A 72089-nucleotide genomic window follows, 5' to 3' on the forward strand; every position below is an offset into this window, starting at 1 on the left:
ATTTCTTTCTTTACTCCACTGCTTGGGTCACCTGATGGGATGAAACCTTCCCTGGTGAAGAGGGCTTTGAGGGGCTGGCAGCGGCTTAAGAGGGCCAGAACGGATTCTAAACTCCGTATTGATACAACCAAGCTAGCTGCTATCTTGAAGGCTCTCGATGGTATAAGTAACTCACTGGAGACTCATCTTATTCAGGGTTGCTTTTACATTGGCCTTACGGGCCCTCAAGCTTAGTGAATTGGTGGCCAGGAACAAAGGGGATGTGACAGGGGGTTAACAGCTGGCAGACATTCAATGGTTGGATGGGGTGTGGGCCTTGGCGATTAACATCCCTCATTCTAAGGTGGATCGAGGAAGAGGCAACCACATACTGTTACGTAGGGCTCCTGGCAGTGAGTGTTGTCCGGTACATAATTTGGAGATCTTCTTAACTCAGCTGCCCGAGGGGATGGTGGGCGGTGTTGGTGCTTGCAGATGGCACTCCACTGACCAGGTACCAGTTCTCACAAATACTCAAGCGCGCTCTGTCTGCAGCAGGGTTTGACTCCTCTGAGTTCGTTACTCATTCCTTTAGGATTGGGGCAGCCGTGGCAGCTGTGGCTACGGGCTCTCAGGTTCAGCAGTAAGGAGGATTGGCAGGTGGTCCTCGGATTGTTAAAAACATTATGTAAGACTGCATATGCTTTAACTCCTCTGTCTCTTATGATTTTTTTGTCCTATCCTGCTCTCTCTGTTAGGTGGCTGCCGCTGAGGGTTTCAGTGTATGCAGGAGCTGAAGGGAGCATGGATGTTTATGTGTGGCGAGCAGGTGAACTGTATTCAAGGAGTGCCTTTGCGCCACAAGCATTGCAGGCAGTGTACCGCCTTGCCTTTTATGGTTGTGGAGGATTCTGCCTTGCTCAGTTGAGACTGGTGCTGGACTTGATGCTGCCACAAGAGTGCACGCCTCTGGGCATCATCATTTTGCATCTAAGTGGTGCAGCAGCTTTTTGAGCTGGTGGTCTCAGAAGTCGATTTGTTCCCTAGGAAATTTCCACATGCAGTACTCGCCTGGTCGCCTATCATCCCTCGGTTGCAATGGAGGGGCGGCATTTTGGTCAGAGCACTTAAGGACTCAGTGAGAAGGATAAACAACAAGGCTGCTAAGTTGTTCAGGCCACCCAGTCTGGCTGTCACTCCACACGGTTACATACAGGGGGTGCGCTTCTTCCTGCAGGATGAGGCGAACCTTTTGCGGGCTGGCAATTACATGTTTTTGGAGAACTTCTTGGCTTGGTTGGTTCACCGCCTGATGTAGGGTATCGATTGCGGGAAGGGGTGGCCAGATAGTAAGTCTACTATGCTGGTCTGTGGTGGGGTTAGATCGTGATTGGTGGGGCAATTCATCTTACCTTTCTTACCTGAACAGGACACCAAGGTAATGGGACTCTCCAAGGGGTGCTAGCTGGGATCGAAGGCGACATTCAAGGAGGCAGGGCTACGAGTGGTTGCTGGCATTTGGTCCCTGGGACCAACCACCTGTGCTGCGCACAGGGCACAAAGGTAGCACTGGCCCTTGGGGGGTGAGGGAGTCTGAGAATGGATGGGGTGCCTGGGATAGGTATCCTTGTGGGCAGATGGGCCCCATGCATAGAGATTGCCCTCTGAAGGGTTGAGGGGAGTTAAGCCTCTCCCATATGGAGGTCCTACCCCAGGGCCACTAAGGCGCTGATGGAACAGTATCTGCGGTGTCTTCATGGGAATCAGTCATGATCTCATCTGCAGTCACTGCAGTGGATACGCAGGAACAGGTTTTTCGATAATGCTAGGAAAGCTGATGTATTAGTGTACTTTGTTAAGGCTACACATCTATAAATGTAATTTAAGCTGAAAATATGATGGGGTTACTGTGTAAAATGTGTTAAGTGATGATTAATTTATGATTTTTGTTTGGAAATAAAATAGGGACAGGGTTTACGAACCCTAACCCAAAGAAAAAGTATGTGTTTTATTGCTAAGGTTGATCTTGGGGCCCTTGGAGTGGGGACTGTGGGGTTGGCTGGAGCCCTCGGCAGTTCCTGGCCATATGACTTTTGCAAGAAAGGAACTTTGGTTTTGTCTGTCACTGCTGAGTCATCCAATTCTCGGGTAATTGCTTCTTTATTTGTAACTTCTCTAAAAATAATACAGTAGGTAGAGGAGCAACAGGTTTAAATAACATTGGTATATTATCAGAAAATAGTGCCCTTTTTCCGGACTGGCTTACGGAAACCTCTTTTCCTCCTATTTCAATTTCAAAGTAAGCATTTGTTCGATCTTACCAGTGGTAGACGCATGCATAGCTGTCTGCTCGCTAATTTACCTTTCACTCAGTATTTCAGACTACATAATCTCTGGATCATGATGCTGTTTAATATTCATTGATACTATCAACAGCATCTGGCCCAACAAACCCGCTGCCAGTGCATGCATACCAATCAATAAGGCATTCATCTAAGGGGATCAATCCCTGATGTAAGCCATATTCGGAGCCTGGAGGTAGTATAAAATACCAGTTGTGTTGTTTTTCTTTTTCTTCTGATAAGGCCCTTTTGCGTATTTCTGGTGAATATATCACAGAAGAGCACGGAGCTGCAGAAAGCGTGAAAAGGGCCATGTACAAAACTTAGGAGCGATTAATAAACCAGAAATTCAGGAGTCCTGTCAGATTTTAAAAGTATTCACTTACAGGGGCAAACAAATGAGTCGAATGGGGAGGAGAAATAATCCTACTAAAAAAGGGCAACAATTCATGCGTGTTCTCTGAAAATAAACCTTTGTGCAGAAGTGCAGAGCGTGTGGCTTGCTTCTTGCACAGGTGAACCAATACGCTGCGGGGGTTTATTGCTTTATGAGCTGTAGACAAGATAGTGGAGAGGTGGCTGCGCCTCATTATCATACAGCTGAAGCAGCGTCCCCCAACCCCCCTTTTAACAAGCTGGAAGAGAAGCCACATGAAAGGCGCTCTGTGTGCCTGCCTTTAATGAGGGGCACGCGACCCAACAATAAGCAGCCTCTGCAATCAGGCAGAGGGCTTTACTGGCACACGCCATGCTGCAGCCAGGGCTGTAACCACAGCAGCGACAGCACACCAGGGACAGCAGCCAGACCAGGGGCTGGCTGCAGGCACACTCGGGCGAGCACTGACAAAGACAAGAGGTCTGACGTTGTTAAGTAAATGTATGCATTGTTCTGCTGGCTCTATTTAAAGGTAAAACTCTACTAGCAGGCAGTGCTTTAAATGGGCCGGTACTCTCCGGTACTGAGTACCGGCACTTTTTTATTTTGAGAGGGAGAGTACCGGCATATCTCAAGAAAAACGTAATACTTTTAATTATAGAGTACCGGCACTTCTCACAAACAAGCAGGTACTCTATTACAGAGTACCTGCACTTCTATTTTTCCATTTAAAGCACTGCTAGCAGGGTAATTGCTTGTATGTATCTGTTTTATGTGCTTAAGTGTGGACCATGGCAGCCCATGTGTCACATCATTAATTAATTACAAGAATGTTGTTTTAGATAATTGACTTATGTAGGCAAATATGGCAAAAACAGTTCATTATGGATTTGCAAAGCATATAGTTTAGCCCGCACTTTACCCAGGCACATGGTCTATCTTGAGGGACTCAGGTGTGCCAGATCCATGCCAGATTTTCAGGACAGCCACATAATAAAAATGTACGTATAATGAATCATTATGGAACCTATTTACATAATGTGGGGTAAATCTAAAAAACCTGGAATGTGCCCAGCAGGCCTACACCTCTATCGGGTCCACTTTTCTTACATAAGTACATGATTACAAAAAGAGGCCACATGAATATAGACTGTTTTATCATCTCAGCATTCTTGTTTGCTTTCAGTTTGGTTAATAAAACTAAGCACTAGTACTGCTATATTCTGGGAGACAAACAAATGTAAAATCAAATGCTACCCTTATTTTCGATGTTAGGGTTGAACCAGGGACCTCATATATTGTTCCTGGATTTTTAAAACATGCCTAACTAGTGTGGTGGATTAGATGAAACACAGCTATCTGAAATGATATTCAGATAAACTGCAAACTTGCTCTTCAAAAATGCATATTACCTTCGGGTCTACTAACTTATGGCCTTCTGGACGGGATGTTCCCCCTGCACCAAATACTGTAGCCAAAAATCTGGGGGTCAAATTTAACACAGATTTATCATATCATCCCCAGTTTTTGTCAGTTGCAGGCACTTGTTTTTTTTCTCTTTTACATTGAGCAAGATACTGGATATCTTACCAGTTGAGACCTGTGAAATCATAGTCCATGCCTTGATAACAACTAGGCTGGACTATTCTAATGTGCTCTATGTGGGTCTCCCTAAATACCTGGTTGTGCATCTTCAGATTGCTCAGAATTCTGAACCCAGATTGGATAAGAGGCAATGCCAACTGATGGCAGGACCCCAAGACAACTGCTGGCCAGATCTGACCAGTTCCAGGCGGCGGCCAACTGTGGGCACCGTATTTCAAATTTTTGCAGGCATCCCGCAACCTACGTGATTGGCTGTGATCAGGGTAATGGGGGAGTCTGGGCGGTTGGCAGGGGCAGCCAGGTAGGTTAAAAGGGGCATCTCAGGCCCATTCACCTTACCTGGTTTTCACCTGGCTGCCCCTAACGACCGCCGACATGCCTGCATCCTGGACCTTTCTTTTCTTTAGGACCCAGGATTGTTTTGGAGAACTCGTGTGATGACATAAATAACATAACCTTTTTTCTCTCACTTCTCAGTTCTACATAGAGCACGTTTCCAGACAGTGTTTGGGTCCTTGATCATTCCTTTGTGTGACGGGCAACGCCGTTGTTCAACCAGTACCGCAGATAGGTGGTCGAAGCTGGTCTTCAATTTCCTTGGTTTGGAAAATGTGGTCTGCACCTTGAAGGTTTTCATCAGCTCGTGGAGGAGGTTTTGCATCGATGGCTACCGCCACCAGTGCTTATCATTCTTCACATAGGCGGGAATGACTTGACAGCAATAGGCAGAAGAGCCTTGTTTGAGAATTTGATGGCAGAAATCTCTTAGTTAGCAAAACTTTGCCCAGGGCTATCAAAACTTGGTCCCACATTATACCTAAGCGAATATGGAGGTCAGGACGTTCAGCTAAAGGCTATAATGAGTCGACCAGTCACCTGAATAGCCGAATGAAGCAGCTACTCAATACAGCATTGTTCAAGACTGTTCCTCATGGGTGCCTCCGTGGGGAGGCTATGTTCCACAAGCAAGGTGTTCACTTGTCGGACAGTGGCCATGGACAGTTTGTTGAGAATTTGGTAGCATTTGCGATGCAGAGTCTCTCTCAACACTAAGTATAGCAAGTCTTTTTGGGGGGCCTGGCTGCCAGGGATCCACCTAGGCCTGTGGGAGGGAAGGAGTCATGTTTGGACACAAAGCAGGTGGACAACTTTAGCATCAAGAAAATGAGGGCAAGTGAGTTCAAGATGGAATTGGAAGCCCTTGGCTCAAACTGGGGCTGGGGGTGCTGTGGGCTGTAAAGAAGGGCTTGGAACGCCTGCTACAGTGATTGTCCATAGCCTCCCACAGTACTCCATTATATGTCCCTCGGGAAGTTGGGGGATGGTGACTGCACCAGGGGACCATGGTATGGCCTGGCTGCCCAGGAACATCTCCCATTGGGTGCCAAGGGGATCCCTTCTTTGGGTTGGCTCTGCCATGGTTGTGTTTTTGGGGGGTTCATATTTCATACTGGCACAAGCTCCCCCTATCTGGAGGGGGAAGGTCAGATCGCCTTGTGATATGCAACTTATTTTAAAGAAAATACGGCCCCCGAGTCAATTGGAATAGTCAATGCCATGGGTGTCTGGGGGTTGGTGGTCAACCATGACTTCATTAAGAGCTATTGTTAGGTGATATCATGTATTAGTTTCCTCCAAAAATGACTTGATGTACATATTGTATATAGAATGCAGCAACACTGTGAAATATTTTTGTTAATGTCATGTTTATGAATTTGTATCTGTCTCCGAGGGGGGAATCCCAACCTCGCAGGGAGAGAGGTGGGATTGGAAGCCTTGGGTGGGTAATTTTCGTAATTTGGGTAGGTCCTGGTACGATCTCCTACCTGTGATTCTAAAGATACCTTGGCGCCAGTCAATCTTAAAACATCTTAAACACTGGCTGCTAATACAGAAAAGGATACTCTTCAAATAATTGGTTACAGCCATAGAGTGTTTTACAAGGTAGGGCCTATATTTCTTGGTTTAAGGGTAATACACTAATATCTACCTAGGGAGCTGAGATTGTCCGATGTCTGTCTGTTAAAGGTCCCCTGGTTCAGGCTAGCCAAACGAGGTAGGCACTTGTTTACTTGTCTACCATCCAAGGCTTGGAATAGTATTGCATTATTCCATCAACAAGATCCAATTTAGAAAGCAGCTGAAATCTTGGCTTTTCTATGTGGTTTAATCATCTGCATTGAGATTTGCCTTTGCCTTATGTAAGTGTCGGGACACCCTTTTAAGGCAGCAGTTGCGATCTACAAATTTGGGTACTCATTCATTCATTGTCTCTGACTACCTCGGACTGCACTACTGCTTAGGCACACAGTAAACACTTGGGATTTTTATTGTTCGACATAATGAGAAGTTATACATCCTCAAATGTGTGATCAAATTATCATTTGGCCCCACCAAGCTGGACGCAATATAATCCATCTGAAACTCATGTAAAATGCTTACTTTACCATTCAACTAAAACTACATGCACCAAATAAGAATGCAGCTTCAGGGATTCCCTCTTTACCTGCTTCTCCTGCCACATGGATATACTGTTCAGTTTACCAAATACCACTTACTACTACCTTGGTTTTTAGCATTGTTTATTTATAACTGGAGAAGATTAAACTATTCACTGACCTATTTTGGCCAGGTAGCACACTCCCCGCACGCACAGCACCACCAAGCCGTGCCCGTGTCTCCCCCTCCCCACCCTCGCTGCTTCTAGGGATGGAGGCCCTCCGGGACCCGATCCGCTAGTGTCTCTCTGCCTTTCTTCTGCCCTCACTCTTTTGCCTTCTTTCATACTTGACTCTCTTTTCCTTTTCCAGCCTTTGACTCCTTTTTTGTCTCTTTTCCAGCTTTTGACTCCTTTTTGCCTTTTTCCAGTTTTTTACTCTTTTGCCTTTTTCCATTCTCGGGCCTTTTAGCCCTCCCTTGCTTTTGTGCCTTTTTTTCCCGCTCCTTTTTCCCGCTCCCCGCCCCCTCGCACCCCCATTCGCCCGCACCTCCCGCCTCCCAGCTGCTCCTCCCTACCCCCCTCCCTTCTTAATGGCAGGTGTGCGCAGTGGGCGCACGCAGCGGGTGCGCCAGAGGCGCTCCAGAGGCAAGCCAGTCTGCGCCCATCCGCCCCTGGACCGCACCCAGCGCCAGAACCCCTGGTCCCCGCAACAGCCACCTCGCCAGCATCCGCTACGACGCCAACACCCTCCGCGCACTCAACACCAGCCAAGACACCACCTGTTTCCAGGCTTCTCCAAAGAGCACGCATGGTCCTTTCTCCTGCCACAACTGCAGCTTCACCTGCACCAGAGCCCACAAACCTCCTAGGACCAAAACAAACCACCTCCGCTGCATACTCCTCAACACCCGCTCAGCACGCAAGCACGCCATCGAACTCTGGGACCTGCTCGACTCCACCACGTGGCCTTTCTAACCGAAACCTGGTGGAATGACTCCTCAGCACCCGACACCGCCATAGCCATCCCGGACGGGTACAAGGTCTCTCGCAGAGACCGCACCAACAGAACCAGAGGAGGCATAGCCATCGTCCACAAAGCCACCCTCGAAGTCAAGACCCGCCTGGATGACTCCTTCAGCTCCGCCGAACTCATACACTTTCAAGTCCACACCGACCACAACACCACGCTCAGAGGAACACTCATCTATTGACCTCCAGGGCCCAGGGCACCATTCAGCAATGCCATCGCCAACCTTGCCAGCACCCTCGCATTCGCCTCCACGGACTACATCCTCCTCGGGGACCTGAACATTCACCTCGAAAACAACAATGACACCAGCTCCACCACCCTGACCGACAACCTCGCCAACCTCGGCTTCATACAGCTTGTCAACACACCCACCCACACAGCCGGTCACACTCTTGCCCCCATCTTCTCCACAAGCAACCACATCACCTGCAATCATACCACCGAACTCTACTGGACCGACCACCACTGCATCCATTTCACCTTCAAGAAACAAACAGAACACCACCTCACCGAACAACCACTACGGCGACGCTGGGGCCAAGTCATCGAAGATCAACTAACCTACGCCCTAACCCAGAAACCTCCCACCGACCCTGACATCGCCGCACACAACCTCAAGCTATGGATCGACGACTGCGCCAACCGCCTTGCACCACTCAGGACACCCCCCAACAACCAAGCCAACAAAAAAGCCACCTGGTTCACCAACAACCTCCAAACGCAACTGCCGGAAACTCAAGCAAATATGGCTACTCGAACGCACTCCAAACAACCAAACGGCACTCAAGGATGCTACACGCAAACATCACCAACTCATCAGGCTAGCAAAAAGATCCTCCTTCAAAACCCGCCTAGAAAACAACGCCCACGGCTGCAAAGAACGTTTTAACATCGTAAAAGAACTCTCCAGCCCAAGCGCCACCGTCAACGACATCACCCCCTCCCAAGAACTATGCGACGCCCTAGCCACCGCCTTCCACCGAAAAATCACTGACATCCACGACAGCTTCAACACCCCTCACACCTCGGACACTCCTACTCCGCCCTCCACGAACTCCACCAGCTCCAGCCGACTGACCTCCTGGACCAGCATCAGCGACGACGAAACTCGCAAGACCATGAATTCCATCCACTTCGCATCACCATAAGGCCCCTGCCCACACCACATTTTCAACAAAGCAGACACAGCCATAGCACAACACCTACGGAAGGTCATCAGCATCGCCTTCGAAACTGCAAGATTCCTGGAAAGCTGGAAACACGCCAAAATCAACGCTCTTCTCAAAAAAACAAAGGCGGACCCCAAAGACCTGAAGAACTTCTGGCCCATCTCCCTGCTCCCTTTTCCGGCAAAGGTCATTGAGAAAATCGTCAAAACACACAGCTCACTCGGTACCTCGAAGACAACAACATCCTCGACCCCCCCCAGTCCGGCTTCAGACGAAATCACAGCACTGAGACCGCCCTCCTCACCGCAACAGACGACATCAGAAGCCACCTCGACAATGGAGAAACATTAGCCCTCATCCTCCTAGACCTAATGGCCGCCTTTGACACTGTCACCACACTCTGAAAATGCGCCTCCTCGAAGCAGGAATCCAAGACCAGGCCCTCGAATGGACTGCATCCTTCCTCGCCGGCAGAACCCAAAGAGTCCGCCTCCCCCGTTCCAATCCAAGGCCTACAACATTATCTGCGGCGTACCCCAGGGCTCATCCCTCAGCCCGACGCTGTTCAACATTTACATGGCCCCCCTCGCACAAGTGGCCCATCAGCACAACCTAAACATCATCTCCTACGCCGACAACACCCAACTCATCCTCTCCCTCACCAAGGACCCACACACCGCCAAAACCAACCTCCACGAGGGACTGAAAGCCATTGCAGACTGGATGTGAGGCAGCCGGCTAATCTGAACTCGGACAAAACAGAGGTTCTCATCCTTGGGCCCACCCCCTCCGCCTGGGACGACTCATGGTGGCCGGCCTCGCTCGGTTCCCCACCAACACCCACCGACAGCGCACAAAACCTCTGCTTCATCCTCGACTCATCCCTCTCCATGTCAAAGCAGGTCAATGCCGTCTCCTCCTCCTGCTACAACACCCTCTGCATGCTTCGCAGAGTCTACAAATGGATCCCAACCGAAACAAGAAAAACAGTAACCCAGGCCCTTGTCAGCAGCAGACTCGACTACGGCAACGTCCTCTACGCCGGCATCCCATCCAAACACCTACAATGCCTCCAACGCATCCAAAACGCCTCTGCCCGACTCATCCTCAACATCCCTCGCCACAGCCACATCACCCCCCACCTAAGAGACCTTCACTGGCTCCCCGTCAACAAGAGGATCACTTTCAAGCTCCTCAACCACGCACACAAAGCACTCCACAACACCGGACCGACCTACCTGAACAGCAGACTCAGCTTCTACACCCCAACCCGGCAACTCCGCTCCGCCAACCTCGCCCTCGCCTCCATCCCCTGCATCCGGCGCAGATCCTCCGGCGGCAGATCGTTCTCTTACCTCGCTGCCAAGACCTGGAACACCCTCCCGTCTGACCTAAGACAGACCCAGGACCTGCTTTCCTTTAGAAGACTCCTCAAGACCTGATTCTTCAAGCAGTAGTAGCGGCACCCCCCCCCCCCAAGAGAGCTTGCCAGGCAAGAGGGAGGGGGGCAAATACACTTGGGTAAAAAGTAAATTTATTTAGGAACAGTCGGTTCTTTAAAAGTTCCTTCTCATTTCATTTTTAATTGGATAATCAGGTGTACAATTCCAGACATTGATCACGTAGAAAACGGAAGACATCATCATTAATTTGCTGAAAATAAATAAGTGAAGCAAGTAATCTTAATCAGTCACAGCTCCTTGATCCGTCTCTCTGTGAAGATCCCAAATTCCCTTGGCTTTTCTCAGAGCGCACACTCCGAGTGGAAATCTCCTTTAATTTCCTAACCCGATCCATTTTAGATATCCAGGTTTCGAATATAGGGGAAGTCAGGGATTTCCACTTTTGAAGAAGTTGTGACTTCCCTACTAGAGATCCGATAGATAAATATTGCTGCTGTTGCATCCTTAATTTACAGTAGGTTGGTACAATCCCAAACAACGACCCCTGAAGATCTGGTTTTATATGGACCGGTAACTTTTTGCCCATAAAGTCAGAGATCGTATTCCAAAATCAAACAATTTGGGACAGAAAAAGTATAGATGAGCATAAACAGCGAGGGCGGAATAACAGGCCAAGGTTTTGTGTAATTTGAAACGCGTGCATGTTATGAGCACTGTAAACCTCATAACTAGAAGCAGCTATTTAGTGGAGGGGAGCTTGTGCGAATGGCCCAATATGGTAAATATATCAACAGATGCCCGGACTCGGCTAATGAGCACACCGAGGCCTTGGTGGTCAGTGCGACAGCGGCAGCAGGCTATTAATCCTGTGCAGGGGTGCTCTCCGCAGCCCTCGGTGCTGTGAGGGGAGAAGTGGGAGGCGCCAGCAGCACACGCCACGGTCAAGAGGCACTGCTATATAAACAGTTTCCAGTGAGCAGGCTGAGCATTCAGGGCGCTGCTGCTGCTGCCGCCTGCCAGCGGACACCGAGAGGCGGAGTTGAAGTTTGACACAAGGGAGCCTGCAGGATCCACGCACACGGGGCTTCTTAATCACCTGGATTACACCTTGGCTATTTGTTGTGCTCTCAACCGCAGGAGATATCTGGGAGGAAACGCGCAGACGGAGCCCCACTGCTACATTCTCTTTTTTTTCCTTCTGTTCTTTTTTGCTGTATTTTGGATTTTCTTCTTCGGTATTTTTTTTTTAACCACGTGGATAATAAAAACATCAACAAAGTGAAAATACAACTTTCTTTTAAGAATAAATTGCATTTGGAGCTGGGCACACGAGGACGGGATGGCGACATTACGCGTCTTTGGTTTGACGTTTCTCTCCGTGGTTTTGCAACAGGTAAATAGGCGGTGCAGGCAGGCGTCGATGAGGCCTGGGTGCTGGGTGGGGGCAGGCAGTCAGGTCTGACATGGGTATCTCTCTTGTGTGCAGGTGTCTTGCTCGGGGGTCTTCCAGCTGCAGCTGCAGGAGTTTGTGAACGGCGGCAGCATGCTGGAGAACGGCCGCTCCTGCTGGCCCGACTGTCGCACCTTCTTCAGGGTCTGCCTGATGCACTATCAGAAGTTGCCCTCCCCGGAGGCCTGCACCTTCGGCAGCCTCGTTACCCCGGTGCTGGGGGCCAACTCGTTCGCCATCACTGAGGTCCCGGGATTCAGCAACCCCATCAGGCTGCCCTTTAACTTCACCTGGCCGGTGAGACTGCAGGATGAGTGCGACGAGATGGGGAGACGGGGGCTCAGCGCAGGCGGCACCAGAGTGTTTTTGTGCGAAAGACCAGGGCGGGGTTTGTCGTGTGACTGGGGGGCTGCAGGGGTCGTCCGTGTGACTGAGGGGGCTCAGGTTCATTAGGGTACCTACGTGTGTGTTTCTGTGTCTGAGTGGTTTTGTGGGTGAGGTGCGCGCTAGGATGGATGACCGAGGGAAGCTTTGGCGTATGTGATTCCATGGGGCTCATTTGTATGCGACTGTCCTGGTGTGTGCGATTATCACAAATTGTTTGCGTGTAAAAGTCTGAGGGGCTCTGTTGTATATAAAGCTGGGTGACCGGAGAGGACACTGTTTCATGTACGCCCGTGTGCCCAAGTAAGGCTGGTGGTGGTGGTGGGTGGGGGGGTAGGTTACAGGCTGAAAGGGACGCTGGCACTAACTAGTGTGCTGTGTGTGTCTCTGGGGGGTGGGATTGGGTGCCTCTTGTGCATGTGTCACTCAGGGAGCTGTATGTTTTACCATTTACATCTGCTTCGTTATTCATTAAGGCATGTTATGTTGATATAGAAGCACAGACATGCAAGGTGGCCACACGATAGCACTGCTGTAACTCCCTGAAACAAAGACCTAAGCTAAACTGATAGAAACTTCTGATGACATGCAAACAACTAATGCATCAGTAGAAACTTACCAAATAATGGTGGAAAGGGGTGGATTGTGTCAGACATGAACAGTGTGGACTGGGGAATGATGTATATCTTTTATTAATATAATAATTACTCTTCTAAAGATGCATTAATAAAATAGCTTTTGTCAATACTTTTTACACACGAGCACTTACTAGAACCTCCCAATTTTACACCTAATCTACTTATATACTTTGAAAAAATACGCAATTACATTGCAACCTAAAATAAACATATCCGAACAAAATGTGTTTTTGCAAATATTTTGTTAAGCATAAGAGACAGAGATATTTTAATTCATAGGCGAAGAGGGTTGGAGTTTTTAGACAACCATCACACAAAGGTGCCATATGCATGTAATATGTAAGGGGCAGGTGTCCATTCAGAAGCGCCAAAGCCTCCACCCACCCCTCCTTCCTAAGCACTGGAAAACAGCTCTAGAGAAGCTCTGTTTAATTGAGCTCTGGACAAGTAATGCTATCTGCAATTAGATTGATTAAACCGTAACACTGACCTGCTAGCTCTGCAGAAAGCGGGGGTTTAATATTTCATCCACAGTATGAGCAAAGGGGCTTCAAAGGGCGCAGTTACTGTATTTTCAACGCATCTCTCATTTTTTGCATTTATTGCAGGGCACTTTTTCTCTGATCGTTGAAGCTTTCCAAGCTCCCGCCGACAACCGTGAAACAGGTGAATACAGGCATATTTATGTATTGTACACGCTAGAGGGCGCCAGGCTTTCACAAACTGGAAGCACCGGCTTACAAAACAAATCTGAAGCAGTTAATCAGAATAACCAAAATTCTAAACAATCTCCATCGTCCTTATTGAATTCAAATGTTTATAGTATGGTTTCAGTGTTAGCTTTAGTCCACAATCAAACGCTATGCCCTGCTTGATAGGAATCAGCCCTGCTTTGATTTCTGTCCCCGCTACGTAATCTACAACACAATTGCGCTTCCTCTAGTTTATTTTTGGCGTGGGAAAGAAATCCGTTCTCTGGTGAGAAAACCAGAAGTCTGCCAAAATCCCCTGACTGCCTTTTCCTGTATTTTACACCTTTTCAAATTCCGCCCTTTGCAAAAGGAATAATGGGTTATGGATGTTTTGATGACATAAAGGAAGGGGATATTTCAACAACACTGTTCCCACTTTGAAAACTTTTTGCAGGCTCCTTAAAGTTTTGTACTTGATTCAGCGCCTTTGTGTTTGTTCTCAAGCTAAAGAGGTTTTGCGAACACATCCATTGCAATCCGTTCTGCTCTACTGTATGTCAGTGTGCCAAGAAATAAAAACATCTTTTATGTTCTGTTTATTTAGACCACACAATTATGAAGATAAGGCTCAACTTTATACCAAAAAGTACAGTGAAGCAGACTGCATTCAAATCGCAGTATAGAAAGGAAACGAGGGAGTTATACAGAAATAGATTTGTTTTCATTAGGTTCACGCCACTTCCTAACTTAGTGGGTCTAAAGAAGAGTTATCACGCTGGTACATGCTAAATAAATATTTTGTAACTTGCCTCTTTTAATTTTCTTTAACTATAACATTTGTTAAAATACAAAATTTATGTTTTATTCATAAGGCAGAGAGGCATAGAAAGGGATGGGCACGCAGTCCTGACTCTTTGAAACTAGCAATTCAAAGTTGAGATTTATAATAGTTTTTAAATACAAACTTTCTTAGAATCGAAGAGCTAAAAACAGCGTGACTGATGTGCAGTGTTGTTGCACATCAACAACATTCTGGGAGTGTACTCCGAATCATACAACAAATAGTGTTTCCACCCACTGTCGCCATTTGTTATCAGGGATGACATAGGGTGCGTCACTAATCCCTGCCAGGTTTAATTGCCTTAAAATATCATGCAGTAACATTTTTAGTTGGTGAAAAGTGTAGGTAGTTAGGTACAACATATGTCTTCTGAAGTCATACCTGTACAGTCAAAAACTCTGCCTTCGTAGTTGTAATGGAAACATTGTCTTCTTGTGGCCAGCTTCAGGTTTGTTGGAAGGAGCATCGCTCATCAGCCAGTATGCCATCCAGAGCCACTTGAACGTGAGTGAAGAATGGTCTCAGTCTGTTCAGGAGAAACGCCAGACGAAGCTCAAGTACGCATACCGTGTTATCTGCAGTGAATCTTACTACGGCGAGAGCTGCTCTAGGCTGTGCAAGGGCCGCGACGACCGCTTTGGGCACTATGTCTGCGACCAAGATGGCAACATGGTCTGTCTGCCAGGGTGGACCGGAGGAGGATACTGCACAGAACGTAAGACTTTCTCTATTTCCCTGTAAATACTGCACCAGCATAACATAGGGTATCATCAGAAAGCCATTGCCTAACAAACACAAAGACAAGCTTACTACCATTGAGCTACATGCCAGATTCGTGTAATTTTTGTAGATGTAAAAAGGCCTTAGTTTTTAGTCTTGCAAAATACTTGGTGTGGCCAGGATCTGTAGGCTTTGCTGGAAATTCCAATCATAATGCCATTACCACAAGGAGATTATTTCTCAACCCTTTCCCCCACCACTGAATTTTCAACATAAAATATATATTTTTTAAATAGATATCGAATGGTCGAGACACACACATGTATGTGTGTGTGTGCAGATGTATACAGACACACACATATAGAATAATTCTAAACCATTTGTGTGCAATTTTGCAAAATGCAACCCATCAAATCCCTGATAATTTCTAAAGCGCTAGAAGGCTCAACAAATCCATATGCTGAAGAGAGTAGGCCGAAGTGAAAATTAAAGTTAAATATTGTTTTCCACTTGTTTCTCCTGAGCTTAAAATGTTTGCCCTCGTCTATTCCTGAGTGACATATGTCAAATAGTATCAGTCACTGCCAATTGAAGCCTCAATCCATTAAAACCAGGTTTGCTTCTGTTACTGGAGCCATGAGATGAAATGGACCAGGTATGCTCATAACTTGTTCTTCAAAAACCACCCCAGCCACAATTGTATTACTGCAACATTTGAGCTGCTCGAGTCAACTCATAACGTCCTGTAGAATACCTACAAACCGGCCATGAATACCCCTAATGTCTGCCACTTGTAGGGTCAATGATAGCACAAATTGGTCCATACCTCTCACAAACTGTAGTGAGTGAAACGAACCAGGCCTGTGTGAGTAAAGATGACAGTGCTTCTTTAAGTGATGTATCAGCTTACCTTCCTCTGACACTGAGTCTCTGCCTTCATATAGTGCAAACCGACTACAAGTTCTCTGAGAGGTTTCACCTCTCTTTTGCACTCAAGTGACCAAGTTATTTTGTTCTGTCTTCTAGTCTCCTGTCTAAAACAATAACGATAAAAATAAAGTTCAAACAACTTTCTAACCCGTGCATGGTTTGAAATGAGTTTACCCACTAAATTCAACCCCTTTATATTTCAAAATATCCTCCACCAGGTACATGGCGATGTTTCTCACATTACCCTGTGGATAGCATGAGGCGAGTGTCTTCTTGTGATTCTGGTATTTCGATACTAAAACGAGTGACCTGTTTTATTGATGCTTCAAGGTAGATTCTCAGTTATTTGATGCTTCCTATTCTACACTACAAGGGAACTAACAACAAAGGGGGGAATCTAACTAATGAAACAGTTAACATAGTAAAAGCATAGTCTCAGTTTAAAAGTACCTTTTTATGCCTAATACAAAATATTTGTAACGATTTTCCTAACTTGTGAAGCAGTGATGATGAAGTTAAATCCTTAACTGTATATTTTTTATTTTTTTTGTCAAGGCCAATGCACCGAAATGGCATCATAGCACAACTGTAATAAGACTATTAGATGCTATAGTAAATAAACGGTGTGTGGTTTTTAGGTTGAGCATAGCAGCGCACAACCACTGTTCCTCTCAACACATTCTAATCTATTCTGTGGGCTTTAACCATGAGCCTCTCATGGCCATCACTTTCATTCGTTCCTGGGCCTGCCTTTCAAAAATTCCTTGATGTTGTTGGTAAATGCTTTTGTTTGTCCCACCTTGAGGCCGTTTTGTTACTGCCTACGAGACTGACCCTGTTAGATTGAATATTGCACAATCGATGAGATGCCTTTAGTGTGGCGCACAATTATTTTATTTTGCCTTGTCACTTCACGATCATGGCGGTATGTTGTTTGTTCCTCCTCCTTAGTTTTGGGCATCTTGCTGCTTCGTTGTGATGTCTGCAGGGTCTTTTTTTATTTTTTGCAGTTTTAAGTAGCGCAAACGCGACTCAAAGGTTTTGGAGCTCTTGATTTTTTTGCAGTTATATATAGTGCAAACTCAATACAACGGTATTACAGCGCTTTACATGAGCACAGGTTACATGACACAAGAACACATTCATTTTTGGTAGCAAGTGCAGATTAAGTGATTTCCCCAGAATCACAGGATGTTGAGCTGGCACCAAGACTCAAACCGTGTTCCCCAGCTCCTAAGTTGGCAGCTCTGACCCTTACGCAACATCCTTTCCCCTAGGGTTGTGTGAGATGCGTGTTGGGGAAGTCTGGGAATAACTTGTTTTTTTATATAGTGCTTGGTAGTACATGTTCTGCCATTTCATGGCATTGCAAACAAAGTGCAATTCTTAACAAAATCATTATAATTCATTTGCATCAACCTTGCAGAGATAAAGAGGTGAAAAAGAGGTGAAAAAGCTACATCAGGATTGTAATCTGTGACATTCTCATTCTGTCAAGACCTCTGCAGTGGGTGCATTAATGAACTGACTTGAGTAGAGCTCAACACTAGGTAAAAGCCTGTGCTCTTGATAACCTCTGGAGGGTCACCAACCAAGCACATGGTTAGTTCTAGGCAAGAAGATGCCTATGCAATGGCGAAAGGTGTTGTCTCCAAAATGGTGGAAAAGGAGATGGGACTCCAGACCCAAGCACGTCAATAGCACGTTAATAGCAAAAACATTTAGCCTTTGGATATAAATTGGGCCTCGTAAAATAGCGTTCAGTTAGCCCAAACTCAATACAAAGGTATCACATCGCTTTACATGAGCACCGGTTACACTGCACAAGAACACATTCATTTTTGGTAGAAAGGGAAGATGAAGTGGTCTGCCCAGAATCACAGGATGTTGAGCCGGCGCCGAGACTTGAGCCATGTTCCCCAGATCCAAAGTCGGCAGCTCTGGCCCTTACACCACATCCTGCCCCCTTGGGTTCTTCGTCTGGTGCATGTTGGGGCACTCTGGGAATAACTCTTTTTTATTTAACACTTCGTAGTACAGGTTCCGCCATTTCACAGCGCTGCAAAGCAGGTGCCATTCTTAACAAAATCGCTAGAATTCATTTGCAGTTAAGCAGCTTCTTCATTTACTCTCTTTGTATACAGTCAGTGTTTTTAAAAGTTTGGCTGGTATTGCCAATGTAGAGGAATCATTCCTTTAAAAGTTTAACCCACAGAAATATATGGCTGCCCCCTTTTCTTTGCTCCTAACTTTTTTCACCCACTCATTCTCTGGGTTAAATGCCACAAATGTGCCTTTTTGTGGCTTGTTTAGTGCTATTAAACTTTAGGTAAACATACTAGAAAGGGTTGCATCTTCAGGGTATCACAGCCAGTCTGTAGGAACGAGGCAAAAATACTTCCAATATGGCAGCCTTGTTGTGTCCTCTATCCTGCAGTGACAGGCCTGAGAGGGTTGTTATGACACCTGGCATACATCCACTACACTCCAAACAAAAACACATAGATAAAATATATTGTCATTTACAACTGCAATAGCTCTAACTCTCACATATGCAAGACCTATTGTATTGCAAAGGCTTGTTTTGTAATAACGCATCTAGTTGACATGCCAAACATCTCCATATCACGAATGCAGCAAATTCATCTTGTCTATGTGTAAAATGATATAAAGGGCAAAGTGGCAGCACAAAACTCTAAGCAAGTATTACATTTTTGAGGTCCTAGGAGACTTCAAGCTTAATCTTCTTTCTTTAAATTAGTTTGGAAGATGGCATATGTGTCATTTGTAATAGCGCTCCTGTGGTTTTCCACCAAAATATGTAGGAAAAAATATTATGAGGCCAAGTATTTACAATGTATATGTAAAATCTTATAACCTTCAAGGTGCACAGACATGGAGTTAAGAATAATAAATGTCTGCTTACCTTTACTTACCTATATGCACTCACCTTCACAATATTTTGGCCCCACTTTATTTTTTTCTCTATATTTTGAAATAGTTTCTTAGGTTCAGACTGTGGCAATGATTGTCCAGTCGTTTGATCTTAAGTCTACTCTGCTCCTCCAGTTGACAAGCACGGGCCAAAACTAATGTTTTGGAGTGTCAGATATAAAACTGAACAGTATCTTTTTGAAACTCCGGGTCAGAGAAACGTAAACTAACACTTTCACTTAAAAAAGCACTGCCCTATTTATACAGAAAGGCCTAGCAATTTTATCAATCCCAGTTTGTTACTGGCATAGAGTAATTTCCACACAGGTACAGTCAGCATTCCAAGAGCATCTCAAAAAGAAAAACTGCGTGTAGTATAATTGTGGTGGCTTGGTATGTTTGGTGGACGTTGCTATGGCAGATTTAGCCCACAGCTAGCTACACGTAATGTGGAATGCCACGTTCTGACAATGTTCCTGTCATTAATGTAAAACAAACTGCAATTCTAACCATGGTTCAGTAATTTAACGATATTGTTTTGGGAATAGAGTCAATGGGGTTAATAATACTGTTCAATGTATATATGGTCCCATCGATCCATGGCAAGGTTTGCTTTCATACTTCTGTGGCGTCCAACAGACTTTTGGCCGTGTCTGTGTCACACATGAATATTTCAGAATGGCTGTACCTTACCACTCTGTTTTATATGGGTTGGAAAACAACAGAGCTGTCACTTCACCTGTATTTCCTCTTAGAAAGTTCGCATCACTTGACCTGCGAAAGACAGAAAGTTCCAGTCCATTCCTGCAACTTTTATGTACCATCACAAGCGCAGGGTACATAGACTGTTAAATGGCATAAATAAGTAAAGACCACGCAGTACACAACAGGCTCCCCAAAATAATGTCCTCTGAGGTAGTAAAATAAGCTGACACAGTGGAAGAACCAGTCTTACTACACCTTCCCTCTCACATTCGTTCGCCACCCTCAGGTGTCAGTGGGGCGCAGCCACAACACGACACGTGCTGGCGCGCACCTGGCTCGAGCCGCTGCACTGTGGCGTTTGGCACAATAGACGCGTGGCGGCGACCGGTCCAATGGGCGGCGTCAATTCTTGGTTCAGAGAAACGCCACGCCTCCTCCCGAATGACCCCAGCGCAAACAGCGAAGGGCGCCGGTTACGTCAGTGACGAGACATGAGAAAATGCGGGTCAGAGAGCACGTCCCAACAATCGTAGCGCGCCAAAGAATTGACTTTTTAGCGCGGGCCAGAAATCGAGCAGACTGAAACCTCCTCTCTCTCACTTCACCTCGCGTGGCAGGTTTGGTAGAGGCTCCCCTGCGGCCTCCACAGTTCGTTCTCTGACATTCCCTCTTCACACCCCCCTCGGCGAGGGCTGTGATCCTTTAATCCCCACAGCTCCGTCAGATCAAGGGCGGGGCTCGGAGCAGCACGCGCCGCTCTCTAATCGTCAAGTCGTTAGCTGCCGCCACGTGCCGCGCGTTGCTGCTGTTATTGTTTGCTCGGGGGAGGGGGACGTCGGCAGCTGCATCGATGGGTAGAAAGGGGGGGGGGGCCTCACCGTGGCCACCCTGGTACAACAATGAAGCAGCTGCCAGCGATTGAGGGGAGGCAGCAGGCATCTGCTTGGAGCCAGCCAAGCATTAAACCTGGTGGTTATATCACCGCGTAATCTATGCCCCCACAGCACATGCACCAGAGGCACCTCACCAGGATGTAAAATAATGGGTCTCATAACAAATGCATTCTTAAAATAAATGAATAGGGAGTCCGAGAAAAAGAAAACTCATACAACACACCCCTTTCTTCCATAAAAGGGTTTACACTTGATTTAGACACGTTTATAATGTTTAGAAGCAAATTTCTTACTCTGCACGCTCAAGAACAAGAATGGTAATATTTAAAGATATTTACGGTTTTCCCCCTGCATCATAACTACAGATAAACTGCCCCTACCTCAAACTGAGATTGGTGCATCTTCTATAGTTAATTTAAAAGGTCAAGAGAGTTCAGGTGTGGGAAGGGAGACGAATTTGTTTTACCGTATTTCCAGTCCAAGGAGCACTAGTTGGAGGCAGTGGACCAAATATCGCCATGCCATTCAGTGTTGGGAAGATTCCACGTATAAAGTGCTGGACTTTAATTTTACAAATCACGAGTAACCTATAGATTTGAAGACACGTTTTCAGATATCCTGTAAGAGGTCCTATGTCACCCTGTGGTGCCTTGATCAAGCCCTGTTTTAGCCATCATGACTTGCGTTCTTAGATTTCTGAACCTTGAATGTTAAAAGTACAAAATCAAGTCCCAAAATCCAATTTATTGGCAGAAAGCACATGACCTGGGCCTCATGACAGCTGTGTTCAAGTGGTAATGTTGACTTGATGCAGTGTGACAAAACATACCAGTCAAAGAAGTGTATGGGTTGGTGCATGCTTCCGAATTGTGTTTATTATCCATAAGAGATGATAGTGCTGTTAAAAAAAGCCTAAGTTATTTGCTCAAAAAATGATACACTAGTGATTGAAATGGAATTACAGAAGTGTAGGTACTCACCGGACAAGGGAACCTCGGTGTTATTGAAAGGTGCAGTACTCCCATTATAAGTATCAAGTCCCGTTCCCCCCCCCCCCCCCCCCCAAGTACTCAGGATATGTGAGAACCTACCCACTTAAAGCACTGTACTGAAGACGTCAGTGGGTAAAGTGTAGACACTTTGTAAATGTTTGTCAGCACGTGTTAGATATATTGCTATTGGTGTATATGCTCAGACAGAATACACACGTTCATCTGTAGCATCGTAGGTGACCTTGGTAACACCGGGAAGTAAGCAGGCGTGAAATCAAGCACTATAATGCTTTAGCTCCTGTCAGCCTTGTTTAGGTTGCACCTCCGGCATCTACAGCAATACTGATTTGTGTTTAATGTAGCGTTCTCTGCTGGCTCAACAGCTTTCCTAGTCTCTGTAGTACTCTGTTGCTGCTCTTAGGTTTAATTCTCTCTTCACACAGTAAGACAATACACATATAAAATAGGTGTACATCGGATGCAGCCCTCTCCAAACAACATATGCAATGTGTATGATTGGTTAAAATTGGAAGTGCTCTCCTTTAAACCATACAGGGAGTGCAGAATTATTAGGCAAATGAGTATTTTGACCACATCATCCTCTTTATGCATGTTGTCTTACTCCAAGCTGTTTAGGCTCGAAAGCCTACTACCAATTAAGCATATTAGGTGATGTGCATCTCTGTAATGAGAAGGGGCGTGGTCTAATGACATCAACACCCTATATCAGGTGTGCATAATTATTAGGCAACTTCCTTTCCTTCGGCAAAATGGGTCAAAAGAAGTACTTGACAGGCTCAGAAAAGTCAAAAATAGTGAGATATCTTGCAGAGGGATGCAGCACTCTTAAAATTGCAAAGCTTCTGAAGCGTGATCATCGAACAATCAAGCGTTTCATTCAAAATAGTCAACAGGGTCGCAAGAAGCGTGTGGAAAAACCAAGGTGCAAAATAACTGCCCATGAACTGAGAAAAGTCAAGCGTGCAGCTGCCACGATGCCACTTGCCACCAGTTTGGCCATATTTCAGAGCTGCAACATCACTGGAGTGCCCAAAAGCACAAGGTGTGCAATACTCAGAGACATGGCCAAGGTAAGAAAGGCTGAAAGACGACCACCACTGAACAAGACACACAAGCTGAAACGTCAAGACTGGGCCAAGAAATATCTCAAGACTGATTTTTCTAAGGTTTTATGGACTGATGAAATGAGAGTGAGTCTTGATGGGCCAGATGGATGGGCCCGTGGCTGGATTGGTAAAGGGCAGAGAGCTCCAGTCCGACTCAGACGCCAGCAAGGTGGAGGTGGAGTACTGGTTTGGGCTGGTATCATCAAAGATGAGCTTGTGGGGCCTTTTCGGGTTGAGGATGGAGTCAAGCTCAACTCCCAGTCCTACTGCCAGTTCCTGGAAGACACCTTCTTCAAGCAGTGGTACAGGAAGAAGTCTGCATCCTTCAAGAAAAACATGATTTTCATGCAGGACAATGCTCAATCACACGCGTCCAAGTACTCCACAGCGTGGCTGGCAAGAAAGGGTATAAAAGAAGGAAATCTAATGACATGGCCTCCTTGTTCACCTGATCTGAACCCCATTGAGAATCTGTGGTCCATCATCAAATGTGAGATTTACAAGGAGGGAAAACAGTACACCTCTCTGAACAGTGTCTGGGAGGCTGTGGTTGCTGCTGCACGCAATGTTGATGGTGAACAGATCAAAACACTGACAGAATCCATGGATGGCAGGCTTTTGAGTGTCCTTGCAAAGAAAGGTGGCTATATTGGTCACTGATTTGTTTTTGTTTTGTTTTTGAATGTCAGAAATGTATATTTGTGAATGTTGAGATGTTATATTGGTTTCACTGGTAATAATAAATAATTGAAATGGGTATATATATTTTTTTGTTAAGTTGCCTAATAATTATGCACACTAATAGTCACCTGCACACACAGATATCCCCCTAACATAGCTAAAACTAAAAACAAACTAAAAACTACTTCCAAAAATATTCAGCTTTGATATTAATGAGTTTTTTGGGTTCATTGAGAACATGGTTGTTGTTCAATAATGAAATTAATCCTCAAAAATACAACTTGCCTAATAATTCTGCACTCCCTGTACAGTTTGACCTTGCCATCATGTTTTTACTGTTTGTATTTTAAAACAAAACATTCATTTATTTTACAGCAATCTGTCTGCCAGGCTGCAGTGAGCAAAATGGATATTGCAATAAACAGGGAGAGTGCATGTAAGTATGCATACAATCTGCACTACACATTGCAAAACATTGAGTGTTAATTTTACTTTATTTTAATTAACTGTTTCAATGGCAACATAAGGACAGTCAAACATTTATTTATTTTTGGCTAAATTGGATTTCTGCTGTTTTTCAGTTGCCGTCCTGGTTGGCAAGGTCGCTTCTGCACCGAATGTATTCCTCATTTAGGATGCCGCCATGGGACGTGTATGACTCCATGGCAGTGCACTTGTAAAGAAGGCTGGGGCGGTCTCTTCTGTGACCAAGGTATGTCAAAGCACACCACATGTGGTAGATACCTCATTGTCAAGTCATCATCTAACCTGTAAGACATTTGGAAGTGAGGCAGGCAGCCAGTGCATTAAGGGTTTTAGAGCAGCACATTCAAAAGTTAAGCACACTTAAAAACAATGCTGCACCGTTATTCTGACATTGATTGTTAAAGACAACATCTTTTGTTGAATAAGACAGAAATTAAGAAGACCTCCTTAATATAACAGTTTTGTTTTTTGAAGAACTAACCATGTGTCTAAATTCCTTGTTTGTTTACAGATCTGAACTACTGCACTCACCATAAGCCATGCAAAAATGGAGCCACATGCATGAACACAGGACAAGGAAGCTACACCTGCTCTTGTAGACCTGGGTTCAGTGGTGTCGACTGCGAGAGAAAGATCAGTGAATGTGACAGCAACCCCTGCAGAAACGGAGGAAGCTGCACGGTAAGAAAAGCTAAATCTGCTATATTGCAATCAGGAGCCTATTGTTCTTTGCACAAGAGTCACTGGAATACAGCTATCTGGTGTGGCAAAGTCAGTTGCCTTTATGTATAAAATACTTTAGTATCCAGAGGGAGTTGCTACTTGCTCAACCATGAGTTTGTATAGTATACCTTCACTTCTGCAATACAGAAAGGCTCAGTTAAATGTCTAAGGTGTTTTGTAAATTAAATGTCGAGGAATCTAGGAAATGGAAGGGGCACTAAATATTTACTTCTATACCCTGTAATCTTGGTTTTATTAAGCGCTCATACACCCAAAGGTCTCTTGGTACTATCCCAATATATGCGTAAACCAAAGTAATGAACACGTTTTAGAGAACAATTGTGTTTTAATCTGGATTTCTTGGTGCATCATTCTGCACTCAAGTGTAAATAAAGGGAGTTCCACAGTCAGGCTACATAGAGTGAGGTGAGAAGCTCTGATCACCCAAACTGATTTTTGAAGAAGTTTGGGATAATTACTTAATCAGCAGAGAATCAGCAGCACATTTTGCAGCGGAACAGCTTTTTATTCTATTGTTGACAAAACTGGATGATATTTCATTCAAGGAAATCTGTACCATACACAATGTCTTGAAATGGATACTTTCTCAAAGTGGGAGCATGCGGAGGGTGTATAGGCCTGACGGTAACAAAAGACTCCACTCTTAATACATTTAGCTATGTTCTGAATAATTTGCAGGCCCTCTTGAAGGTATTCAGCAAGGCCCAAGTAGAGTTTGTACAATCGAGTCTTGACCCAGTTATCACCATCTTTTTGCATCCATGTTCAGATATAGAGCCATTTTCAACGTAGTTTTAGATTAAAGTTCTAATAAAAGGTGCTTTGATAAGGAGAAATTACAATCAGTCTTACCTCGCAGGTTACTGACTACTTTTGACAGGACCAATTTCAAGGGGCCAAAAACATATAGTAAGGTTAGATTTCCCATTGAAGATGGTATCTCTCTTTTCGGTCTTTGGTTTAAGCCAGTTCTTTTGCATCTATTCTCAAATAAATCTCATGGTGCCAAGGAAATTAGAACAGGAGGACTATTTGCTGTCTAACTGAACTAACAACTGAGTACCTTTGGCATACATGTATAGATGCACATTCCTGGCAAGAAGTCGTTTGATACAAGGCAGCATAAATCTTAATGAGATGGGGAATTTGCAAAGCCTGGGAGTACAGCATCTTTCAGTTTAACTTCAATTGTAGTAAAAGAGGACAGCTTTACTTTTTGGGTATGTTCAGTAATACATTATAAGAACCACGGCTAAGCAGTGTCTGTGATGCCCTTTTGCTTTCAATAGTTAAGGAGAATTTTCTGATCCGCTATGTTGAATGCTGTTGACAAGTGTAATGAAAGCAGAACATTGACTTTACCCATGTGAGCTTTCATTATTAAGTCGCTGAGTATTGCGAGAAAGATCGACCCAGTAGTGTGGACCAACCAAAAGTCTGCTTGAGTAGGAACTAGTACAGTATCTGGTCACAGGAGAGTACCCAGTTGTTCAGCCTCATTACTTTCCAGTAGCTTGGATGCGGTAGGTAGTAACAATATTGGCAGGGAGTTTTTCATTATCAAAGGATCCAGTACAGATTTTTTTATGTATAGGTTAACTAAAGCAGTTTTGTAGTATTTGGAGACAATGCTTTGCCCTAGTGATTCATTAAGTACGTTTTTCAAAGGTAGTAAGCAAGGAGCCTGCAGTCTGGCTATAGATTCACTGGACATGGGTCAGAAGGGGAGCCTGATTTTAAATTAGTCAGGACTGCCTGAAACTCTTCACTCGAGGAAGGAGGGTATAGAGAGGGAACTGGGGTGTAAATCATAACCAGCAGTGGCGGCTGGAAATGTACCTTATTCAATTGCAATATTTTGTTAATAAAATAATAATTTAAAGAGTAGCATAACAATTTTGATGGGGAGATTTTATTCCACCACTCTGATGATATATGTGAGATTACTGATAATCTGAAAGGCAGTTCTATGAGATTTGGCTAAAGCAGTGATTAACATAATAATATACATGTTCTAGCCTGTTTCATGGCAGTTTTGTATGCTATCTCATGGTTGCTTTATTAGATGATTTTGATACATCATCCTTGACTCATCTCCACTGGCTTTCTACTTGAGGTAGTTTATTTTTTTCAGTATACCAAGGAGCGAAATTAATATGTTTAGTAATAAATTGAGGTTTAATTGGACAACAGGGCCAACTGCTTGGATCACCAAATTAAGTTAAGGTGTACATTTTTCCTCCATGCTATGTGGCAGTAATACATTGTTCCAGTCCCTACCAAACAAATGAAACATGACACAAATTCTGTTCTGTCAATAAATGAACTAAAAAAAACATTACTGTGCCTCGGATCTTTTATGAGTATGTGGTAGAAGTCAGTTTTTGGTTAGACAGGCATCGATTCAGTATAAACTGTTTCTTGTTAGAGTCTGTTGTTTTGCTAGATTGGCCTTTCGAATGTAAATAAAACACACGAGTCTCAACACGAAGAAGTTACACCTAGTTCAAGTGAATTCTTATTGTACTGTGTGTGTTTTTCTCAGATGCTAGCCTGACTCTAAAGTGACTGCTTTCTGTTATGGTGTGAAAGGTGTTTACTGTATTCCCGTTCTTGTGTCATCCTTTCTACCTTAGCAACTGTAATTTGAAACAGTTTACATGAGAAGTAATATACAAAAAGCTTGCTTCTTTCCTGTGTCTGGTGGCCATAATGGTTTCCGTGGTGTTACTTGAACACACAGAGAGGATTGCTTAGAAATGCTCAAAGCCATGCTTAATGCCACTGGTTTACGATTATTTAGTGTTTTTATCCAGCCTGGGTCCAGTTCAGTTCAAGAAAGAATTCGTAATCTGTCCTCCCTCACGTGGGTGCAGGTATAAACATTTTGGAAAATCACAAAACTTTGGAGAAGTAAACATAGATAGATGCACCAGTTGTCGGTTTAGAGGCATACTTTACACAGGTGGGGGACCACACCGAGACCGGTCATAACTCAACCATTCAAACATTATACATCTACACATCCATGACTAATTCTGCAAGGACACAATACAAGATGCCATTATTGCGTTAGAGAATAAAAACATTCTCCGGCCGTATTTATTACATCCCATAAACACGACAAATTTTCTTTTCTCATCTTAAGGTACATTATGTATAGAATAGCATCATAATTATCACATGTACATAACTAATACATGAAATTCCTAACACATATTCAATACTAATATATGAAAATTTTTAGAAAATACCAAATACATGAGGAATCATGGTTGACCACTCCCCAGGCCCCTTGTGGCATTGACTTGGACCCGGGATGAAACCCTGCTGGTCTCTCAATAAGCTGTCCTTTACAAGGCGAACTCACTTGTCCCCTCAAGACAGAGGGAGCTTGGGCCAGCATGACAGCTGGTCCCCCAAACAACCATGCCAGAGCAACCCAATAAATGGGACTCCCCCTGGCACCCATTGGGAGATGGGCCTTGTCAACCGGGCTATACCTCGGTCCCCTGGCGCAGCCCATCATCCCCCAGTATCCCCAGGGCCATGTAATGGAGTACCCTGGCCAGCTATGGACAATCGCGGTAGCGGACGTCCTCAGCCTTTCAATAAAGACCGCAGTACCCCTGCCCCGGCTTCAGTTAAAGGCTTAAAAACTGATTCCATCCTGAATTCGCCTGCACTTATATCCTTGATGCCAAGGTTGTCTACCTGTTTTTGTGGCCAAACATGACTCCTCCTCCGCCACAGGCCTGGATGGTTTCCCGACCAGCCAGGCCTCCCCCAAAGTACTGTATGTTGCTGTATATGTACAACAATGTCAAGCATAACAAGTGACACCGATTTCTTCACGGACCGCTTGTTGCCCTATGTATGTGAAGAACAACTCGCCTGGAGGCACCACACTAAACCAACTTTTACAACCTGTGTTTTAGCAACTGTTGCGTCGTGGAGATGCTTGATTACGATCAGTCCTGCCTCCAGACTACCCTTCAGGCTGACATGGGTCCCCACAAAAAAACAAACCCAGACTCCTTTCAGCCCACAGTGGCATTCTCCTTGAAGCTTCAACTAATATTCTCCTGATAACATGCCTGTGTGGTAAACTGGTGCTGAGTATGTTGACCTTGCACTCCCAACGAAGGAAAGACCGAGGATCCAAGCACTGGCGTAAGCCATGTGACCTAATGGAAAAAACTGATAGAGACAGAATACAAGTCATTACTGATGTTCATCGATTGTATCCACTTTATGTTAAGGCGCACATAGTGCCCTTCAAAGCCTGTTTTTCCTTTACTGACCCTCCTTTCTGCCTATCTGGGTTATTGCCATCCAATATTAATGATAGGTGGAAAGCTATTTGGTGAGCAGCCTGCCTGTGGTGTTGACTTATAAGGGGTCAGGGGAGATGCTGCCCAACATATCTGCAGGGTTTTGCAATGTGACACCCGTGGAAATCACCATTCATAATAGCCTCCTTTTGGTGCCCCCCCCTCATTCCCTCTAATTAATAGGATAGCAATATTGTTTTGAATTCCTTCATACCATATAGCCCATCGAGAGGCGAGTTAAAGGTTAACATGTCATGAACAGAATAAATGACACAGGGAACCAACATCCCACTGAAGTACTTTGAGCAACTGGTCACTCTGACCAGATAATGTTTCTGAAGGAAAGTCTGTCACGTGGTAGGAGCATGACACTGTAGTTACCAAATTACACTTGCTGTGTTGCAAACGTTTACCACACACCTATTCAAAGTAATTGACAACACTTGAAGTCAACAAACATGGAGTTAAGAAAGGTATCCGACTTGACCCAGTACAAAAAAAAGAACAGTGATGGAATCCTTCATTAATACAAACCTTCTTCCAAAGAGTGCCTGTTATAGCACACACACACACATATATATATATATACACACACACATACACACATATATACATATACATACACATATATATACATATATACACATACACACATATATATCCATACCCACACGTACATACACATATGCACACGCACAAAAATACATACCTATATATACCTACCCATATGCACATACATATATATATATACAAACATTCATATACCAACACTTGTAATATATAAAATAGTCCACTGTACATTCCAGAGTGCCCATGCGCTCACTTCTTGAGAGCCTTCTGCCAGATAGAAACTGCTAGGCTCTCTATTGATCATCCATTAAGGAGGTCCATAATATGCTGGTGTCCCTACCTTTCTCCTTCCTACATTCTCGGGGGCACTCAAGGGACATTAACCTGTGAACCTCAACATTCTTCTAGGCCAATTGGTATAAGGCTGTAAACTCCATTCTAGTGACTATGCCCTTGCTCAGGTTGAGCCAGGGAGTGTTACATAGGTACATGCCTGAGACCCTTCTTCAAGACAGAAGATTATCAGAGACTTTCATGGTCATCCGTTAAAGATGCCCATAATAAGCAGACATCCCTTCCTTCTCCCCCCTACACTCTTGGGGAGCCTCACGGGATATTCCCACCAACCTCAACCTTCCCCATTGCCAATTGGCCCAAGGCTGAAATCTGGAAATGTAGTTCCTCTTTTAGAGCCTGAATGTGGTAAGAGACCGATCTCCTCATTATAAGAATCTTGTCTGCACACCCAAAGTCTACTGACACTCTCCGTTGCTTCAAATGGTCTATGGCATAGTGATTTGCTGGAAATTTAGCTCCTTCCCAAATTCTAGAGAAGCAGTTGGCTGGCAAAAAAGAAATCCCAGGAAAGGATAACGGCACCTGTAGCGATGGCTTTAATGTAGCCCTGCAGGGCAGCTGCACTACGGCACTTGTGCTGTCTGCGTGATGCAGGATGGCGCAAATTGAGTTGTCCATAGTACAAAAAATATTTTTATTTAGCGAAAAATTAGGAAATGAAATGTATCTTGTTTTGCTCTTTAAAAAAGCGGAAAAAAACATTGGCAACTCTAAATGAAAACATCCAACGTATGAACGGTCCTGTTCAAAAGGAAGGACATAATTTGCACTATTTTCTGACTTGTGTCATAGTAAATGAATAAACTCAATTCATCTTTTATGGCATCGCATGTTTCACGTTTGAAGGTGCATAGAGGGTACTTCATCCAAAAAGTATGCAAAAGTAACAAAGTTGGGCATAACTGCCCTAGGCGTTGTGCTGGGGACTGTGCCGCGCCAGTCCTTTCAATTAGCGCCTTGACCCCTTGTCCATATATTTGCTACTTTCCCTTTCAGGCAGACTCTGTAGATGTTTCGATAATTAAAATAGGTATTTGGAACACACAATAGTGCTTGCAGAGGGGCCAGCCTGACATGACTGGGAGACTGGTCGCCAGCTTGAGCACGGCTGCACGCCAAAGCCATTGACGAAGTGTGTAGTTTTCATTTGTGAACCTCCTTAAAGACACTCGTGCCGTGAAATATTGAATATTAAATCTGAGCTGACCTTGTGAAATGATTCTCTTCTCGGCTGTTCATTTAACTTTGAAATATGTTGACTTGTTTTTCAGGAAATGTATGCAAGTTTATATTTACACATGTATTTTTATAATCAACTTGTGTTTCTATCCTTATACTAAGCCATCTAGGGCACAGGCAGTACCGGCGCCGGTTACAAATTATCCAGGCTAGGGATGGTGCCTCAGTACATTAACTTTGCAACAGTACAAAACAACGGTGCAAAATCATTGTTTGGGGGCAGGTTTGCTACTGGTGTAATAAAGAACTGGGCGAAGGGGATTCGCAGAAGAGTATATGCGAATACTTTGACTTAAAGAATTCAACCTCTAATTTTGCGTATGCAGTAAGTTTGTCCAAACATTGGACACACACCACTGCCCCGGCGAGTTCCCCAGTGCTCCCCACTTCTCTGCTGTGCAGATGCTGCAGACCCAGACAGAAAGGTGACTTTGGCGCCATTTTCCTTCGCATTCAAGGCTTCCTTTCTCAAAATCAACCGATGTTAAAGCGTGTTTGGAATGCACCTCTCCACCCAGGTGTGTTCCCTACCACATCGCAGCAGCAACGCCTGGCTCGGAGTGCAGACAAAAACAACACTTGCACGGGGAAGTAAAATGTCTTTTCTGAAATCCATGCGCTCGCCTGTATGAACTCGGTAACACTTGTTAGACTATGAACTGCAGACGAAAACAGCTCGGGGAAAAACAGACTGGCCTAACCAAAATATAAAGCTCTTTACCCCTCCCTCTAATCCTGTGGAACCTCCATGTTCTGCCTGTGTTTTCCACAGAGGACATCTTGAATGCCATCCCCTAGCGAGAGGCACACTTGAGCCACCTACTTACACAGGCCGCGCCATACATAGGAAAAGTAACACTGCAAGAAGAAAGCAAAATGATTTGATCCGGAAAATAACCCAATGAGTTGGATTAAGGTGCAGGGACTGCTACGAGCACTGTTCAGATCTAATGAGGGGCTAACTGACTTAACGATTATAATTAAACTACCCAAATGACTATGATCGCAAGGGGCAACACTGAATGTCCGATATTCACCGGGAGTTTTATAAATTTTGCCGCACATTTTGTTTTTCACGCTTATAATGGAATCTAAATTTCTGTCCTGTGTTGTCCTTATTAACTGTGTAATATTTTGAAATTTTCTGCGTACCATTAAATAATCTCAGAAGCGAATTTAGGTGATAATTTGAAAGTATTGACTAACAACAGAACATCAAACTTAACCCCCAGCCCCTCACTTGGTGTAAGGCCTTCGTGTTAAAAATTACCCAATAGCACCACCTATGGCCCTGTTGAAGCAAAAATGATTAACATGATCGAACACACAAATTAATATGAGACCTCAATGAAACATAAAGAAAGCTCCGACCAGACAGGAAACCTCACGCTGCCCCGGAGGCGCTACTGCCGCATCCCCCACCAACACTACAGCCCCCCAGCCAGACCCTCCCTGCCTCACCTGCTCCTGCACCGGCCGCCTCCCTACGAGGTCCCTGACACGGCAACCAGTGGCACCTCCGACCATTAAATGAAAAAGGATTTCACCCATCGCCGTAGCCAGAGCCCCCGGGAGGCGACCTCAAGCAGGCCCCTAGAAAGACTAAATCTGGTCTGGAAAAATGGGTGGGGGTTGCGTCCGCAGTCACCAGGGGCATCCAGCAGCAAAAAGAGGGCGAACAGGCAGCCCTGCTCATTATTTAATGGGTGTGTCTGCCCCTGATGCCTGCCCGGACGCCCCCGTCCATCACCTAGCAGCCAATGGCTGCTGACCCTGGGTGACCGACCAAACTCCAACAAAGGCCACCATTAACAATCTGCCCCTGACCGTCCCGATCCGGCCCACACCTGTCTCCGGGGCCTGCGAGCTACTGCCTTGTCCCCTTGCCCAAAAGGTTTGTAGATTTGTTTTCTTGCCAGTGCATAGTTACTTCAGTTTGCATATTTTTACTTGTATACGTATAAATGCTGAAATGCAGTCGCCTATGGAGAAGCCCCTTCCCCACAAACAATTTTAGGGTGTTCCCTTTCTGTTCCCACACTGAAAAGGCAGGAGTTAATCTCTTACCATTTCCATAGTAGGAAGAGCTGAGTGGTGAATTTCTGAGTATTTTCAAACTTACCAGGAAAGCTCCACTCTGGAACCATCATTTCTGGAGTAAAATTTACATGTGTGTAATATTACACAGACATGAGGTAATGTTGCACCCGAATAAAGGATTTACGAATGCATGACACTTTTTTTGAATACCTGATAAATACAGCCATGTACAATTGTAAATCAGGGCTTGACTGTGCAAATGGCTGTGAATCTGGCCCACTCTGTTTGGTGGATGCGTGCCTATGTATGTCTTTATGTTAAAATAATAAAATAATGAATCCAAACATTCAAGCCAATGACAGAAATTTTTTATTCTCTTGCAGGACCTGGAGAATGGTTACGCGTGTGAGTGCCCTGTGGGCTATTTCGGATCTCACTGTGAAAACAGTGCCTTGAATTGTGCAGATTCCCCATGTTTCAATGGTGGTTCGTGCCAGGAAAGAGAGCCAGGGGCCAGCTACACCTGTTTCTGCCCGCTTGGCTTCACAGGCTCCAACTGTGAAAAGAAGGTTGACAGATGCACAAGCAACCCATGCATGAACGGTATGTTTGTAATGATTTATCACACACAGGTTTTTACGGAAAATTATTCTAAAATCTCTCAAACCTTTGAGCATTGCCTAATTATCTTGGGCTGTAATCGGTTAGTTTACCATCAAGTCATTCCCGATTTAGTAAAGCTTTCACTTTTTTTATCACCTTTGTCACCAAGAGATTTGCAGGTCAGACCACGGTGTTGTGACATGCTGTACAGCTGCACCGGCTTGCATGTTTACATAAACCTGGTGGATCAAAGTGCATACTTTTGAATCGGCTGTACTTATCTCCTTATAGACACACTGCTGTTGTTGTATAAACATCAATGATAATTAAGTAAGGTGACCTTGATAAAGGTTCTCGTTTCAGATTCAGATTCCTGTACTATACGCTGTGAGTCACCAGATAAGAGTTTAAAAAGGGAGTTGTCCCAATGAGTAAAACACATTGCAGAAAGTAGCTTGAGTGCCGCCTTAAACTCTTGCCTGGTTAAACTTTTGGTTTCATTTTTCTTATAGGAGGTGTGTGCATTGACATGGGTCACACCCGACTGTGCCGCTGCCATTCTGGTTTTGCTGGCCCGAAGTGTGAAATTAACATCAACAACTGTGCCAGGAGCCCCTGTCTGCATGGGGGTATATGTGTTGATCTTATAAATGACTACGAATGCACCTGCTTGATGGGATATAGTGGAAAGAACTGCAATCTTAAATCCAGAGATCTATGCGCCTCTGCGCCTTGCCAAAATGGAGGCACATGCCACAATAGACCATATGACAATAACTTTGTTTGTGCTTGCCCCAGTGACTATATGGGAAGCCAGTGTGAGTTTCCAGTGTACACTGTGACACTGCCAAAGTCCAGTGCCCAGGATAGTAACTTCCCATGGTTGGCTGTTTTTATTAGTGTTGGCCTTGTGGCACTTTTAGTCTTGTTATTCATGATCATTGTGGTATTCAAACATATGCGGAAGCACCAAGAGCAGGATGGCGACACCATGAACAATCTCTCCGACTTCCAAAGAGACAATTTAATAACAGACTCTCAACTGAAAAACAATAACAAGAAGAAGGACTTGGAGGTAGACTGTGGAGTGGAGAAAACAAACTATAAACTGAAAAACCACACAATGGACTTTAATCTTGTGAAAGATCGGCCAAGTGATATTAAGGACAGAACTGGGAAGGATGAGAAATTTCATAAAAACGAGAAGTGTTTAGAAGACGAAAAGTCTCCACTTTATTTATATAGGTGAGAACATGCCAGATTTGTGCCGCCTGAAGAAAATGCTTGTTAACATGTTATGTGAAAACAGTAAACTTAAAAAGAAGCTTTTTTTTTTTTTTAACAGAACACATTCTACTATGAAGATGTGTATGGTAGTGTTAAGTTTAAGTCCCATAATGCCAATAGAATTTGGGGCCTCATGCACATCTCCTCCATAGTATTAAATCCACATTCTCTCTGTTTCTGTATGCCATTGACTTTCTGGGGATGCAAAATAAAATAACTGGGATACATTGGGCAAGCATGCATCCCTTCTACATGTAGAAAAAAAATAAGCTAGCTGCTTGAGTCTAAATATGACCATAACTTGCATGTTGTAGATAAAATCGGAGTAGATTACAGTTATCAGGGTTTACATCTAGTGGAGGGATGTGTCATCTGTGTGATACAGGCACACATGTTCAGATGACATTGAGAATACAAACTCTGGTCTTCAGATCAGTATCATAATTTCTAACTGGTCGATGATGGGCATGCAAGTTTCACATTTTGCATGCTCCAGATGAAGACTCCATGTGCCGTAAAACTATTTCACTCACTGTTGAAAGGTAGTCTGTGGGAATTCACTTGGTCATAATATTTCATATAGTTGAGTTTGCAAAATTTTAAGAATCATTTCACAATTGTCTTTCTTCAGAAGGACATTCTTTATCTGTGGAAGTAGAAATGGGTTGTAAAAGTAGTTTGCTGCGAGTCATTTGCTTGAGTCATGGTTTTTGGTGTGTTTGTGATTTGTAAATCTTTCTCTGTTCCTGTCATTCCTAATTAACACACTGTGTTTTTTTTATTTCCCCTTTGTTATTCTTTTTAGTGAAAAACCTCAGTGTAGAATATCCACAATATGTTCTCCGAGGGACTCTATGTACCAGTCTGTCTTCGTTATAACAGAGGCAAAAAATGAGTGTGTCATAGCCACAGAGGTAAGGACATAACTCCAAAAACATACACAAAAATAAGTGATAAAGTTCTGTTGGGCACAAATGGTTTCTGTATTGAATCATTGAAGGTATTGCATGTATGTTCAGTATTGTGATAAGTGGCCCGCTGCCACCTCTTTAAATATTATGTTTAATAACGTTATTATAAATGTTATCCCATCCCTATGCAGCTCAACCAAGACTATACCTTTGAGTTTCAACAACGAGTTTTCAAGAGTAGTAACACCCATTTCACTTTTTAACTATAGAAAACTCACAAAAGAGATACCAGTGTTATTGCCGTTTACTGCGTTTGTAAAACATAGATGTGTTCCGTTATATTTTAAATGCCAAACTGCAAGTACACAACGACCCGCAGGAAGAGGGACAGTTATACCAATCCAATAAAATGGATTATTTTTATTGGAACCCTAGCAAAATGAATCGAGGCATGCTGTGGATTGTGGATTTCAGAAATATTTAGATATGACTCCACAGTTAAAAACGTATAAATACGTTGAATCGCTTGGCAATTGGTATTGGTAAACAGGACTGATTTGAAAGTGGTTGATTGGTAGGTGCCAGAGCATGTTAGTGAATGGAGTTCACTCTGCGGAAAAGGGGCAGATGAGCTTGGATAAATTCTCGATCCAGTGGCCTGTAATATATTCTTAAGTGGTATTTAAGAGTTTCAGGAAATTAAGTCTATTTGCACATGACACACCATCCGCAGTATAGTTGATAACCCTGAGGTATGTGAAGAATATGAGGTTCTACTTAGAAAATCTGACTAAGTCCTTTGGGACATGGCAGGTTCTGTTCAATGCAGCTAAGTGCACGGTCACGTCCCTAAACTACAGATCTGTTATATGTTATGTTATAATAGCTTATATAGCACTTAAAACTGCCCGAAGGCCTTGTAGCGCTCGGAGTGCAACGCAGAATCGCAATAGTACACAACAATCCCTAATTCAAGCTCTGAATAGCCAGGTCTTTAAAGCTTTCCGAAAAGAGATTTCTTGAGAACTTGATCTGATATTAAGTGGCAAACTGTTCCAATGCTTAGCTCCTTGATAGGTCAACGACCTTCCTCCCCATCTGGCCTTTTCCGCCTTAGGAACTTTCACTAACATAGCTGAGGAGGATCTAAGTAGCCTGCTAGGTGCATAAAAAGAAGCTAGTGTTCTCAGCATATCGGGGCCTTGATTGTGTAGTGCTCTATGTATGTGACATAATGCCTTAAATTGGATTCTTTTGGCTACTGGGAGCCAATGTAGAGAGGAGATTCCTTCACGGATAGATTGTCGCTTTGGAACTTTTAAAAGCAATCGTGCAGCTGCATTTTGCACCCTCTGTAGCCTTTCTATGACGTATCTTGGTGATCCTGTGAACAAAGCATTGCCATAGTCAATGCGAGATCCTATCAAGGCCTGAATAGTCAATCTTCTGGCGGAAAAAGGGAAAATCGCCAGGACCTTCCTCAGAGTCCTGAGAAGAGCAAAAGAAATGCCAGCTACTCTATTAGCATGTTCCGACATTGACAGTTGGGGGTCCAGCCATACTCACAGACTTTTAATAAAGTTTTTAGGAGGCGGGAGTGTGCCCACTCCTTCTATTACGGCTGAATTAACCATGTTTTTTTTTGGATGTCCAAAGAACATCACTTCTGTTTTTCCGTCATTAAGCTTCAATTTGCTTTCAGACATCCAAGCAGCAACTGCTTGTAGACAAGGCCCCAGTGCAGTCCCAAGATCCGGTTGCATGTTGGAGAAGGAAACAATAAGTTGGGTACCATCTGCATATGATAACAATTTTACGCCAAATGACTGGACGTTCTCTGCCAGTGCTAGCATGTATATATTAAACAATAGTGGACTTAGAGAAGAGCCCTGTGGAACTCCACAGCTACTCGTAATGCTTTTTGATATGCAAGATCTGTCTAATACTTGAAAGGATCTTCCATTAATAAATGAGAAGATCCATTTTAGAGCGGTTCCGGAGATGTCAATCTCTTGCATCCTCTTTTTTACAATATTTGGATCTACCGTGTCGAATGCCGCGCTGAGATCCAGAAGTATAATGGCTGTTTCAATCCCTTTATCAAGCCTCTTTTGTGCTTCCTCCATGATAGCAATCAGCGCGGTCTCTGTTCCATGTAGTGGTCTAAAGCCCACCTGAGTGGGGTGAAATGTCTTTCTCTCTTCCAAAAGGACAGAGAGCTGGGCCTGTCCATGCTTTTCTGCTATTTTGGCCATTATAGGTAGCAATGAGATCGGACAGTAGTTATTCATGACTTTCGAGTCGAAATTAGATTGTTTATAAAAGAGGCTTAACAATAGCCTGTTTCCATAAATACGGCACTGTGCCAGTGGAGAGTGAGGTATTAACAAGGCTTGCAATTACAGGACCCAATACTGGCCCTCTCATAAGAAGAATCTGAGGAGTTGCTGAGTCCAGGGGGGAGCCTGATTTAATAGATCCCAGCAATCTTATTACTGTTTCTGTGTGTATCGGAGTGAAGTTCGGCAAAGTTATCCCCTCCCTTAACTCCTGCCTAATATCAATAGGATCAATAGGAATATTAGGAAAGGATACATAAATGTCCTGAATTTTTTGATGAAAGAAAGTCGCCAGGTTATCAACATGCACCTGCGGAGTATCCATAGGTTCAGGATCATCAGGAGGGTGAATGAGTTCTTTAAGAGCCTTAAATATCTCTTTTGGAGAGTTAGCTGCTGCTTCTATTCTTAAGGAATAGTATTTAGCCTGTGCATCTTTAATTTCGGCATGATAGGAACAAATCAAGTTTCTGTATTCCTCTTTCAGTAAATCATCTTGCATATGCCTCCATTTCCTTTCTCGTCTTCTACATTCTCTTTTATTTTCTAGTAGGCTCAAAGTGAACCACGGGGAGGTCCTCCTCTGCGGCCTGTACTTTGAGTCTGAAAAGGGTATAAGATCATCCAGGCTATCGTTGATCCATTTATTAAAAGAATGTGTCAGATCTGTTATATTATTTTATTATTATTTTCTGGTTTATTATTTTGCAAAGAATTAATAAAATCGGAAGATTTTAATTTATGCCACCTTTTACGTATTGGAGCCCTAGGGTTAGTAACCCTATGCTTAGGGATGGTCATTTCTATTTCTATCAGGAAATGATCAGACCATACCAAAGAGTGAGATGTCACATAATTAAGTCCTGGGTCATTTGAAAATACGAGGTCAATTGTGTGACCTTTGTTATGAGTGGGTTCATGAATTAACTGTGTTAAATCACATGCCGACATATCTGCCAGCAAACGATTTGTTGACGCATTATCGGTGTCCTCTGCATGTATATTAAAGTCCCCTAGCAGTGTCGAGATGGGTTTAGTATAGGCTAATTGTGATATATTCTCTGCTAGAGAAGACAGAACATCACTGATTAGGCCCGGAGGCCGATAAACCAGAACACCAGACATAGTATAGTGAGGGTTCGTACTGATAGAGAAGGACATGCTTTCGCAGCCATCAATCCGTAATGGAGTCGCAGTAACCAAGCATGTGCTTCTGTAGACAACTGCAATGCCGCCACCCCTAGTCTGCCTGTCCATCCTACTAATTTTGTAGCCTACTGGTAGTGCCAAGACAATGTCTGGAGTAGAACTTTCATCCAGCCATGTTTCAGTTAGAAACACCGCCATTGGTTTAGTTTGTTCCAAAAGAATGTTAATATCAGTTTTATGAGCTCCTAAGGAGCGGCAGTTGATAAGGAAGATGGGGTGCTTAGAGCTTTCCTGAATCGAGTTTGAGTCCAAAGAGTCTCGTGTAGACCAGTGGCATACAGGGCATCTGTAATCTTTGTTTCTAGGGTCCATGATCTTAGCGCATGAGCTGTGAGTTTTATTATAGACAGAATGCAAGGCATCCTTAGTATATTTAATTATTACTTTCTCAGTTGTATTTGAATCAGAGATTCTGGGCTCTGGGCGCGTTCTGGTGCGGATGGGCGCAGATGGGCTTGCCTCCGGCGCGCCAGCTGCACGCATCCACTGTGCGTCGCGTACATCAAGGCGTAAAATAGACCAGCAATTAAAAAAGACTACAGCGCTAACCCCAAAAATGGCGGCTGCCAATGACACCCTCGTTCACAATGGGAGATGGCGGCCAAACAGAGGAATACACCTCCTCCCAACTGCCAACCTCAGGAGGCGGCCGGGGTGCAGTAAAGAAGATGGGGCAGTAAGAATAAGATACAGACTAAAAAACTGGGTCATAAAAACATTTAAAACTTTTAAAACATTTTAACCATCGTACAGTATCATTCAGTGTGCAAAACAGTGCAATATGCAGGAAAGCAGAGTTCAGACAGATTGAGACAATAACTATTGCAATCAGCGAGCTTTAGGTGACAGATCCAAAAACCTTTCTGTCTACCTTCCCCTGCGCATCGCGTACATCAGGGCTTGAAATAGCCCAGCAATCTCATCTACAGCCTTAGGTAGAATTGTGGTGACCCCACCAGCAGAGATAAGTGTAGATTATTAAAAAAGCTCAGAGATGGCCTGCCAATGGGTTAAAATATTTAAGCAATAATTTGAGACTTGATAATTTAAACACAAAACTGGTGAAAACGTAGGGGAGAGGAATGGCAGAAATAGAGGACCACAAATTCCCAAAAGATAGTGCAGTTGGTGAAGATTCCTAAAATTATAGCTCATAAGAAGCTTTCATGAAAAGGTAGAGAATGCATAGAGAAATATTAAAGCAGAAGTGATTGAGACAAAACAGTGTTTGAGTTAAGTAATGTATGGAATAGCAAAGTATAAGTCCAGAGGAAAGGTCTGCATTTCAAGAGCAAACAGAAAATAGGCAGATTAACTAGACATGACGTGGTCGGTTTAAATATACAGCCAAAATGGTTGTCTATGGCACCAGGTTAAATAATGTGCCATATTCGAGCAAAAAATGTAAATTGGAAAATAATATTGGGGGTGTTATTGGCATGGTTTGCCTAGGTAGTCTAGGATCTCCCTCACTGGACCTATTGGTCCGTACATTAGATCATATTCTACTTGTCTGTGTTCCCGGACCAGTGTTTTAAACCAAATACAGTGCAGTGTGGGATAGCTAAAATATTAAACTGCTACCTAGAGATACCACTCATGCATGAGGACACTGCCACGAGGCAGAGATGGGGACATAGCAGAACCATCGATATTACTTCGTGGAAATTAAACCAGATTGGAATCAGTTTAATTGAAAGTGTTTGGGTATGAAAGTGAAATGGCGACGAGGATGTGGCAGGGGAAGATTTATTAGCGATCGTATGAAAAGTGATATGGTAGGTTTTTCATAAGGCATACGTTCAGCGGTTTATTTTCTTTTTGTCAGACAACAGCATTAAATAACATTTAACATGTAACAATAGTCACTGTATGATTGTCTGTCTACGGAATCATGCTCCATGAAGCTTTTACAAATTTACACACCGAGATACATTCACCCATATATTATAGTAAAGCAAGTATGTCTTAAGTTGTGTTTATTAACCTTAATATAACATGCAGCTGTCCCTAGTGTGGCATCATAGCACTCAATCTGTTTGTAGGAATTACAGGTGAACTTCCATGTTTGCAAGGTATAAAGCGGTTGTAGAATGTATGACTTATGTTGAAAGAATAGGTATAATGCTTGAGACCTTCACACGTGGTCCGGTCATATCACAGTGAACACTCATGACTTTAAGTGTCACACTCATGTTGAATCTCTTGCCTAGCTTTTGGTAACAGAGCAATACTGAAGGCTTCATTGAAAACCGGGGAAATCTGTTCAGCTTGATAACCTTGACATATGTGCTTCAGGTTGAAAAGTCCTGGTTCTCTGTGTTGTGCCTGGTTAAGCGTCCAGCAGAAGAGCAGGTCGACTAGCGGTCATTCTTCTCAGCTGCACAATCATGGCAAGCCTTGACCCTGTGACATTTGACCCTGACCAGGTCTCAGTCTTGATTAGCGAGCTTTCTCGGTTATATATATGCAGTCACTGCTTGGGCAGGTGCTTGATTGGACGGACACCAGGCGGGAGTCGCACACACTTCTTAGGGAACAAAAGGCTGTAAGTCAGATATGAGATCAGATCCGATGGATAGTGCAATGAGTGAGCAAGCACTTCTTAATCACCATCAACAAATGTATTGCTCCAGATGGGCAGTGTGCACTGAGGCCAGTTAGTCTGTCTATGAGGAACTGTTTTTAGACCATTGGTGCAACCACTGATGAACCCTGACCTTGGAGAAAGGGCAAACTTAGGGCACGGTGAATTCTGCCTCCATACATAATGACTTTATGTGAAGTTATGGGTGGTTTAGTTACCCTTTGATTCGAAGTTCACTTCATTGCCTTTCTTTTCACAGGTGTAAGGCTTGAATGTACATCTGCAACCTGCTATCTCCGCGGAAGCGCCAGAGAGACACCTGCCACTGCATTGTCCATGACAGGAGTGCATGGTCGCTATGGATGTTCGTTATATGCAGTCTGCTGCTTTCAGAAGGACTGGAATGAGTGAGATGAACAGAGCAGAATGACTTAAGGAAAGAGGCAATATTCAGCCTTTTCATGGTCTGCTTTTGGATCATTTGAATGTAAGCAGCATTAAAAGAGGAAAAGTAGAACGACCTGGAGCAATAAGAACTATTTAAAGATCACACTAATCTTTGGACGCCTCTCAAGATCGAATTTTGATCAGCATTCTTTTCTGTGAGAGCCCAAGTTGCCGACAGCTCATTGATATGCTTGGATGTATGGAAGCAATGCCACTATCGGCCTGCAAGATCTTTCAGAACAAGCTAGATATGTTTGCTATGCAGATACTGGATTAAGAATAATCGAGATAAACATTTTTTTATCTCATGAGTTATAAAAGTGCCTAAAGTGTGTTATATAATCAGTAGCGTCCATTGAGAGATTTACTGCCTCCTTTTGCAATACCCAAACAGTATTGGGCTGAGTCGATACCTATTTTTCTGTATGTACACTACTAATGAGGAAGAAAGAAATCTTCCACCACTTTTCATCTCAGCTAGCCGAGGCCCATGCAACCTCCTACACTTTAGGTAGGTGACAGTGCTGAACTGCATGGACCCCTAAGAAGAACATCCTTCCGAAAAGAAGAGGCATCTAAATGAAGTTGAGGCCTTCATTTACAACTCGCCTTTCTGAGTAGACATAGATTTGAAGGATGGTGCCCATACCATGTCCTTAAGCCTTATAATGCGTTTTGAGTCAATCAGGCGCTGGAACCTGCAGATGCAGGGTCACAGCTGCCCTTGTCACACCTTTTGCACTACTGATTGTGTTTTGAAGCAATCTTATTTTTGTATTTTCCGTGGACTTGGAAATTGTGATTTTGTTGATAAAACAGCAAAATGGCTAAAAACTGGAAGTAATCTATCATTCATAGTCTTTGGTTTACATACAGAGTGTTATCGTCCGTTTTTGCTTGCAGAGTGTGGTCTCTTCAGTTATTTTATGCCTTTCGAATCTTTTATACTCTGTTCCTGTGGCCTAACAAGAAAAGAGTTAACCCCTTGTTTTCCAATTCGTCTCGGACTCTCAACCCCCTGGCAGAATAGGCCATAACAGAATTGCTTTCCACCTCTCATTGTACCATGCTCAGCAAAAATTGGAACAAAGCTCACTTGTTAAGCCAGCTGAACTGAAATTTGACTGTTTTACGTGTATATGTAATTATATATTTATATGTACACTTCCAATCAGGAAGAATAGAAGGACCCTGCATGCGCATATCCAAAACAAAACACAGATAGTTGAAGTCCAAACGATTGGCTGATAGGGAAATCTATAATGTTGGTGAGACTAAGGAAGAATGACGCTTTATCCAAGGAAACAGCAGTCTGGGCTGTTCTCACTGACGATCACAAATTAGCCATCCCATGTGCCGTCCAGTACGCCGATCAATTTGCTGCCTTTATTCGGGCAGTGGGGAGGCATCTCCCATCACCACTACCGGCCTTCCACTCCGACCACACGAGCTTTTTACAAGTCTTTATCAAGACATCTTTAGGAAATCAATAATACATTTTCGTTTTGATTGTTGTTGCTTGTTATTTTGAAGTCTAGAATTTCAATAATTTAAAGAAAATGAAAAGCACTGAACTTTCTACGTTTTATAGCATTATTTTGTATATAATGTATATTTATAATAATCAATACAGAATTGTACATATGTTTATTTCCTCTCATGTCATGTTTTTCATGTGATGTCAACAAAGTTTGAATTTGTGTTTACACAATGAAAACATCTTCCTTCTACCACAATTTTCTGTGTCTTATTTCGCTCTGTTCAAGCATAATCTTCACAGTGGTACTATGGCCCTCATTCCAAGTTTGGCGGGCGGCGGTTGCCGCCCGCCAAGCGGGAACCGCCAATTGGCCGCTCCGCGGTCAAAAGACCGCGGGGGCCATTTTGACTTTCCTGCTGGGCCGGCGGGCGGCCGCCAAGGGAGCACCCGCCGGCCCAGCGGGAAAGGGCCTGCAACACAGAAGCCGGCTCCGAATGGAGCCAGCGGTGTTGCAGGTGTGCGACGGGTGCAGTTGCACCCGTCGCGCTTTTCACTGTCTGCTAAGCAGACAGTGAAAAGCATACTGGGGCCCTGTTAGGGGGCCCCTGCACTGCCCATGCCACTGGCATGGGCAGTGCAGGGGCCCCCAGGGGCCCCAGGACACCCGTTCCCGCCATCTGTTTCTGGCGGTGAAAACCGCCAGAAACAGGCTGGCGGGAAGGGGGACGGAATCCCCATGGCGGCGCTGCTTGCAGCGCTGCCATGGAGGATTAGCCCAGCCGGGGCTAATCCGGCGGGAAACCGCCGGACCCGGTTTTCCGACCGCGGCTTTACAGCCGCAGTCGGAATGGGCAGGGAAGCACCGCCAGCCTGTTGGCGGTGCTTCCGTCATTTTAGCCCTGGCGGTCGCCGACCGCCAGGGTTAGAATGACCCCCTATGTATCTAAGCTCAGATTTTCTAAGTGTTGACAGACAAACCTTAAAAATCACCCAATTCAGGCCTCCAGATCATGTCCATTATTATGTTAACACATTACGTTAAAAATGTATGAAACATGGGCAGTGTGCATGCATATAGTATTTGATATGTCTCAATTCAAGAGTCTCTCGAAAACACAAGCATGTTATTTTTTTCAAATTAGTCACTGCTAGCCACATGACGGCATGCTTGGGTAGCGTTTGCAATGTTAGGCATTTAATATAACTTATAAAACCAAACTTAAGTTTGATAAATATGTCTTTTTTTTTTTTTGGAGTACTTTGGCTTTCGGTATTAAATGTTACTTTGAGTTGTATCAAATTGTTAGCTAGATATCAATTGGCAATCTGCTTTATAAGACTAGGCGTGTAATTGTATACCATGAACGTACTAAGGGACATATTTATGAGCCCCTAGTGCCACTGGAGCGTCACTTTTTGTGACGCTCCAGTGGCGCAGCGCCCTGCGCCGTATTTACAAAGTGGCGTTAATCCACTTTTTGTGGCTTAATGCCACCTTGTAAATATGGCCTCTTCACACACAGCCCTTTGCATGGAAGGAGAGTGCAATGGGTGTTACTGTGGGCACCCATTGCATTTTGACACTGCCTCAGATTTACAAGTTTTCATAAACCAGAGGTAGCGCCAAAATCTAACGCCACCCCAGGGGTGCAACGAGGAGGATTTTTTGCTGCACGCATAGAAAGTGCAAAATGTCAGACATGACTGCTTATGTGCAGAAAGGTGTCTCTCCCTGCACGTAAACAATCATTTCAAAATTACGCTTTGGCACTTCTGTACACAGAAGTGCCAAATCGCCATTAGTGATATTTTATGTGCAGGAAGAGACACCTTCCCGCACATAAACAATCAAACCCCTCAAGGCAGACATCCTTGCACGATGGTGCAAGGATGCCTGCGTTGGCGCTATGCAGCTCAATATAGCGCCAGCACAGGGGACAACACAGGGATGCGCAGTATTCAATTAAATACGGCGCATCCCTGCGTTGTGAAAATGATGGAGCACGGCGCTGCCAATTTTGGCGCAGCGTCGCGCCCCGTCATTTTCCTTTAAATATGTGCCCAAGACTTGTTTTGTTGAAAATAGGTGCAAATGAAAAACTGGCTTGCCAACTAGGAAACATTTGATCCTAGTTTTTTAGGGTCGAGCCTGCGTTGCATGCGCTCGCGCATGCGTTTCGCAGGGAGACTCTTTTGTATTTATAAAAGGGCTCGAAGCCCTGTCAACTTCACATCAGTGTTTTTTATTGGCTGGTGGGCTTCCCTAATAAAATCTGCTTGCTTTCATTAGTCGAAGGCACGCATATGGCATGCCTTTTCCGGTGGCTAGCCCTCCTCGAGCGCAGCGACCAAGTACAGAAAACATGCGAGGCTCGCTGTTTTCCATCGGGCTCGTGGACTTTTTTTTCTCTAATTTACGAGCCCGATCTCGCTTGGCAGAAGTCGAGCGCTTTACGTACTTGATTTAACTTTTTCGGGTTATGTACATAAATGCACTTTTGCCCGATAGGTGAAAAGTCGGGTTAGGAGTTTACAACGCGATCAGCTCTAACATGAGCAAACGCGAGACCCGATGCATTGTAAATGCTTGTTTTTTTTGTCCTTTGTTGTACACTGAGGCACTTTTAGCACAACAAGTACTGAACAAGGGAACTAGTTCATCCAAAGGGCATGCACAAATACAATTTCTAAAGAAAGGAAAAGAGAGAGTGAAATGATCACCTACCAGAATTGGGAACAGTTCCTCAACCTGATTGCTAAGCGTGTTGTCAGAATCTGATACTTTCACCACACTGAAGTCTGGGAAACCAAATTCAACAAAACTTTGTAAATTCCACAACATACAAAACCCAGCAACACATCTAGGAAGGTATATTATGCTTAGATTTTCCCGTAGTTCTACCTAACTGGCCATCAAACAACTTCCTGAATCTGGTGTTTATTGTTAATGGTTGTTGAATTTTTTTAATGTTGAGTGAGAAAACATTCCACAGGGGCTCCGGAATTACGTATTTGCTTAGCACAGGTAAAAAATACCGCTTTACAAAACTCTCGCCCTTTTTTTCTGCTGTGCTCAAAAATACATCACTGTAACAGCTATAATTATGCATGATGGCAGGAGAGAGCACCAATCCCATCATTCTATAGGACTCGGAGGCCGCCATAGGGCCCTTACCCCAACACCGGTCATACACCAACCGACAAGACAGTTTTGTTTGATGGAAGAAGTATTTATTTTTATATATACTTTCATAAAAATTCATAAACACAATTTATGCAAGTCATCATATGCACATTACTCAACTAAAACATTTCACTGCAAACTTTAATATATATATACTGTTATAGACGCTACTTTGTAACCATAGATTATTTTGACAGGATCCCTTCCTGTCCTGAACCTCCTTTGGACCACACAGGGACTGGTCGTCACCTGTATCCTTAGGGGGGGCGGTATCCCTGCTTCCTCTGTTCCTTGCCCCCATGTTCAGGGTTCCGCCCCCTCTCCAAACACCAATCAACCAAGGGGTGTACCAGGGCGGCCCAGGGCATGAGCCCCGTGACCACCCCAGTGATCTGGGCTCCCTACCCCCAAACAGGTGTGTCCATCCGCAGGTTGGTCCAGGACTTCAGGATCATATCTCTGTTGTTATACCGGGGCCCCACCCTTGGGGTCCCCTCTGTTGCTTCCGGTTACTTTATTCTCTCTTTCTGCGCCCTTCCTCCAAGCCTAATAATAAGGAGAGGGTGGGTGGAAATCGCCGACAGGTCCGTCCGACCAGGGCCGCCGCGCACAAAGTAAGAAGGCCGAGTCTTCTGGGGGGGTGCTTTTATGCCCCCCCACCAGTGCGCGGCGGCCCAAACCGGTCCGGCACTGCCCCCGTCGCTCACCAAGCGTCGGACTTCCGCTCGCGCGTCTCGCGAGACGCGCGAGCGGAAGCCCATGGCTAGCATACGCACAACTAGTGCGAGGTTCGGCCCCAGCGCCCCCGATCCCTAAGGGTCCGCGCTCCCCCCATGTTGGGGGGGCGCTCTTCCATATTCGTTTTCTGCTTTAGGTTACCTATTGCTATTCATTTCTGCAAAATAGATGCAGCCTTGATTAAGCTGCCATGGGCCGCTAATTGTTAATAGGAGGCAGCCTGTTGATTTAGAATGCTGGAGTTACAATTTAGGTTATTTAACAATATTACACCCTCTTCTATTCTCAAATAATTACTAAGTAAATTGACCGTAAGTGTTATTTTTTGACTGAGTACCTCCCCAAAAATATGCATTAGAGTTTGTATGTGCAGTAGTATATGTGGCTGCCTTGTTGATTTATTTTATAGGGACATGCTCTGACACCAATTAATGCTGCATTAGGAGATGAGATATTTACAGGAGTTGTACTATAAATATCAAACCCAAGAATATCAACATACAAAAATATTTTTGGACAGGTTGAGAAACTAATATTGAAAAGTATGTGCACATAGGGAAGTGTAGATTTACTATTTCTAACTCCAAATTTACAAACCTTTTATATATATATATATAATAGAATATATATGTGTATATACTTATATATATATAAAACTTACTGGTGGTTGCCAGTAGGTACTTATAGTTAGGACCTAGTTCCCATATAAAAAGCGTTTTTTTGACTTGTCTATATCTTTGGCACCGTTTGATGAATCATGAAATTTTCCTAAAAAACTGCCCAAGTGACTTGTTGTAAATTGAAAGCTTCAGGGTGATCCGTCAAGCTGGGGCCAAGAAAAAGGGGTGGTAAAAAGTGTGTTTCCCATTTTAATTCCAATAGAGATTTTGAACACAACTACAGCCCGAACCGCTGGATGGAATTGCACCAAATTTGGCAGGAAGGTAGCTTTTGGTGTAGAAAGCTCACTTTGTGGTATTTGGTGTAAATCCATTCAGTAGTTTGAAAGAAATAAAGGAAATCCACATTTGTATATCTAGGGTTGCGGCAATTTTGCGGATACTCATGATGAGCTCTGATTGGCTGCTAACACTTCAACCAAGAAGTGTTGGCAGACATTTTGGGACTCAGCTTCAAAAAAACATAAAAAAATGCTGTGCCAGCTAGAGCAATTTCAGGAAAAATCTCCTGCCTGGGTGGTGGAGAATTTTAAATATGGCAGACCAGCCCGAGATGCTGAGGCAACAATTCCCCCCGACTCTGCTAGTACAGATCTCTCAGATAATGCAGAGTATTAAGAGCTCTCCTTCAGAGCTCCAATGATGTCTATTTCCCTTGTAATGACCTAAAATTTGTTCCCTCAGTCTTGCTATCAGAGACTCCCTCCCACCATTTTTTATAAGGGGAGTCCTTCAGCCAGGCAGTCACATTGTAAAATAACGTTTCTAACACAGCTACTGACACCAGGGCCACTACAACAACTTAGTAACATCCAAACCGTATGCTATAGTAACTACCCTTGCTTATGATGAGCTGATCAGCAATGCCGGTGACGGGCGCATATGAGTCTCCAACCATTATCCTTTCTCTGTTGTAGACAACATATTTCATAGTATCAACTCCTGTTCACCATCTCACTGACTACCAGTGGGCAATCAGAGCAAAGTCCAGGAGATGCCCTTAAGCCTGATGGTGTGTCAGCTTGTCTGAAACATTTCTGCTGCACCTCACTGCACTATTTTCCCGAAAATGTCATAGTTAAAAGGCAACTTGTGTGTATGTTTTGCCCACTAGCAGTATCTAATTCCTTTGCTGGCTACTTCATCTTCAACATTCCACCCTCTGTTCCTCCCCCTTTCCTGCAAAACCGCCTTCAAAGTGACTAAACTATATTCAGAAAATGAACGCGAGACCTCTGAAGAGACTTACCCAAGTGCCATAGGAATGTCTCAAAGGGAGGCAACAGATAAAATCATTTTTCACTAGCCCTTGATAATATCTCGCCTTAAACTTATACACGAGAAAGCTGATTCCTAACGTGCTGGAGATAGGTCACAGAGATAGGAACAATCTTAAACATTTGGTGGTCAACATCTGGATATTATCTCTTATAGACCCTTCTGGGTGCCCCACAATTAGGTTTTAGGAGTAAATCGCAGGGAATATTGCTACAACACATGCAGCTTGGGATAGTGAGACAGTGTGCGGGAGCTTCATGAAACGCTATTGGTAACATAATGTATATATGATATCTAGCAAAATCTGGCCCTTGGAAATATTACTTATTAGCTGCACCAGCAAAGTAAAAAGGACGATGAGGTGTGACAACTGCTAATGCAACACCAGGTGGAGCCGGGCCAACTGAAACACTATCTAATGTTACCGAGAATACTCCTACTATTTGTTCAATATGAAATGGGTCTAATGAGGCATACTCAAAAGTGGCAGCAATTAGCAGGAGGCATAATAGCACTGGAGGAAAGACGCAGATTTTGTACCTGGTGGAGGGAAGTTAAGTTATAATTGGTTGGAGGCATTATGTATTGTATTAGACCATGCAGGATAAGACAAATGTTAGCCCTACAGATACGTTGGATTGCAGGAGAAGACTGGACATTTTTGGAAATACTGTGCCCATCTCGACCTGGATCTCCCACTAATAGTATGTTATGCTTTTGAAATGTATGTTATAAAATTACAATAAAGTATTAAACGAAAAATGACTAATACTGGAATACATAAGCTGCTCTGGTTTCGGAACTATGAAAGAAGTCATCCATTCCAGAACTCAGTATATTCATTTGTCAGATATTTACATTTCCTGTTCTAATTTACATATGTTCCTAAATAGACACGTCAAGAGTACGAGAGTGGACATCTACATTCTAGGAAAAACCATGGCACAAGACAGCTTAGTTTGAAGAATTCTCTGTCCAGATTGGTGGCTCTCCAAATGTATCTATCTAATGTAGATTTTAGCTACTTCTTTTAGTTATTTGTTTTAGTAAAAAGCAGAAGATAAGATACCCAATCATTCATAAATAACCAAATGACACATGATGTTTTAACAATAAATCATGACTATGCACAACTGGGTGCCCAGTCCCAAAATGTTAAAAAAATTCTTATACTTCTTGGCCTGCAGCTTGCAGGGGGATGCCAGCCGTGCCACCATCGTGATTTTTAGTCATTTAGCATTATTGGTCATTAGTTCACATATTTTTCACCTTTTGTGTCTTGATCTGAAATGAGATGACCATTTAGTGCGTTTCCCCATGGACAAAGCTAATAAACAAGGAAAACCAACTGGCTGGGCATTTCCTGTATATAAGGTAGTCACACCCAGTGACCAGTGCTTGCTATTTGAAAATATCCTTGGTTGGAAGGGGAGGAGGTCTCTCTGACCTTTTGTCATATTCATGAAAACTTAGAAGGAGAGTTTGTTATCTCTCAAACATTCAGAATCCTCATGGAGTCCAGTCGCTCTTAAATCTCAATGAATGAGGATTTTTCATGTTCAATGGTGAACCCTGTTAATTGCTTTTCAGTTTCTAACTTTGATCAAATCTCGAGCTAAAGACTTGCTTGTTCAGAAGCTCCAGGAAAGTGGATGAATTATTTACCTATAGCGATCTTTGTAAGCAATTCAGTTTTCATTGGCATACATGAACTCAGATTGGAAAGTATGACTGACTGACATTACTTAACAAGCTCTAAGGAAAGCGCTATTTAGGTGAACTATATAATTTTTGATGAAGCATCATGTGCTGAGGAAATGTTCAAATGTTTGGAATTTCAAAGACAGTGAATTCACACATTGATGTAAGCGCAGTTGTGAGAAGAATTTATGACATAACTATTTGTATGCTGAGGAAAGCTTACTCTATTGTGAGAAGATATCACAAGACATATTCATAGTAAGAAGGTTCAAGCTGTGCGAATATTTTCTTTATGAGAAAAACAATGAGGAAAAAGAACAATTGTTTCATGGCTTTCCTCTCTGTGTGTTTTCGTGAAAGATATAAGGATCTTATTCTAGAAAGCTTATTTCCCTTTGGAAGGTAAGATTTTCAAGACATTTATTGAAGGTACCAGTGGTATTACGAATACAGACATTTTAGCTGTTTATTGCATTTCAGAAATGCACATATTATGCTAATCTTTTTTTACATTTGTCATTTCCCAGCAGCCCCTTTCCCTCCACCTTCCCCTCGCCTGGCATCCCAGGGGTCCTATGTTAGCTTCATTTAGGAACTTTGTGGTGCCTGGAGGTGGGTCTGTTCTTAGAATTGTGCCATTCCTGAGATGTGTTAGATTATTTCTGGACAAACCTGACAGAAAAGCAAGCCCACAACTATTTTCTTTTCCAGAGTGGCAGGAACTTAAGAATGGCTTTCTTAGATGATGTACTCAATGCTTTAGCCACACTGCAACGAGAAATGGTAGCCACTAGAGCTGAGACAGCATCTTTAGCTGATAAGGTAGCTAGGATTCAATTCACTATCACTCCTTTTCCTACCAGTGGAGTCATTAGTTCTCTAGGACCCTCATCACCCCAAACTATTTTTGTGATGGTACCTCCGTCTATTTCCCTCGCATCAGCTGAGAGGTTTGTGTGTGATCCGAACAAAATACAGATTTTCCTGACTCAAATACAATTACATTTTATGTGACGACCATCCTCTTTTCCTGATCCTCAATCTGGGGTTGTGTTCCTTATTTCATATCTAGCAGAGGATGCTGCTCACTTGGCAGTTCAATTAGTAAACCAAGATGCCCCAATCATATATAACTGGTCTAATTTAAAGGCAGAATTAGTCGAGGTATTTGACTGAAGAGCTGGTAACCTGTGTTCTGATAAGGAACTCTTAGAATTAAAACAAGGGAGTCCAGACCTACATGCATATTTATCCCATTGTAATTGACTGGTTGCAGAGACAGCCTGGCCTGAAGAAAAAATGGGAGCAATATTTTATCAGGGCGTAAAATATGATCTTAAGGATGTATTGGCTCAGGTGGAACCCCCAACCCAAGTATTACACTGACCTTATTCATCTTTCCCTCAGACTTAATCGTCAAATGAATGAGAGAAAAGGGGATCAGCTTATGAATTTTAAAAAGTAGATCAGGTGCTTAAGTTCTCAACTGGCCCAAATCCCCAATGCTTAGGGTAACCTATGGACAATGAATCCATTCGTTTTCCACTATCCAAAGAAGAAAAGGAGTTTAGATGCCATTAGGCCTCTGTATGTATTGTGGCAAGAAAAGGCACTTTGTGAGAGAATGGCATATTAAGACTAAGCCTGGAGCCAAAATCAGTAAACTCAATTCAAGAAAAGCCAAAGGAAAACTAAAATGCTCAAAGGGTAAAGAAGGGGACCTTTTGGGCAAAATATACAGAATTCCTTACTTAAATTCTAAACTTTTAACAGGAGCTACTAAACACCTCATATTGTTTATGACTTTGACATTCCAGGAATTCCATACCTATGCTATCCAAGCTATGGTTGACTCTGGTGCCACAGGAAATTTTATTGATTCCACTATGGCAAGAGATCTTCCAATTAAACTACACAAAAAGAATGTACTGGAGGCTGGGTTTGCTGTAGACGAAAAACCTTTGACACTTTACCCCCTTATAGATCACACCGACGAAGTACAGTTAAGATATGTAGGAGCCAATGGTATACATGAGGAACTCATTAGATTTGAAAAGTTATTGATGCACCAAAATATGGATTAATTCTCGGAATTCCATGGCTGGTGCTACACAACCCTTTGATATAGTGGGACTCCTGCACGCTAAAGTTTCCTTCTGTTTATTGTCGTGACTAGTGTCTTCATACAATGAGTGATACCCATGGGAATAATTGTGCTTCTCCAGTACAATCTCTCATAGCTTCCCATATGGCCACTATAGCCGCAGAAAAATATATTGAAATTCCCAACCAATATAAACAGTTTTCTGATGTATTTAATGAGAAACAAGCATAACCATTACACCCCACATCAACAATATGATTGTCAACTAGACTTAGTGCCAGAAAGTTATGTTCCCAGCTGTAGAATATTTGGTCTTACTGAGACTGAAACCCAACATCTCAGAGAATATCTTGACAAATATCAGGCCAGTGGGCTCATTTGACCATCTAGATCTCCTGCAGCCTTCCCACTTTTCTTTGTACCCAAGACTAGCAGCAAGACATTGTAACAACTACCATGCTTTGAATAAACTCACTATAAAGGATAAATATACACTGCTGCGTATCTCAGTTTTACTAGATCAAGTTAAAGGAGCCGACATATACACTAAACTAGGTTTAAGAGAGGATTATCATTGGGTATGGGTCCACAGAGCAGATGAATAGAAGACCACTTTTAAAACCCAATTTTGTTTATTTGAGTACCTTGTGATGCCACTTAAGTTATGTACTGGCCCAGCAACATTCCAATATTTCATCAATGATGTGTTCATGGAATTATTAGATCATTTTGTTGAAGTTTACATTGATAACATCCTAATATATGATCAAAATTAAAATACCATGTTCAACATGTAGCAGCTGTCCTGGGTGCCTTGGGAAAGCATATGTTGTATTGTAAGCTAAATAAATGTGAGTTCCATGGAACAGAAGTCGAGTTTCTTGAGGAATTCTGTCACCTTCTAGCATGAGTATGGCAGAATGCAAGGTTCAAGCAGTTAGGGATTGGCCAACCCCAAAGAATGTACAAGGCGTACAGTGTTTTTTAGGATTCGCCAACTTCTTTAGAAGATTCATTGATCACTTTTCAGAGGTCATAACACCCATTACACATTTACTGAAAAAATCAACACAATTTCATTGGTCTCCAGAAGCTGAGCAGGCCTTTCAAACATTGAAAAAAGCGATTACCACTGCACCAATTTTACATCATCCCAATATACAGAGCAAACCTTAATTGAAGAAGCTGACGCCTCCAACGTGGCAATTGTTGTGATATTGTCACAAAGACATGAAAGGTCTGGTCAATTGCACCCTGTTGCCTATATGTTGAGAAAAGTGCTTCCAGCAGAAAAATAACTACACAATTGCAGGAAAGTGACTATTATTAAAGAAGCTTTCAGAGAATGGCATCAGAAACTATGGGGAGCAAAACATGTCATCACTGTCTTTACCAATCATTGCAATTGGCAATTTATGCAATCAGCCAGATTTCTTACAACCTCAACAATTACAATGGATGCTTTTCTTCTTAGAGTTCGATTTTATAATAACGTTTTGCCCAGGAATGCAAAACAAAAAGGCAGACTCATTGACAAGACAAGTAACAGAAGTTACTTCATTTAAAGGTGAACAATTATCTATCCTAAAATCTCAATGGGCATTTGGAGGTACTAATCAAGATACCTTTCTGGATGAAGCTTGTTGCAAGTTCCAACTGGACAAACTACAAGCATGAGTAAAACAACACCTCGATTGAAAATCATAAAAAATTTGGCATTCCAAGAACAAAAACTGTTTTTTCCTACTACAAAATTCTAACAAATTGCATTTACCTGATGCCACAGGATTCCAAACACAGGTCCTCCAGGTATAGCGAAAACCATGGACCATGTTCAGAGACAATTTTGTTGGCCTGCGTTATGAAAAGACATTACAAAAGCCATCCATATTGGGATGTGTGTGCTCGAACCAAAGTGGATCATTCAAAACCTTGAGGATTGTTGCTTCCTCTTCCTAATGAACCCTCGGATTATCTTTTTCTTGATTTCATCACAAGTTTACCCAACAATCAAACCAAAGACACAATTCTGGTAATAGTAGACAATCTCACAAAAATAGCTAATTTCCTTCCTTGCCTTTAAGGAACTAGAATATATACTAATGGTGCATTAAGTGCTTCTTAATGGACTTCCACAAAAAATAATTTCTGATCGGGAGCCACAGTTCACCTCCAAATGTTAGCAGGCCTGGTGTTCAGTACTTCAAATCAGTACCACCATATCTACTAGCTTTCATCGTCAAACTATTGTCCAAACCGAACTAGTCAACCAAAAATGAAAACAATATCTCAGACACTATTTTGCGGATTCTCTAGGCTCTTGAGTTGATTTACTTTGGTTGGCCAAAATTGCATATAATGATGCTAAACACTCATCCATGGGTTACTCCCTGTTCTACAGTTTCTATGCCAGACATCCATGTTTTCTTACTTTTAACATGAAAGTCAAAGAATCCAATACCACATGCGATGTTGGAACAAATCCAAAAGATTTCAACTGTTTGGAAACTTGGCAAGAAGAATATGATACAGACAAACATCGGATATAAAAACCAAATGGATAAGAAAAGACAAAAAGGACCACAGTATAAAACTGGGTATCAAGTGTGGTTATTTTCCCAGAATTTTCAGTTCTAACATAAAAACAAATTAAAGCCTCAATTTGTCGGTCTGTATAAGATTCTTTGCAAAATCAATCCTGTCACACTCAAATTTAAATTACCCCTAATTTCAGGATTCATCCAGTCTTTTACACATCATTGTTGAAACCTGCAATTTTCAAGTAAATTAAGAATTCCCTACTGCTTTTGGTCAACGGTCAAGTAGAATACGAGATATGGAGTATCCTGGATTCTCATTATCTTCGTAACAAATTGTGGTACTTACTAGCATGGAAAGGTAGTGAAGCAGAAAATAATTAATGGGAACAAACAACAATTGAACACACTCCTCAGCATGTGGCACGTTTCCATTCTCAACATCCTCAAACACCAGGTGAGTCTCATGAAACAGTCATGAGAGGAGGGTACTGTCACTTTAAAAAGAAAAAATTGTTTTATTGAGTTTTAGTCATGATATTATAATAGGGTCAATTGCAGATATAGGCATGACAATAATGCTTAACAGGTCATGTACAAGATTCCACTGAATATGGCGTTACAACCACCAACATTTGGCACTGTATGGATCAATGTAGGCAAAAACATTTATAATTAAATTAAAACTTTTGAAACCATGGAATTTGCTTGGGATTATAATGTGGCGTGATGTTTGGTGTGGGTTAAGAGAGGAAACATCTACTGTGGTAAGGGCTTTTCTGCAGTGGGCATTGCAGGGGTGGAAGGCGTACTCCAACAGCACAAGGGGGACACTTATATGTGACACTTATATGTGGCCAGTGGTGCAGGTTTCTTTGGGGTATGTTCCATAGCAGCAAGGCACCAGCTCACCATACAGAGGACTGGCGGTGGATCCCCACCTCCTCCCCCACAGCTCACAGCATGAGAGGAGCAAGTCTTGGCATTACTGCATCCGGAGGGACTCGCTAGAGTAGCCAGAGGACTGGACACTGGTGAGTCAACGTTTATTACTTATCAACCCCCATACCTGCATGCCATCACACCCCCTCACCCTCACTCCCATCACTCCACTCCATCCCACACACTGCACCTACACATATGACTAACCCCAATGCCAAGCCCTGCATGCTACACCAATTCATGGAGAGCTGTCCCAGCCCTGCATGGACACCAATCACCAAAGCATGTACAGCATATGGAAACTAACAATCACACAATACATCAACATACACAAGGAAAAGGTGGCAGGGCAACAGCAGTGATAGAAGTGATAGAAGGGAAGCCAGGGATGTACAATATGTCACACACATGGGGCATAATACATCACTTACATCCCCACAGGTATCGCAGCCAATGTCAGCGGAGAGGAGGTGTCACGACTATCCAGTCCCCCAACAGAATATGCCCCAAGTGATAACATTAAGTCTGGCCTTCATGATCTGTATGACCTACCTGACCCATCAGGGACCACTGGGTAGCCTGTCACCCAAGCCCACTCACAGTCCACCACATCGCCTCCCACATCAGTATCCAACACCAGAGCACCCACCCAGCGTACCACTTGGAAAGAACCAGTTTCCAATAAATGGAGCACTGATAGCACTTGTATAAGAGGAGGGATCCCAGTCGGATGACGGATTGATGAGATCAGGTCTGGCTCCAATTGGGCGCACAGCTCTGTGATTGTAGCCCTGTCCAGTCGATAGGTGAGTATAATGTGCCTGTCCTTCAGTGTAGCCAAGTCCACAAGGGGTATGTCTCCACCTCCTATTCATCCGCAGCGGTAGGTATCTAAGGGACACAAGAGTGAGTAGGCTCACAATTGGAACAATGGAACCACAACTTCAGTATACTTGGTGCACTTATGTAATGGGACAGTGTTAATGGCGAGGTATGTGCCAATCTAATCTGTGACGCAGTTAATGTCGATATGACCGTTGCCCCCCTTACAGTCCTGTATGTAGGGACAAGTGGAAGTGAGGTAATTCCGTCGACGTTGGGCGTCGTGGCGGAAGGCGGTCTGGCATTGCCGTCCAATTCCTCATTGGATAATATGGGGCTCTATGGAGTACAGTGGTCAATGGGGATCTGCGGCGGAGGTGACGGTGTACACCGCCACGGACGTGACCGCCATTTTCCATCTGATTCCTCACTTGTTTCCTGACCTTCAACATAAGAAGACCTACACTGCATGTGCTGCTGTGACCTGTGTCTGGAACCCACCATGGCCCGTGTGACCGAGGAAAGGGCCCCTGCCTTCACTTCAGAGGAGTTGGAGCAACTTGTGGATGGGGTCTTACCCCAGTACGGATTGCTGTATGGGCCTCCAGACCAATAGGTGAGTATACATTAGGCACGATGCATGTGGGAAGGGTGCATGGGGATGTGTGTGCAATCATCGTGTCATCGGGGGGATGTCTTGTGGTGGTGTACATGGTGTGTGCCGGGCGATGTGTGTGCCAGTGGTGATGGAAACAGATATGGTGGGCCATTTGTGTGACAGGCTGGACTGTTTGTTTAACGGTGTTCTCATGTCTGTATTGCCTCTGCAGGTCAGCACCCATCAAAAGAAGGGATTATGGCATGCCATCGCCAAGGACGTGCGGACCCTGGTGGTCTATGGCAGGCGGAGCACCCACTGTCCGAAACGGTGAAAGGACCTGAGGTGCAGAGAGCAGAAGACCGCGGAGGCCCAGCTGGGGATGGCTTCCCAATGAGGAAGGGGTTCGTGTCGGAACCTGACCCCCCCCTGATGGCCCGCATACTAGCGGTGGCCTACCCTGAGATGGATAGGCGCTTGAGGAAATCACAGCAGCCACCAGAGGGTTAGTACAGTGGGTATCATTCAAAAGTTTGGCAGGTGGGGGGGATCCTGGTGGTGGATGTGAGTTAGTGGGTGCCCCCAAGGCCAGGCCAGACACTGCAGCATGGGCCAACAGTAGGGTAATGGGTGTATATCAAATGCAGGTCCCTATCTAGTTAGCATTCCATTTCAGGCAGGGCTTTGTGGGTACCAGGAGGGGTGCAGTTGGCAGTGTTTGGCCCTCATCTTGCCTTAGTATCTAGCCATATCACTGGCAATGCGATGCATAGTGCTTAAGCCTGTTCCCTGTGTGTGATGGTGCTGTGTATGTTAACTGTGGTGTTGGAGCAGTCATTGACCCAGTGTTTCCTTTGTCTCTCTCCTCCCCTTTTTTGTTCTGTCATCCTGTCCTTGTGTGCATTAGCATCATTTGGCGGAGGAGCAAGGGCACCGGCAACAGAGAGAGCTGCATCCCACAGGACCCAGGAGGCAGAGTCCACCGATGCCAAGGGAACCAGTGGGATGGAGGGCGAGGGGAGCACCACGGCGGAGACAGGAGGTGACAACACAGACTCAGATACCTCCTCCGATGGGAGCTCCCTGGTGGTGCCGGATACCTCTGTGACCACCCCAGCTGCAGGTACAGCTGCCATCCCCCATACCAGCACCACCCTCCCAGTAGCCTCTCAGCGAGTTGCCTGTGCCTGCTCACCCAGAAGGGTGGGCATCTCCTTCGCCCCAGGCACCTTGGGCCTTGCCCCAGTGAGCCCTGCTGCCCTGAGTGAGGAGGCTATTGACCTCCTGAGGTCCATCTCTGTAGGGCAATCAAGCATTGTGAATGCCATCCGGGGCTGGCATCCCAGATGCAACAATGCAATGCATTCCTGGAGGGCATTCACGGTGGATTGGCGGCCCAACAGAGATCGATTGAGGCTCTGGCCTCCTCTCTGATGGCAGCCATTGTCCCTGTTTCTACCGTCCCCCCTCCAACTACCACTTCCCAGTCCCAGTCTCCTCAACCTCAACCCATCCCAGGCACACATACTGACGAGCATGCACACAAGACAACACCCAACAGTGGCACAGGCAAACACAAGCACCACACTTCATCCCACAAGCACTCGTGCAAACACCAGACAGTTGCAGACACTACAACATCTACTGCCTCCACTGTCTCCCCCTCCCCCTCCTCTTCCACCTCACACCTACATACATTGCATCAACATCCACCACAAGCATCACCACACTAACCAGCACACAGACCTCACTAGCAGACACCTCCACAACATCCATGCACGTGTCCCCTGTGTCCTCTCTCACCCTGTCTGCCCCCCCTCCTAAGGGACACAAACGCAAGCACTCACACACCCAACAGCCATCCACATCAGCATACTGACCATGCACCTGCACCCAAATCCAGCAGACATGCACCTCCTACAAACGCTCCCTCAACCTCCACTCCCATCTCTCCTCCTTCCTTCCTCCTCCCGCCCCACCGTCCCTAAGAAGCTTTTCCTTGCCCAACTTGACCTCTTCCCTCTCCCTCCCCCGTCCTGCCTGTAAGAGCAGTGTCCCAACGACCCAGCCCAGCACCTCAGCCAAACAGTGCACACGGACAGTGGTAGCACCAACTAGTCCTGGTGGGAAGGATACCACACCTCCAGCCAAGAAGGGGAAGGAGCCTGCACCTCCTGCTCTGAAGGGGAAGAAGCCCTCCACCTCCTGCCAGGAAGGCTAAGGACCACGTACAACCTGACAGGAAGGGTAAGGATTCCACACTCCATGTCACGGAGAGGACAAAGCCCTCTACTCCAGCGGAGGCTATCAGGGTGACACCACCTTGCACTCCTCAGCACAGAGAACTGGGCATGGAGCCCCCTCCAGAACCAGTGGGAAAGTCACCCACTCCAGAGACTGTGCCCTTGCACTCCACAGCACAGAGAACTGGGCATAGAGCCCCCTCCAGAACCAGTGGGAAAGTCACCCACTCCAGAGACTGTGGCTTGCACTCCCCAGGACAGAATAATGGGCATGGACCCCCCTCCAGAACCAGTGGGCTTGTTCCCGACTTCGGCTGAGGTTCCCCCCATCCCTCTGAGGTGCCTGCCCACTTGCAAACTGATGCCTCTGCAGAGTTCTATCCTAGTGAAGTCAGGATTCGAGTTGGGCCTTGGACTGTGCCCTGTGGCCATGTGGGCCCTTTGAACATTGGACTGGGTAGTATCCCTTTGTGTACATGTGTACATATCTGTTTCATGGATAATTAGATTTTTTATTACCTGTTGATATTATTACATTCACCTTGGTGCATTCCTGTTGTCCTTGCATTATTCTGACGTGTATCGGGTGCAAATTGTTTTTTGTGTGCAGCTGGACGTGTGTATGGTGTATGTTGTGCGTGTGTGTGTCACTCTTGTTTTCCTCCCTCGCTCCCTTGTGTGCTAGGCGGCTGTACTCACAGTCGTTGTCTTCGGTGTTCCAGGTGGAGCATAACGTAGCAGATCATCGGAAAAACTTGCAGTTCGGGTTCCATGGTGGCATTATTCTTCCCTGTGTCTCCGATGGTGAGTCTTTTCTCTTCAGTGATGTGTTTCCACTAGGGTTTTGATGGCGTTGGTACCGCCCCGGAAAACGTGGCGGATTGTAGGGTCTTAATATGGTTGGCGGTACTTTGTCCTCCGCTTGGATGTTGATGGCGACCGCCGGCATGCGTGGTGTTTCCGCCCTGGATGTCTGTGTGGTACATTGGCTGTCTGTGGGAATTATTATCACCATGGTCATAATTTGGCAGTAATTACCTCCAGCCTGTTGGCGGTATTACCACCACTTTATCACTCACTACCAGGGTCATAATGAGGGCCTATATGTTTACCCTATTAATGTTTGTAACGCGGGCAGCGTGACCCATGCATTTCCCAGTTTGTGACATCTCAGTGCAGAATGAGGGGACCATCGACATTCACATGGATGAAAAACTGTCAACTGGTCTGGGTAATGTCATTCCGGGCAGAAGAGTGTCATTTTTTGATTCTACATGTAGGAGAAAGGTTTCCCAGCACTCCCCTCCTGTGTGTGAGTCCCCCCGCATGCAGAGTGCCCGGAGGGTGCTGGCCTCCGCTCGTGTCCATGTCAGTAGCGTGGTCAGCCAGTGGTGCAGGTCGGGGGAGCAGGCGCCTCCCATGCTATCACTATCTGCCCATTAAATAAAACAAAAGTGAGGTTGATAAACTTATGGAGTTGTCTGTAGCCTTTCATCCCGGTGCGTAGTCCCCAAAGACAGGATTCAGGTGGTGGGTTCAAGAGAGTGTTCTGTGAGTTCAGCCGTTATAGCAGTGACTGCTTGCCAGATTGGGTGAACCATAGGGCAGTGTCATATCATGTAGTAAAATCAAAGGTCTGGCAGTTTGCACCAAGGACACTCTTGAGTCAGGATCAGGTACATCCCCTTAATATGCTGAGGAGGGAGATAAGCATGATGCACATATTTTAAATTGTGTAAAATAAAACCTGGGATTATGTGATATGTCCTTAACCGATTGGAGGATTGGAGTCAAAAATGTATCTGTCAGGGTTTGTGGCAACACATTGTCCCACCTGGCATGTGCCCTTGCTTTGTGTTTGCCAGCAGATTTGAGTTGAGGGCCGTGTAGAGTGGTGGTCACGTGGTGCTTTCATCATAAGTGAGAAGCGCATGCAACGCTGCAGATGTGGGAGGCTCCCCTTTTACATCATCCCACGTGGCTCGCAGCACATGTTGTACGGTGTGAAATAATAAGAACTGTGTTGTCCCTGTTCCGTAGGTATCTATGACGTCATGGAAGGACATGATGAAGCCCTCTTGATATTGGTCTCCTAACTGATCAACTCCTGCCTGTGAGTATGGAAGGTGAGGCCCTTTGCTGTGTACAAATCTGTGCCAGCAGGTGCAGGCCCCAATCATCTGGCTCGTTTCCCGACGAAGGCGGATATTAGGGTCAAACGCCTTTTCTATGTCAAGTGACAAAGCCACACAGTGAAAAGCATCTGCAGGAGGATTATATGACGGAACAGCGAATTAAAAACAACTACTAACCTTAACAACGAGGTCGGAACACCGACCTCGTCCTTACTACTAATGATTTTACCACGAATGCCTTAACAACGATATTTCGTTGTAAAGGCATTCCTGTTAAAATCATTAGCAATAGGCACCATTCACCCTACATCCCTCACCCCACCCCCCAACCCCACCCCAAAACCTAAAACCCCCTGACCCCCCACCCACTCCCCAAAACCAAATTCGCCACACCCCCCCAACCCCACCCCAAAACCTAAAACCCCCTGACCTCCCACCCCCTCCCCAAAACCAAAAACGCCTCCCCCCAACCCCACCCCAAAACCTAAAACCCCCTAACCCCCCACCCACTCCCCAAAACCAAAAACGCCCTACCCCCCCAACCCCACCCCAAAACCTAAAACCCCCTGGCCCCCCACCCCCTCCCCAAAACCAAAAACGCCCCACCCCCCACCCCACCCCAACACCTAAAAGCCCCTGAACCCCACCCCCTCCCCAAAACCAAAAACGCCCCACCCCCCAACCCCACCCCAAAACCTAAAACCCCCTGACCCCCCACCCCAAAACCTAAACCCACCACTTACCTTCGCCAACTCCCTTCTTTGTACCTTAACCACGCATGTTCGTTGTTCAGAACATACGTAGTTAAGGCACAAAAATACGAAGTCGTGGTTAAAAAAAGCGTTGTTACGCTTTCGTTAACCACGACTTTCGTAATAAAAAAGTCGTAAAAAAGGATGTTTACCCTGCAGGAGTGCTGTGTACCAGACGTAGCAACCGGCGGATGTTGGTGAAAGTGCTGCGCCCCATTATGAAACCCGATTAGTCATCATGTACTACAGTGTTGATTATAGGAAGCAGGTGGTTCACTAGAACTCTGTCCAAGATCTTACAGTTGAGGTTCATAGCGAGAGGGGGTGATAAGGGCGATCATCCAGTGGGTCTCTGACTGGCTTGCGGAGGACCACGATCATGGCCTCCCGGGGTGTGTCTAGGAGGTGCCCCAGCATTCTTGCCTCAGCGAATATTTCCAACAAGTGTTGAGTGGTGTAAGTGGGAAAGGTGATATAGTACGCAGCTGGCAGCCCATTGAGTGCCTGGGGTCTTGTTCCGGACAATTTGGAGATGGCTGGTTGAACCTCTTCAAAATGCAGAAGCACTTATATTGAGTTTGAAGTATGGTGTAATGCACTGTGCACTGTGCAGGGTGTCAAGAGGCAGAGGGTAAAATAGAGCCTACATTTACACTTGCCAAGTAGCTATGGTAGGGCATTGTCTGCCTCAACACAGAGTGGCCAATAGTGGGCAATGGTTCAAGAGGGTGCATGCCAGATACTGCGACTGAGCTATCAGAGGTCGCAGGTGTTCTGTGCAGAGGAGAAGGTCAATCCTAGTGTTTACATCATGTACTGGGGAGTAGAAGGAATATTCCCGGTGTGTTGGGTGCCCAAGCCACATGACGTCATGCAGACGTCGTTGTGTGATCCAGGTGCAAACCCGCTGTATAATGTGAACACATGTGGCAGCATTCAAAGGAGTGGAGAAGTTGTCTAGACCAACATCTGGTACACCGTAAAATCACCCCACCAAAGCCCCGGATGGAGGGGATTGTGAAAGAGCGCCGGGTCAATGGTTCCAGGAATCCCGACTGGTTGCTATTAGGAACATATACTGCTACCATTGTGAGGGGATCCCCATCAAGTTGCCCCTCCAGAATCACAAAGCGATCTTTGTGCATCAGATACAAATGGGACCCCCAAAGCGAACCAAATGAGCAGCCCTCAAGCATAGGCTGACATGGATGAGCCGTACACCTGTCCCCTCCAATTTGTGTGGACCTTCTGCAGCTCTGCCAACGTAAGAAGAGTTTCTTGGAGTATGGCGATGTGTGCGCTCTATCAATTGAGGTATGCGTAAATATGGTATCTCTTAGCAGGAGTGGCCATACCACGCACATTCCAGGTTAAAATATGATATTGGGGGGGGGGGGGGGTGCCAGTTGAGGACCCTATTGCATGAGCTGGTAGTGGGAGATATAGTGTACAACATAGTGTCCCTCTGTGGCCCATAAAGGCAGCAACCGGCTATCAAAGAGGCCAAATAGAACCAAGTAGGTAGTCCCCAAAAGCATCTATACAGATACCAAACTCATTAACAGACTCCAATATAGCAGCTGTGTCTATTCGAACAGCAGCAAATCGTAACAGCTGTATCCCCTCAGGACAGTGGGCATGATTCCTTTTCCAGAAATTCCCAACAGTGAAACAAAAACAAAGTAACCAACAAAAACAACCAAACAAGTCCTTTTTGGAGCAGGCGTGGCAACTCAAGCTAGCTTTCAACACATCCAACCCATTCTGTGCAGGGAAGCCAGGAAGCACCATCCACACAAGAAGGTTAGGGGCCTAAGTGTGAGTTGCAGGTCAAATCAGCCCATCGGCCAATCTTGGTGTGAATTTAGTGTCAGGGTTACTGCATGTGGTAGAAATCTCGGAGGCACCAGTGTCTGAGCCAGAGTACGGGATCGGCTCAGGGTGTAGGGCTGTAAAGGGGTTAGAGCTGTCCGGGAGGCCCTCTCCGCTGCCCGGGCTCCCTCTGTGGCCATCTGTTCCTGGCTTGCACTTCCTGTGTTTGGGTCTCGGAGTCAGCCAGTCCCCTTCCGTTTGGCCAGTTTTGGGTGTGTCCTCAAGGCCCTTTGTGTAGAGCCATGTCCAGACATCCTTCGGCAGTAGAGAAGATATGGGAAGATTTGCCACCAATTACTTTAAGATTTGCAGGGAACAGCAGTGTGTAGCAGAGTTTCAGCTCACACACTCATTGCTTCATCTTCATGTAGGAGCTCCGAAGTTGTTGGACCTCAGCCGTGAAGTCTGGGTATGCAGAAACTTCTGAGATTTCAAATTTCCTGGGACCCTTCAAATCTGCAATATGAGGTCTTGGTCATGGTAATTGATGAAACAAGTGATAAGTGTGTGGAACAGTGCTTCAGGTAGACATGGGCAACCAGGGATGCGGTGTGCACGCTCCACTGAGAACAATTTGGTGTTGGACCGTGCCCTTTTTGTAGGGTTACTCCAAACTTTTTGCTTTCCTCGTACTATTTTTGTGCCCTTCTTTTTGTTGGCTTTTGGACTCTGGGGACTTTACCACAGCTAACCAGTGGTAAAGTGCATGTGCTCTCTCCTTTAAACATGGTATAACAAGTTTACCTGTTTGTCATATTTGATTTACTTGTAAATCCCTTGTAAAGTCGGATACCACATACCGAGGGCACGTAAATTAAATGCCAATAGTGGGCATGCAGCACTGATTGTGCCACCCGCAGAAGTAGCATTTCCAACCTGTCTCAGGCCTGCCAGTACAGTGGCTGTGTGTACAGTTTACTGCCACTTCGACCTGGCATTTAAAATTACTTGCCAAGCCCTAAACTCTTTTTTAATTCCATATCAGTCACCCCTAAGGTAGGCTGTAGGCAGCACGTAGGGCAGGGTGCTATGATAGGAAAAGGCAGGACATGCACTTTTAAGTTTTACATGTCCTGTTAGTGACAAACAGCCTATTTCATTTTTTGCTACTGTGAAGCCTGCTCCTCTCTTAGGTTAGAATTGGGAATTCTCTTATACTCTTTTAGATTTTAATTCCACATCAGATCGAGTAATTTTGACATGTTTGTAATGTTTTGAATGGTAATGATAAATCATCCTTACTGGTGAAGTTGGATTTCACATTACTATATTAGAAATGACACTTTGCGAAAGTGGGCATTTCTCTGTGCTTATACCTCTGTGTGCTTTGCAGCCTACCTCCAATACACGACTGGTTTTGGGTGACAGCTACACTTTGTGCATTCTCTCCAGACAACCATATCACAGCAAGGGCCTGGTGTGACAGGGGATACATCTGCATTTGTCTGCATACTGATAGTCTTCCTGAGCTGGGAGAGGGAGAGGTGGTTCACACTTACATTTGTATAGGTTGTGTCCTGCCCTCACACAAAGGGCTGCTTTACCCCCTATTGTTCATCTGGAGCTAGGGCCAGGCTGAAAGGAATTGTTGTGCACTTCTGAGGGTTCTTTTAAAGTCACCCCCTACATCAAAGGCATTTTTTAGTATACGTACTGTGGCTCTGAGCCCCCCATATCTTTAGACACTGCATGGGACTTGTAACCAGATGCTGCTGGCTCTACAACTGCACATTGCCAGGAGGACTGCTGTGCTGCCACAACCCCTGCTAACTGCTTTCTTGTGTTGGTAAGCTGCATGCTGATTGCTGGCCTGAAGGAGGGACTGCCAGTTTGCAACTTATTTTGGATGAGTTGGCCTGCTCCCTGGTCCCCAAGTGTTCTACAAGGGCTTGTTGGTTTGCACCCTGTTCTCTCATAGAATCAGGGTCATCAAAGACTCTGCATTTGCATTACTGCTGTGGGACTCTGAGTCCAGCAGTTCCCAGCTTCCAAACAATCCAGTGCTTGATTCTGCTACTAGTGCAACGCTCTGTGCTGCTTAGGGGCAGCATGTCTTGCTTTCCTGAAGCACTGGTGCCTTGCTGTCAGGCTCAAGTGTCCTGTCCTGAAGTACTATATTGACGCCTCAGCGCTGAAGAGTGAGCCCCGTGTAGGTGTGATAATTGCTGGAGGGCTGGTGTGCCTTTCATGAATGAGCCGCATTCCTGCAGGAATGTGTTATCTGGGCAATGCAAAGAAGTCAGTGCTGCCTTAACCTGTCCTAGGAGACTCCCACTGACATCAACGCTGCCTCACCCCACCCACAGAAAACCCCAAACCTCAAAGACGTGGGGCCTGGCTTCCGAGACCCAGCAACATCCCATAGGATCTGCTATGGGGTGCAGTGGTGGACTCCCTGAGTGGCCCACTGGCCCATAAAGGTATTGTGAGGGTGTGAGTGGCCCGCCTCAGGTTATGAGGCCGTCCGGCATTCCTTTGCAGGTGGCCCTTGTCATGTTAAACGGAGTGGTCCCAGTGGTCTTGGAGGGCTAAGGGCACGCTGCGGATTGGGGGCATCCATTGTCCTGTGGTTTGGGTAAGAGCCTCTGCGGAGGGCCCAGGGGTAAGCGTGGATGTCGCACTAGTCTCAAGGGGCCATCCAGAGAAAGTTCTACCAAAGCGTTTCCGTGCAAAGAAAGCTCTTTTGTTGACCATGCTGCAGAGTCAATCTCAAAGGAGTGCAGGTGCTCCTTTGCCCTGCATTTTCCAGAGACAGTCATTGTGATATTACTGCAATAAACGTGATACTCTCTTTAAACCTGCATAACCTAGAAAGCATACTCTATATTTATAGTGTTTTGGTCTTCTTGTGTGATTCATAATGTAGAAAGTTATTTTTATAATCTTACGTGGGATCCCTTTTTTTGGTGTATTCATTGTTTTACTATGTGAGTGTGTTGCACAAACACTTTAACCGTTGCTTCTGCAGCTAAGCCTGCCTGATCTGCACCAGCTACCAGAGGGCGAGCATAGATTACCGTTGGTGTTTATTTGATTTACCCTCACTACTGGAACAGGGTGCATAACTCGGACAACTAGAGACTCAATTTCTAACACTTGGGAACCCTCTTATCCAATATGGTGGACATCAGCCAGTTCTCAAGAAAAAACCCAGCACTGAAATGTTCAGCCCGCTCTGGGAAATCCAGAAAGTAAATGTTGTTGTGCTGTGAGTGCCCCTTCAGCGTCGTCCGCACAGCGACGCAGGGGGGGGCACTTCGTTCTTCATGGTGTGCAGCATGGCAGGAAGTTTCGGAGAGTAAGGCCCATAGTCGACAGAGCTGATTCCGTCTCGTCCACCCAGTCCACCAGCTTGAGATGATTCACCCTCAGCAGAATTCACATCCAGGGATCAACATCAACTTTCACTTCCAGCAACGTTTTAGTCCCTAGAGTGAAATGGAGGACTTTCTCAAATTGTGCTGAGTGTTTGTCAAGGGTGGATTCTAGATGTTGCAGGACACCCATAGTTTGGTCAGCAGGAGCTTGGGACAGCGCCATGGTGCTGAAACCCGGGATCTGTGTCTTAGCAGTACTGGCTTTCCCTGTCATGTCGCAGTGGCAGTAGAGTACGGTATTTGTGCCACACAGGATGCGCACAGGCCAGGCCACGAATACATCCACGTCCAGCAGACGTGCGCAGTGAGCACCAGGAAGAAAGCGCTGCTGTGCTGCTCCTCCAGAAGAGCTCCTTGAGGAGTTAGGTGGCCATCGGCACAATCCAGGCTGAAGGGCAGGCAGTCTGGTCCACCGGGCTCTCTGGCGGATAGGACTGTTCCAGTTCAGGTATCCAAGGAGACAGGTGCTGCTGCCAGCATGAATGAGGGGGAAGGTCCCAGCCAAAGGTCCCAGCAGCAGATCGGGCAAGCATCGCAGCACCTGTGGGCCCAACTACCTAGTTGGCAGAGGCTGATGTTCACGGCTGCGTGGCTCCTCCGCAGCCCTGCTCTGCGCCATCTATTGTGCAGAATGCGATGAGGCAACACCGCTGGGTAGAGACTGCTGGCGCCTGCAGTAGGTGCACTGCAGCAGATTACCTCACTGCCGACAGGAGATGGACACCACCACCCTACCTTGGGCACTCACAAGAGTGCTCGCACAATGAGAAGTGCCTCCATGCTGCTGGCAGTTACTTGGTGGGGCACGGCGAGGGGGCCATTAGTGCCTGCAGCTGGGCTCGGGTGAGGTGCATGCCGTACTGCTGCTATAAGGTCATGGTGCACTTGCCAATCCCAGGGTTCATCGGCTAGTGACACCGTGGGCTCCTAACCACAGCATTGTTCCCAGTCAGCTCATGGTCACTTGCAGATGTTTTACTCAGTGGCCCTGTAGTTTGGTGATTAAAGTGCAGCTTTCACCGCTGCCAGTAGGCACATCAGCGGGGAATGCTGCAAATTTATAAGGATTCCTATACAGCTTGGCACAGAGCTTGTTTAGGAGGCATCTGATGTGGCCACCATCTTGGCCATGCCCCACAAGAGGAGGGTAATGTCACAATCTGGAATGAGATTACCATTTCATGCGTATCACCATGGACAAAGCTAATAAACAAGGGAAAAAAACAAATCTTGATCTTACATTGATCTTACATTACTACAAATACCATGATCCTTTGCCCTGACCTCGCTGGGCATTTCCTGTATGTTAGGTAGCCATACCCAATGACCAAAGCTTGCTATTTGAAAATATACTTTGATGGGCAGAGAGGAGGAGTTCTGTCTCTCTGACCTTTTGTTGTACTCCTGGAACCTTGGAAGGAGAGTTTGTTAGCTCTCAAACATTCAGAATCCTCAATGAGTTTAATTGTTTGTAAATCTGCCAAGTCAATGTGATCCCTGTTACATCTTTGTGAGGTGTGTTAAGCAGTGGTGTGGAAGCGGTTCATTTTGGAAAACTTTTGGAAAGTTTCATCTTAGAAATATCTGTTTCATTTTCTTTTTAAGAATGCAGGATTATATTTGCCTCGCTTGGCAGTGAACGGTGTTTAGCTACATTTCAATTTCAAAAGTTAAAAGACTTTTGTACAAACAATTAAATCTTCCCAAAAAATAAAGCTCATTTTGTTATCTAGAAACTCAAGGAAAGTGCTTTCAACTTGGATGGTAGCAAACTTTCACTACTTTCAGTTTTAGATGTTAAAAGACTGTTTCTTTCAAGATTAATTCTTCTGACACAAAATACAATTTGCTGCATTTTACCAAGATGCTCCAAGAATATGGATTTGTCATGTTCAACTGTGAACCCAGTTGATTGTTTTTCAGTCTCTAACTTTTATCAGACTTCACAACTACAGTTAACTCCTTGGAGCTAAAGACTAGCTTGTTCAGATGCTCCAAGAAAGTAGATTAATTCTTTATCTTTAAAGATCTTTGTAAGACATTCAATTGTCATTGGCATGTATGAATTCACATCAAAAAGTATAATTGACATTACTTATCAAGCGCTGAGGAAAGCGCTATCCAGGTGAACAATATCATTATTAATAAAGCATCATGTGCTGAGGAAAAGCACAGTTGTTTGAAGTTTTGAAGACACAAAGAATTCACGAGCTGATGTAAGCGCAGTGTGACAATTTATGACATAACTATTTATACTTACTTTATTGTAAGAAGATATCACAAGACCTATCCATAGCAAGAAGGTTCAAGCTATTTTCTTTAGGAGAGAAACACTGAGGAAAAATAACAATTGTGTCATGGCTTTCCTCTTGCTATGTTTCCTGAAAGATATATTAGGATCTTATTCTGGAACTCTTACTTCCCTTTGGAAGGAAAGAGTTTCACGACATTTATTGAAGGTACCTTTGATATTACATGTACATACTTTTTAGATGAATATTGAACTCAAGATACACACATATTATGCTAATATTTCTTAAATTTATCATTTCAGACCTCTTTCTCAGCAGTCCCTTTCCCTCCTCCTTCCTCTCACCTGGCATCTCAGGGGTGCTGTATTAGCTTCATTTAGGAACCCAGCGGTGCCTGGAGGTGGGTCCGTTCTTAGCATCCTGCCATTACTGAGAAGTGTCAGATTCTTTCAAGCCAAACCTGCCAGACCTGAGATTTTGCTTATCCTTTTTGTACTATGAATATGTGGCCTATGACAAGGCTATGCAATCCCACGGTGCATGTGCTCTGGCTCTAAAATGGTACCGTAAAATTAGCTTCAGTAATGTATTTAACTGTCTTATAAGGCCATTGTAAGATGGAGTAGAAAGTGCATCAGTGACATGGATGTTAACTGTCATATGGGGGTAGCAATGTGTATTTATGCCAGCCAGATAAATAACACAAGCATGTGGCTGCCAGGTGCACCACTGTGCTCTGGCTGGACTGTAGTTTAGAAGCACTACAGGGATAAAAAGGAAAGTGCCCAGTATTTGCTTAAGTCACCCCTAAAATCAGCTTGTAGGCCCAGAAAGTTAGGTAGCATATATATATATAAAATGTGTCAGGCATCCTAAATATTTAGAATTGTGTGCCCTCACAGTGGCTGTT

The 72089-nt window shown here is 44.7% G+C and overlaps 1 protein-coding gene and 1 long non-coding RNA gene across 2 annotated transcripts; one reads left to right on the forward strand and one right to left on the reverse strand.

Annotated features, from left to right (window-relative positions):
* Nucleotides 1–11333: 11333 nt before the first annotated feature.
* DLL4 (delta like canonical Notch ligand 4) lies at nt 11334–44218 on the forward strand. The gene is made up of 11 exons (XM_069208607.1): nt 11334–11737; nt 11831–12091; nt 13425–13482; nt 14792–15064; nt 23707–23767; nt 23913–24043; nt 24329–24498; nt 33485–33704; nt 34217–34949; nt 35797–35905; nt 42297–44218. The coding sequence occupies exons 1-11, from the start codon at nt 11684–11686 to the stop codon at nt 42300–42302; spliced, it is 2076 nt and encodes a 691-aa protein (XP_069064708.1). The 5' UTR covers nt 11334–11683; the 3' UTR covers nt 42303–44218.
* On the reverse strand, nt 24016–32724 carry LOC138260276 (uncharacterized). The gene is made up of 3 exons (XR_011198835.1): nt 32523–32724; nt 28659–28761; nt 24016–24099 (listed from the first exon to the last, which is right to left on the reverse strand). It is a non-coding gene; the product is annotated as an uncharacterized lncRNA (long non-coding RNA).
* Nucleotides 44219–72089: the final 27871 nt, after the last annotated feature.

The sequence above is a fragment of the Pleurodeles waltl genome, chromosome 9, assembly GCF_031143425.1.
Source record: "Pleurodeles waltl isolate 20211129_DDA chromosome 9, aPleWal1.hap1.20221129, whole genome shotgun sequence".
Lineage (NCBI taxonomy): Eukaryota > Metazoa > Chordata > Amphibia > Caudata > Salamandridae > Pleurodeles > Pleurodeles waltl.

Excerpts from the sequence above, each read along its gene's own strand:
- DLL4 (XM_069208607.1), top strand. The coding sequence starts at position 11,684 with ATGGCGACATTACGCGTCTTTGGTTTGACGTTTCTCTCCGTGGTTTTG. Across the intron at positions 12,092-13,424 it reads CCTTTAACTTCACCTGGCCG|GGCACTTTTTCTCTGATCGT; the intron begins GTGAGACTGCAG and ends CATTTATTGCAG. Across the intron at positions 23,768-23,912 it reads AATAAACAGGGAGAGTGCAT|TTGCCGTCCTGGTTGGCAAG; the intron begins GTAAGTATGCAT and ends GCTGTTTTTCAG.